Source organism: Amphiura filiformis, chromosome 13, assembly GCF_039555335.1.
Source record: "Amphiura filiformis chromosome 13, Afil_fr2py, whole genome shotgun sequence".
Taxonomy (NCBI): domain Eukaryota; kingdom Metazoa; phylum Echinodermata; class Ophiuroidea; order Amphilepidida; family Amphiuridae; genus Amphiura; species Amphiura filiformis.
The window spans coordinates 16,322,155-16,386,677 of NC_092640.1; the positions used below are offsets into that span (position 1 = coordinate 16,322,155).

At 35.7% G+C, this 64,523-nt stretch overlaps 1 protein-coding gene across 1 annotated transcript; it reads left to right on the forward strand.

Annotated features, from left to right (window-relative positions):
- The first annotated feature begins 42,621 nt into the window (after positions 1-42,621).
- LOC140167445 (major facilitator superfamily domain-containing protein 6-like) lies at positions 42,622-60,378 on the forward strand. Its single transcript, XM_072190752.1, has 6 exons — positions 42,622-42,952; positions 47,101-47,946; positions 53,613-53,781; positions 54,978-55,128; positions 57,551-57,754; positions 60,107-60,378. The coding sequence occupies exons 2-6, from the start codon at positions 47,108-47,110 to the stop codon at positions 60,376-60,378; spliced, it is 1,635 nt and encodes a 544-aa protein (XP_072046853.1). The 5' UTR covers positions 42,622-42,952; positions 47,101-47,107.
- The last annotated feature ends 4,145 nt before the right edge of the window (positions 60,379-64,523 follow it).

Genomic DNA, 64,523 nt, shown 5'->3' on the forward strand with positions numbered 1-64,523 from the left:
AGGTATCAAAACGCTGTAATATATGCATTATTTAAGGCATATTTGACACATGATTGCTATTATAAGCGCATTATCTCAAAATTCACTTTTAAAACAATTTAAAACTAATCAAAATTAAATCATATTGGAAATATAGAGTACAATCAGTTAAAAATACCTACTGAAATAACAAAAAAAATCATAAAACAAAACAATTGTTTCCCTTTAGTTCATTGATAAATGTAAATGTAAATTGGCAACATAAAGGAAAAAAAAAAAAGAAAAAAAGAAAGAAAGAAAGAAAGAAAGAAAGAAAGAAAGAAAGAAAGAAAGAAAGAAAGAAAGAAAGAAAGAAAGAAAGAAAGAAAAAAAGAAAGACAAAAAGAACAAAAAAAGAAAGAAAAGAAAAATAGCATTACATGGATTCGAACTCGAGATCTCGGGGAGAGAAGCAAAGCCAGTAACTATATGCCACCGGGAGACTGATGACAATTGCACTCGATTTCAGCGTATTTAATCCTATCATTGCAATGCTACTGTATTGTGTTATCGAGCTTCGATCCAATGAAATCATTCATTAAAACTCATGTTTTGGTCGTATTCAGCATTTATCTAACGTATATTTTGAATATACACGGTCACATTATACATACCTTCCTAACTTTGATATGTTTATTGGTAATTATTCCTCCATTTAAGCCAAATGAGCACGGTCTACCATAATGTTAAATAAATATATATTACTTTTTAAGTTATATTATTCTGGTAGACCGTTATTGCGTCATTAATTCTTGTTATCCTTGTTATAAATAAATTCGCATGAATAACAACAGCTCAACCATAGTGTAGTGGTTTGCTTACTGCCTTCTGATCATGAGGGCTACGGTTCGAAGCTCATTGTCGCCGATATGTTTACTTTTAAATCCTGCTCTTTATCTCTTTTTTTAATTTTTGAATACCAATAATAAGCACATTTTAAATGTGTAATTGTATATAATTGTATATACATTTTTTGGCATGGCATTGTTTATACGTTGAATTAGCGTGTCTGTGATGGGTAGTTGAAGGCCTATATTAAAGAGTTTAACGTGCATTCCGATAATAGCATTTGAAAATAGGGTAATGAGTTTGAAAGATCAATGATGAGACAAACATCATGATTCTGTTCTATTTATTTCTATATTTTCTTAATTTCTTATTTGGTTTGCTTTTATTATGTTTGTAAATTCTACCAAAGGAGAATTTATATGTCCACTCTAATATAAGCAATCAATGTGTCAAATATTCCTTGAAAAATGCATGCATTGCAGGGTTAGATATTCAAAAAAATGTTTATTTTAATACAATTTTTAAAAATTGGCTAATCATGTAATGCATAATGAAATTATCTTGACATCACTGAAAAAATTATGAAAATCGAGCAACGCGTTCGAGAGTTATGGCGATTTTATTGATATTAATAGATTATTTTTCGCATCCCCTATACAATCAAGTGCAAATTTGCTGGGACACTTTCATAGTTCAATGACCCTCCCGCACCCCTTATTCAATGTTGTATACCAAACGCCTCATTTTTAAATGGCCTATATTTTGCTCCAACATTGGTTGGTGGGGGAGGAGGATTCGAAATAGGTTGGAAACTATACAAATAAAAAATCACATGGTGAACTTCATATGACCGGTTTTATTGAACAGAGGGCGCGAAATATGAACAAGTGTCCCAGGGAAATTTGCACTTGATTGTATTGAAGAAGACAAAAATAATCTATTACTTTCAGTAAAATTACCATAACTCGCAAACGCGTTGCTCGATTGACATGATTTTTGCACTAATTTAAAACAAATAACATTGCGCATATTTTGGTTACTTTAATTGTCATTTTTTGTCAAACTAAATATTTTTAGGTATCAAAACGCTGTAATATATGCATTATTTAAGGCATATTTGACACATGATTGCTATTATAAGCGCATTATCTCAAAATTCACTTTTAAAACAATTTAAAACTAATCAAAATTAAATCATATTGGAAATATAGAGTACAATCAGTTAAAAATACCTACTGAAATAACAAAAAAAAATCATAAAACAAAACAATTGTTTCCCTTTAGTTCATTGATAAATGTAAATGTAAATTGGCAACATAAAGGAAAAAAGAAAAAAAAAAAAAAAGAAAAAAAAAAAGAAAAAATAAAAAAAAAAAAGAAAAAAAAAAAAAGAAAGAAATAAAGAAAGAAAGAAAGAAAAAGAAAGAAAGAAAAAAGAAGATAAAAAAAGAAAGAAAGAAAAATAGCATTACATGGATTCGAACTCGAGATCTCGGGGAGAGAAGCAAAGCCAGTAACTATATGCCACCGGGAGACTGATGACAATTGCACTCGATTTCAGCGTATTTAATCCTATCATTGCAATGCTACTGTATTGTGTTATCGAGCTTCGATCCAATGAAATCATTCATTAAAACTCATGTTTTGGTCGTATTCAGCATTTATCTAACGTATATTTTGAATATACACGGTCACATTATACATACCTTCCTAACTTTGATATGTTTATTGGTAATTATTCCTCCATTTAAGCCAAATGAGCACGGTCTACCATAATGTTAAATAAATATATATTACTTTTTTTTTTTTTTTATTCTGGTAGACCGTTATTGCGTCATTAATTCTTGTTATCCTTGTTATAAATAAATTCGCATGAATAACAACAGCTCAACCATAGTGTAGTGGTTTGCTTACTGCCTTCTGATCATGAGGGCTACGGTTCGAAGCTCATTGTCGCCGATATGTTTACTTTTAAATCCTGCTCTTTATCTCTTTTTTTATTTTTGAATACCAATAATAAGCACATTTTAAATGTGTAATTGTATATAATTGTATATACATTTTTGGCATGGCATTGTTTATACGTTGAATTAGCGTGTCTGTGATGGGTAGTTGAAGGCCTATATTAAAGAGTTTAACGTGCATTCCGATAATAGCATTTGAAAATAGGGTAATGAGTTTGAAAGATCAATGATGAGACAAACATCATGATTCTGTTCTATTTATTTCTATATTTTCTTAATTTCTTATTTGGTTTGCTTTTATTATGTTTGTAAATTCTACCAAAGGAGAATTTATATGTCCACTCTAATATAAGCAATCAATGTGTCAAATATTCCTTGAAAAATGCATGCATTGCAGGGTTAGATATTCAAAAAAAATGTTTATTTTAATACATTTTTAAAAAATTGGCTAATCATGTAATGCATAATGAAATTATCTTGACATCACTGAAAAATTATGAAAATCGAGCAACGCGTTCGAGAGTTATGGCGATTTTATTGATATTAATAGATTATTTTTCGCATCCCCTATACAATCAAGTGCAAATTTGCTGGGACACTTTCATAGTTCAATGACCCTCCCGCACCCCTTATTCAATGTTGTATACCAAACGCCTCATTTTTAAATGGCCTATATTTTTGCTCCAACATTGGTTGGTGGGGGAGGGAGGATTCGAAATAGGTTGGAAACTATACAAATAAAAAATCACATGGTGAACTTCATATGACCGGTTTTATTGAACAGAGGGCGCGAAATATGAACAAGTGTCCCAGGGAAATTTGCACTTGATTGTATTGAAGAAGACAAAAATAATCTATTACTTTCAGTAAAATTACCATAACTCGCAAACGCGTTGCTCGATTGACATGATTTTTGCACTAATTTAAAACAAATAACATTGCGCATATTTTGGTTACTTTAATTGTCATTTTTTGTCAAACTAAATATTTTTAGGTATCAAAACGCTGTAATATATGCATTATTTAAGGCATATTTGACACATGATTGCTATTATAAGCGCATTATCTCAAAATTCACTTTTAAAACAATTTAAAACTAATCAAAATTAAATCATATTGGAAATATAGAGTACAATCAGTTAAAAATACCTACTGAAATAACAAAAAAAAATCATAAAACAAAACAATTGTTTCCCTTTAGTTCATTGATAAATGTAAATGTAAATTGGCAACATAAAGAAAAAAAAAAAAGAAAAAAGAAAAAAAAAAAAAAAAAAAAGAAAGAAAGAAAAAAGAAAGAAAGAAAGAAAAAAAAGAAAGAAAGAAAAAAGAAAGAAAGAAAGAAAGAAAGACAAAAGAAAAAAAAAGAAAGAAAGAAAAATAGCATTACATGGATTCGAACTCGAGATCTCGGGGAGAGAAGCAAAGCCAGTAACTATATGCCACCGGGAGACTGATGACAATTGCACTCGATTTCAGCGTATTTAATCCTATCATTGCAATGCTACTGTATTGTGTTATCGAGCTTCGATCCAATGAAATCATTCATTAAAACTCATGTTTTGGTCGTATTCAGCATTTATCTAACGTATATTTTGAATATACACGGTCACATTATACATACCTTCCTAACTTTGATATGTTTATTGGTAATTATTCCTCCATTTAAGCCAAATGAGCACGGTCTACCATAATGTTAAATAAATATATATTACTTTTTAAGTTATATTATTCTGGTAGACCGTTATTGCGTCATTAATTCTTGTTATCCTTGTTATAAATAAATTCGCATGAATAACAACAGCTCAACCATAGTGTAGTGGTTTGCTTACTGCCTTCTGATCATGAGGGCTACGGTTCGAAGCTCATTGTCGCCGATATGTTTACTTTTAAATCCTGCTCTTTATCTCTTTTTTTAATTTTTGAATACCAATAATAAGCACATTTAAATGTGTAATTGTATATAATTGTATATACATTTTTTGGCATGGCATTGTTTATACGTTGAATTAGCGTGTCTGTGATGGGTAGTTGAAGGCCTATATTAAAGAGTTTAACGTGCATTCCGATAATAGCATTTGAAAATAGGGTAATGAGTTTGAAAGATCAATGATGAGACAAACATCATGATTCTGTTCTATTTATTTCTATATTTTCTTAATTTCTTATTTGGTTTGCTTTTATTATGTTTGTAAATTCTACCAAAGGAGAATTTATATGTCCACTCTAATATAAGCAATCAATGTGTCAAATATTCCTTGAAAAATGCATGCATTGCAGGGTTAGATATTCAAAAAAATGTTTATTTTAATACATTTTTAAAAATTGGCTAATCATGTAATGCATAATGAAATTATCTTGACATCACTGAAAAATTATGAAAATCGAGCAACGCGTTCGAGAGTTATGGCGATTTTATTGATATTAATAGATTATTTTTCGCATCCCCTATACAATCAAGTGCAAATTTGCTGGGACACTTTCATAGTTCAATGACCCTCCCCGCACCCCTTATTCAATGTTGTATACCAAACGCCTCATTTTTTAAATGGCCTATATTTTTGCTCCAACATTGGTTGGTGGGGGAGGGAGGGGATTCGAAATAGGTTGGAAACTATACAAATAAAAAATCACATGGTGAACTTCATATGACCGGTTTTATTGAACAGAGGGCGCGAAATATGAACAAGTGTCCCAGGAAATTTGCACTTGATTGTATTGAAGAAGACAAAAATAATCTATTACTTTCAGTAAAATTACCATAACTCGCAAACGCGTTGCTCGATTGACATGATTTTTGCACTAATTTAAAACAAATAACATTGCGCATATTTTGGTTACTTTAATTGTCATTTTTTGTCAAACTAAATATTTTTAGGTATCAAAACGCTGTAATATATGCATTATTTAAGGCATATTTGACACATGATTGCTATTATAAGCGCATTATCTCAAAATTCACTTTTAAAACAATTTAAAACTAATCAAAATTAAATCATATTGGAAATATAGAGTACAATCAGTTAAAAATACCTACTGAAATAACAAAAAAAATCATAAAACAAAACAATTGTTTCCCTTTAGTTCATTGATAAATGTAAATGTAAATTGGCAACATAAAGGAAAAAAGAAAAAGAAAAAAAGAAAGAAAGAAAGAAAGAAAGAAAGAAAGAAAGAAAGAAAGAAAGAAAAAAGAAAGAAAAAGAAAGAAAGAAAGAAAGAAAGACAAAAAGAATAAAAAAGAAAGAAAGAAAAATAGCATTACATGGATTCGAACTCGAGATCTCGGGGGAGAGAAGCAAAGCCAGTAACTATATGCCACCGGGAGACTGATGACAATTGCACTCGATTTCAGCGTATTTAATCCTATCATTGCAATGCTACTGTATTGTGTTATCGAGCTTCGATCCAATGAAATCATTCATTAAAACTCATGTTTTGGTCGTATTCAGCATTTATCTAACGTATATTTTGAATATACACGGTCACATTATACATACCTTCCTAACTTTGATATGTTTATTGGTAATTATTCCTCCATTTAAGCCAAATGAGCACGGTCTACCATAATGTTAAATAAATATATATTACTTTTTAAGTTATATTATTCTGGTAGACCGTTATTGCGTCATTAATTCTTGTTATCCTTGTTATAAATAAATTCGCATGAATAACAACAGCTCAACCATAGTGTAGTGGTTTGCTTACTGCCTTCTGATCATGAGGGCTACGGTTCGAAGCTCATTGTCGCCGATATGTTTACTTTTAAATCCTGCTCTTTATCTCTTTTTTTTAATTTTTGAATACCAATAATAAGCACATTTTAAATGTGTAATTGTATATAATTGTATATACATTTTTGGCATGGCATTGTTTATACGTTGAATTAGCGTGTCTGTGATGGGTAGTTGAAGGCCTATATTAAAGAGTTTAACGTGCATTCCGATAATAGCATTTGAAAATAGGGTAATGAGTTTGAAAGATCAATGATGAGACAAACATCATGATTCTGTTCTATTTATTTCTATATTTTCTTAATTTCTTATTTGGTTTGCTTTTATTATGTTTGTAAATTCTACCAAAGGAGAATTTATATGTCCACTCTAATATAAGCAATCAATGTGTCAAATATTCCTTGAAAAATGCATGCATTGCAGGGTTGGATATTCAAAAAAAATGTTTATTTTAATACATTTTTTAAAAATTGGCTAATCATGTAATGCATAATGAAATTATCTTGACATCACTGAAAAAATTATGAAAATCGAGCAACGCGTTCGAGAGTTATGGCGATTTTATTGATATTAATATATTATTTTTTCGCATCCCCTATACATGTATTGAAGAAGACAAAAAATAATCTATTACTTTCAGTAAAATTACCATAACTCGCAAACGCGTTGCTCGATTGACATGATTTTTCACTAATTTAAAACAAATAACATTGCGCATATTTTGGTTACTTTAATTGTCATGTTTTGTCAAACTAAATATTTTTAGGTATCAAAACGCTGTAATATATGCATTATTTAAGGCATATTTGACACATGATTGCTATTATAAGCGCATTATCTCAAAATTCACTTTTAAAACAATTTAAAACTAATCAAAATTAAATCATATTGGAAATATAGAGTACAATCAGTTAAAAATACCTACTGAAATAACAAAAAAAATCATAAAACAAAACAATTGTTTCCCTTTAGTTCATTGATAAATGTAAATGTAAATTGGCAACATAAAGGAAAAAAAAGAAAAAGAAAAAAAAAGAAAGAAAGAAAGAAAGAAAGAAAGAAAGAAAGAAAGAAAAAGAAAGAAAAAAGAAAGAAAGAAAGAAAGAAAGACAAAAAAGAATAAAAAAGAAAAGAAAGAAAAATAGCATTACATGGATTCGAACTCGAGATCTCGTGGGAGAGAAGCAAAGCCAGTAACTATATGCCACCGGGAGACTGATGACAATTGCACTCGATTTCAGCGTATTTAATCCTATCATTGCAATGCTACTGTATTGTGTTATCGAGCTTCGATCCAATGAAATCATTCATTAAAACTCATGTTTTGGTCGTATTCAGCATTTATCTAACGTATATTTTGAATATACACGGTCACATTATACATACCTTCCTAACTTTGATATGTTTATTGGTAATTATTCCTCCATTTAAGCCAAATGAGCACGGTCTACCATAATGTTAAATAAATATATATTACTTTTTAAGTTATATTATTCTGGTAGACCGTTATTGCGTCATTAATTCTTGTTATCCTTGTTATAAATAAATTCGCATGAATAACAACAGCTCAACCATAGTGTAGTGGTTTGCTTACTGCCTTCTGATCATGAGGGCTACGGTTCGAAGCTCATTGTCGCCGATATGTTTACTTTTAAATCCTGCTCTTTATCTCTTTTTTTAATTTTTGAATACCAATAATAAGCACATTTTAAATGTGTAATTGTATATAATTGTATATACATTTTTGGCATGGCATTGTTTATACGTTGAATTAGCGTGTCTGTGATGGGTAGTTGAAGGCCTATATTAAAGAGTTTAACGTGCATTCCGATAATAGCATTTGAAAATAGGGTAATGAGTTTGAAAGATCAATGATGAGACAAACATCATGATTCTGTTCTATTTATTTCTATATTTTCTTAATTTCTTATTTGGTTTGCTTTTATTATGTTTGTAAATTCTACCAAAGGAGAATTTATATGTCCACTCTAATATAAGCAATCAATGTGTCAAATATTCCTTGAAAAATGCATGCATTGCAGGGTTGGATATTCAAAAAAATGTTTATTTTAATACATTTTTAAAAATTGGCTAATCATGTAATGCATAATGAAATTATCTTGACATCACTGAAAAAATTATGAAAATCGAGCAACGCGTTCGAGAGTTATGGCGATTTTATTGATATTAATAGATTATTTTTTCGCATCCCTATACAATCAAGTGCAAATTTGCTGGGACACTTTCATAGTTCAATGACCCTCCCGCACCCCTTATTCAATGTTGTATACCAAACGCCTCATTTTTAAATGGCCTATATTTTTGCTCCAACATTGGTTGGTGGGGAGGAGGGATTCGAAATAGGTTGGAAACTATACAAATAAAAAATCACATGGTGAACTTCATATGACCGGTTTTATTGAACAGAGGGCGCGAAATATGAACAAGTGTCCCAGGGAAATTTGCACTTGATTGTAGCCTAGCTCTAACGAAGCCCAGAACTCGGCTGTTTTCACCCACAACAAAGTCACGGGACTACATACCTTTAATCCGGAAGACGTCATTATTCTTGACAAAGAGGAACGCTGGTTTGAAAGGGGTGTGCGCGAAGCCGTCTGGGAGAGAGTCAAAAGCCCGTCGCTGAACAGAACAGGAGGACTACGCTTTCAACTCTCGCACGCGTGGGACCAGGCACTGAAAGGAATTGATCGCCGTCTCTCACGTGACCAATCGACCTAATTCAGTCACCTGATGATGTCCGATGGTTTCGGACGAAACGTCGTGTTAACGAAACGTAAGTTCCAGTATTTATTTTATTTCTGTAGTCTTGAATTGGTATATCTTTCCTGATGTAAGCATTTAAATAAATTGGTTTATTTCTAACATACAATTTATGAGTGATTAGATGAATTCCGGAAGCTGTATAATCTCTATTCATATTGAAATTGACAATGTAAGGCAAGAAAGAATGAACAGTTTACCAACCCAAAGTGTTACAATTAAACATGACAACAAATAAATACAAATTCCTACCGGCACACAACCCAACTTGAAAAAAAAGCAAGGGAATATGCCGGCATGGGAATCGAACCCACGACCTTCCGATCTCTAGACGGACGCATTATCCTTTAGGCTACCAGCTCCCACTGATAAACGGTGGTTAAAACTGGGTCTAATGTTAGCAGTCGGAGTATAAAATACACACAAACAAATATTACGCGAAGTACACAAGTGAAGGAGATCAATGCTGATGCTTAATCGTTTCCCCAGTATAATTATAAGTCAAGTAGGTAATGGGGATACGCATCCTGCACATCCTGTAAACTGTTCATTCTTTCTTATTAAATATATTCAGTTTCCTCTTGTAGCGAGCAATCGTTCCCCATTGTGTTTATTTGTTCTTGGGCAGGATGCGTATCGCCATTACCTACTTTAAATGTAAGGAAACTTTAGACCTCTTCCCTGTCGAATTGTTTAACTAAAACTATTGATATGAAATTGGATCGATTGAGCCGAAATTTATTGGTCGAGCTATGAGTTTTAAAATATTGGCCGAGACGTAGTCCAATGTCGGACAAAAGAAAGGAACAAACCATGCCAACGTAGTCCAATGTGGGTCAACAGAAAGGAACAAACCATGCCAACGTAGTCCAATGTGGGACAAAAGAAAGGAACAAACCATCCCAACGTAGTCCAATGTGGGACAAAAAAAAGGAACAAACCATGCCAACGTAGTCCAATGTCGGACAAAAGAAAGGAACAAACCATGCCAACGTAGTCCAATGTGGGTCAACAGAAAGGAACAAACCATGCCAACGTAGTCCAATGTGGGTCAACAGAAAGGAACAAACCATGCCAACGTAGTCCACTGTGGGACAAAAGAAAGGAACAAACCATGCCAACGTAGTCCAATGTCGGACAAAAGAAAGGAACAAACCATGCCAACGTAGTCCAATGTCGGACAAAAGAAAGGAACAAACCATGCCAACGTAGTCCAATGTGGGACAAAAAAAGGAACAAACCATGCCAACGTAGTCCAATGTGGGACAAAAGAAAGGAACAAACCATGCCAACTTGGTCCAATGTCGGACAAAAGAAAGGAACAAACCATGCCAACGTAGTCCAATGTCGGACAAAAGAAAGGAACAAACCATGCCAACGTAGTCCAATGTGGGTCAACAGAAAGGAACAAACCATGCCAACGTAGTCCACTGTGGGACAAAAGAAAGGAACAAACCATGCCAACGTAGTCCAATGTCGGACAAAAGAAAGGAACAAACCATGCCAACGTAGTCCAATGTGGGACAAAAAAAGGAACAAGCCATGCCAACGTAGTCCAATGTGCATGCGCGTATTTTTTGAGGGCTTTGGGGGCGCCAGCCCCCGGGTAAAAGCAGGGGGCGGCCAAAACGAAGGGGCGGCGGAAGAAGAAGGGGCGGCAAACGAAGGGGCGGCGGAAGAAGAAGGGGCGGCAAAAAGAATTAGTAAAGAAAAAAGGGCGGAAAATTTTGATAAGTATAAAAAAATTTGAAAAAATTGTACTATACATCAAAATGTGTTGCTTTTAGGGCGCTAGCGCTTATAATCCTTTTATTTTATTTTATTTATCTTTTTTGCTCTTCACTTTTTCAAACGACCGAAAATTTTTTTTGGGTCAACCTATACGGGCTGTTGAGGAAGGGGCGGCAAAATTGAATTTCCTTCAGCCCACCGGGGTAGTAGCGGCCACGGTACGCCACTGATGTGGGTCAACAGAAAGGAATCAATTACTGTTTATACAAGACCAAACTCAACGTAGTTGTTCAAGTAAGACGGGGGCTTTCCTTTTAAAGAAGTTTTTTTATTTTTATCAACGTTTAACCATCGAGATCTATTTTTATCTCGATGGTTTAACAATATTGTGCCTACTGGGTCGTTTTTGAAAAAATATGGACTTAAAGTCCCATTCAGTGATCCCAGCACAAGTGTAAAAAAATTAAATTGTTTATAAATAATTGCTTAAAAGTGAAGGATACGTCATTCAAATTGTCATTTGGTATTTTTGAAATGAAAAATTTGGCAAAAAACTAAGAAAACAGCAGTATTAACGAAGTTGAAGCTCCGTTCAAATAAATAAAGCTAATTTATATACTGTCAGTATGTAAATCACAGATTCATGTAAATGCCTTATTTTGTCTTAAATACACATATTTTGGCTGAACCACCATGACCACTAGCAGGTTATGTTAGCACATCTATGACAATGACAGGGAATGACAGCTAATGACTAAAGGTACCAATAATATCTGAATTTTGATGATTTTAGCGATCGTCGGGATGAGCAAATCGCTGAACGGGCCTTTAAAATAATTTCTTAAACGTTTGAACATTTGATACATTGTATCGGAATATATGTGTGAATTTTGTTTTTATCAATATTTTACTTTTCGGTGATTTTTTGAACCTGCAGAGACTTTGTAGGCACTTCGATCGATGAACAATTTGCAAAAGAAATTACGAAAAGAGAGAGCAACTTTGACTTTTGACCCATCTATAACAATCATCGGCCTTAGACCTTTTATGCCCCATAACTTCTTTTAACTATAATCGTACAAACTTTACATTTCGCGGATCCGTAGGGCAGACGAATAATTTGACATGTTTGAAAGTGTTATTTGAATAAAACAATTTTGCCCCCCATACGATCCTGTGGGGTCATTTTGGAGGGTCTTTGGCGGGTCACGGTCTCAAAATTCTGGTTGGCAGAAAATGAGTCAGCGTACGTGACGGATTTAACAAGCACAAGCTGGGTTTTACGCTTTTACACATTTTTTCCAATGATAGAATCAGGCTAAAACCACAGATGTGTGCTAAGACTGAGGAATATCAGTGCAGATCAAGGATGTGTACTATATAGTCGACAACGACAAGAACTTAAGCAAGCCATGAGCATAAAGGTGCAGGATTGGTCTTTTTGAAAAATATCGTCACAAAATATCAAATATCGTCGATACTATCGTCTTGAAACTATCATGACAGCATCAAACAACAATCAAGTTTAATTTGAAAATATCATGGCAGCGTCAAACAACTATCAAGTCTTATTTGAAAATATCTTGTGAGACTATCTTGTGAGCCTCTGCTTTAACAAGAAATATCATAGAAATATCGTCAGGTATATATATAATTTCATGATATTTAGAAGATATATATCATTCAACTATCGTCAGTTTCGATATGATATTTACATGATATAATTATACCGCCAAACTATCATTATATCTATAGACAAATCTAGCTCACATGATATTTAAAAGACATATATCGTCTAAATATCGTCAAAATATTGCTACTCTCTATTATGATATATTTACATGATATATATCGCCAAAATATCATCTTTCTATAGATGCTGTAATTCACTTCAAAAATAATGGCGATATATCTGATGATACTTAGAAGATATATATCATCCAAATATCGTGTTTCGATACATATTTACATGATATATATCGCGAAACTATCATTATACAGACAAATCTAGCTTACATGATATTTAAAAGATATATATCGTTTAAATATCGTCAAAATATTGCTACTCTTTATATGATATTTACATGATAATATCGCCAAAGTCTAACGTCATGATATTTAGAAGATATACATCGTCTAACTATATCGTCAACATATTGCTAGATTCTACAAATGTATATGATATGTACATGCTATATATCGCTAAAATATCGTCTCTCTAGATGTTGCGATCTAACACGTCAAAAATAATGGCGATATATCTGATAGTTAGATAAGTCTAGCTTCATGATACTTAGAAGATATATATCGTCCAAATATCGTCAGTTTCTATATGATATTTACATGATATATATCGCCAAAATATCATCTTTCTAGATGCTGTCACATGCCTTCACAAAATAGCAACGATATATCTGATATTTAGACAAGTTAGTTTCATGATATTTAGAAGATATAATCGTCTCACTTCATTGACCAAGGTTTTGCATGCATAAAAACTAAACCTAATATAATGTGAGGAATGCATGGGCTCTATTCATCAAGTACCTAAACCTGAAACTTATTCCCCATTACCCGGGGGAGGCACTCCCTATCTAAAGTGGATATGGATGTGCCTCGACCATGTTAAAAGTAGGGGGCATTCAGGTCAAATGTACAATTACAAAAATATCAGGTCATTCAGTACACAACCTGAATGAAAATGGGGTCATTCAGTATGAAACCTTGAAAAAAGCATGGTCATTGGGGTAAAATGGGAGTCATTGGGTACACAGGATTGCCAAAAGAGTATTAAGTACACATTAAAAAGTGCCAAACTGCGAAAAAACAACTTGGCCACCTTGAAAATTTGAGAAATCTCATTATTTCTTAAGGAGAATACAAATACCACCTAAATTAAAAAGGGGGGTCATTGGGTAGCAGGAAATAGAATATTTGGAGGGTCATTGAGAACATGATTTTTGTTAAGGGGGTCATTGGGTAATATAGGTAAGACCATAAAACAAAAAGGGGGTCATTGGGTACAAGCCGGTTTGAAAAAGGGGTCTTTCCGAGGCACATGATGCATATCTGTTATGGAAGTGCCCCCCGGGCCCCATTGCAAACGGAATTACAGATGAGAGCTTATTTACTAAAGTTTTAAAGTTTAAAAACTTAACATCTCCGAAAAAGGCACCCCACAATACTAAAATACCACACCAATCAATCATGTTCAACGACATCAGCCACGCCTAAATACATCAAAAAATAGTACAAATTGCAAATGGTACTCAATGTTGATTAAATAGTTACCCAATATGAATACAATAATTTAAACAGTTCAAACACCTTACTATTTTGTTCATGTGTGTGTTGCATCATTTTTACACCAATCATACATGTTAAACGACTAGTAGGCATACACGCTCAAATCAACAAATACTAACAGTACATGCTCAAAATCAGCTACGTCTAAATACAGGGTGTATCAAAATGATTGGTACCCATCAGTATCCAGTGAGTGGACAAGAATGCCATAAAAAGCCATTAAACAATCAATATTATTGTAGTCATTTCTAGAGGATCTAATGTTGAATTTCACAGGAGAATGTGTTTTATTAGACAACAAAGCTGCACACCCTGTACACTCTAAACAAAAAAATAGAACAATGTTGAGTAAAAAAGTGAGCAGAGCAACCAAATTAGTCAAATGATACTCAGTATTGTTTTAATTATTTTTTATTACTCTGTATCTTGCTTGTTCAGTCATAACTCGCAAATGCAAAATGGGAATCAACTGAAATTTTGGGAATAAGCTTTTTTCGTGAATATCTCAAATGTCATAAAAAGTGGATACTAGGATCACGAAATCCTCCTTTAACATCCCTGTACATCCCACAACACTTATTAAAATACCACACCAATCAAACATGTTAAACAAGTTATTCCTGAAAAAAAAATGGTGTCAGTTCAATCGGACATGGTTATTATTATTATTCAATTGCGTGAGATACAATGTTAAGAAAAAAGGGAACAGAGCAACGCAATATAGGCCTACCCCATATCAATGTAGACATACGCAGGGGTGTGTATGCATCGTTCTCAAACAATGCCAACACAAACTTTCTCCTATATACACTGATTGAGAAATGAGGGATGGGGGTATTTCCATATATTGGTAGGTCTACGTGTCATGTGCCTGTTTTTGAGGCAAACTCTACACCCAATGAAGTTCAGCTCCATTCATCAGCTTTACACCCAATGACCCTCTTTTTCATCAGCTAAAACCCAATGACCCTCTTTGTTAAACATGTTAAAGAGATTTACAACAAATCTGCAAATTCTCAAAACATGTTAAAAAAAATACTCAATGTTGAGAAAAGGGGGGAACAGAGCAACGCAATATACCCCAGGGGCTAATATATCATAACATGTAGACATACGCAGGGGTGTGTATGCATCGTTCTCAAACAATGCCAACACAAACTTTATTCATCAGCAAGTTACACCCATGACCACTTTTTAAAGAAATGTATAACCAAATCTGCAAATTCTCAAAACATGTTAAAAACATTACTCAATGTTTAAAAAAGGTCAACGCAACGCAATATACTACCATACCGTGGCTAATATATCATAACATGTAGACAGATACGTAGAGGTGTGTATGCATCGTTCAAACAATGCCAACACAAAGTTTCTTCAATATAATATATACCATGTATGTATCACTGATTGAGAAATGAGGGGAGCACTCCCATTGGCACGTGTCATGTGCCTGTCAATAGACCCCTGTTAAATGAGGCAAACTCTACACCCAATGAATGAACCCCTAACTATCAGATATATCGTCGATATTTCATAAAATTTCCAAGTTCCTACTTTGTCTTATCTAAATATCGCCATCTAAATCTAACTAGACGATATGTATCGTTTGTCTAACTATCAGATATATCGTCGATATTTCATAAAATTTTCCAAGTTGCTACTTTGTCTAACTATCGTTCTCAAAATCTAGCTAGACGATATCTATCAGTTGTCTAACTATCAGATATATCGCCGATATTTTATAAAATTTCCAAGTTCCTACTTTGTCTAACTATCGTTCTCAAAATCTAGCTAGACGATATCTATCATTTTGTCTAACTATCAGATATATCGCCGATATTTTATAAAAATGTCCAGCTAATTTGTCTTATCTAAATATCGCCATCTAAATCTAGCTAGACGATATGTATCGTTTGTCTAACTATCAGATATATCGCCGATATTCTATAAAATGTCCATGCTACTTTGTCTTATCTTAATATCGCCATCTAAATCTAACTATATAGACGATATGTATCGTTTGTCTAACTATCAGATATATCGTCGATATTTCATAAAAGTTCCAAGTTGCTACTTTGTCTATATCGTTCTCAAAATCTAGCTAGACGATATCTATCATTTGTATAACTATCAGATATATCGCCTATATTTTATAAAATTCCCAAGTTCCTACTTTGTCTAACTATCGTTCTCAAAATCTAGCTAGACGATATCTATCATTTTGTCTATCAGATATATCGCCGATATTCATAAAATTTCCATGCTATTTGTCTTATCTAAATATCGCCATCTAAATCTAACTAGACGATATGTATCGTTTGTCTAACTATCAGATATATCGCCGATATTTCATGAAATTCCAAGTTCCTATATACTTTGTCTAACTATCGTTCCCAAAATCAGCTAGACGATATCTATCATTTGTATAACTATCAGATATATCGCCGATATTTCATAAAATTTCCAAGTTGCTACTTTGTCTAACTATCGTTCTCAAAATCTAGCTAGACGATATCTATCAGTTGTCTAAATATCAGATATATCGCCGATATTCATAAAGTTTCCATGCTATTTGTCTTATCTAAATATCGCCATCTAAATCTAACTAGACGATATGTATCGTTTGTCTAACTATCAGATATATCGTCGATATTTCATAAAATTTTCCAAGTTCCTACTTTGTCTAACTATCGTTCTCAAAATCTAGCTAGACGATATCTATCAGTTGTCTAACTATCAGATATATCGCCGATATTTTATAAAATTTCCAAGTTCCTACTTTGTCTAACTATCGTTCTCAAAATCTAGCTAGACGATATCTATCATTTTGTCTAACTATCAGATATATCGCCGATATTTTATAAAAATGTCCAGCTAATTTGTCTTATCTAAATATCGCCATCTAAATCTAGCTAGACGATATGTATCGTTTGTCTAACTATCAGATATATCGCCGATATTCTATAAAATGTCCATGCTACTTTGTCTTATCTTAATATCGCCATCTAAATCCAACTATATAGACGATATGTATCGTTTGTCTAACTATCAGATATATCGTCGATATTTCATAAAAGTTCCAAGTTGCTACTTTGTCTATATCGTTCTCAAAATCTAGCTAGACGATATCTATCATTTGTATAACTATCAGATATATCGCCTATATTTTATAAAATTCCCAAGTTCCTACTTTGTCTAACTATCGTTCTCAAAATCTAGCTAGACGATATCTATCATTTTGTCTATCAGATATATCGCCGATATTCATAAAATTTCCATGCTATTTGTCTTATCTAAATATCGCCATCTAAATCTAACTAGACGATATGTATCGTTTGTCTAACTATCAGATATATCGCCGATATTTCATGAAATTCCAAGTTCCTATATACTTTGTCTAACTATCGTTCCCAAAATCAGCTAGACGATATCTATCATTTGTATAACTATCAGATATATCGCCGATATTTCATAAAATTTCCAAGTTGCTACTTTGTCTAACTATCGTTCTCAAAATCTAGCTAGACGATATCTATCAGTTGTCTAAATATCAGATATATCGCCGATATTCATAAAGTTTCCATGCTATTTGTCTTATCTAAATATCGCCATCTAAATCTAACTAGACGATATGTATCGTTTGTCTAACTATCAGATATATCGTCGATATTTCATAAAATTTTCCAAGTTCCTACTTTGTCTAACTATCATTCTCAAAATCTAGCTAGACGATATGTATCGTTTGTCTAACTATCAGATATATCGCCGATATTCTATAAAATGTCCATGCTACTTTGTCTTATCTTAATATCGCCATCTAAATCTAACTATATAGACGATATGTATCGTTTGTCTAACTATCAGATATATCGTCGATATTTCATAAAAGTTCCAAGTTGCTACTTTGTCTATATCGTTCTCAAAATCTAGCTAGACGATATCTATCATTTTGTCTATCAGATATATCGCCGATATTCATAAAATTTCCATGCTATTTGTCTTATCTAAATATCGCCATATAAATCTAACTAGACGATATGTATCGTTTGTCTAACTATCAGATATATCGCCGATATTTCATGAAATTCCAAGTTCCTATATACTTTGTCTAACTATCGTTCCCAAAATCAGCTAGACGATATCTATCATTTGTATAACTATCAGATATATCGCCGATATTTCATAAAATTTCCAAGTTGCTATTTTGTCTAACTATCGTTCTCAAAATCTAGCTAGACGATATCTATCAGTTGTCTAAATATCAGATATATCGCCGATATTCATAAAGTTTCCATGCTATTTGTCTTATCTAAATATCGCCATCTAAATCTAACTAGACGATATGTATCGTTTGTCTAACTCAGATATATCGTCGATATTTCATAAAATTTTCCAAGTTCCTACTTTGTCTAACTATCGTTCTAAAAATCTAGCTAGACGATATCTATCAGTTGTCTAACTATCAGATATATCGCCGATATTTTATAAAAATTTCCAAGTTCCTACTTTGTCTTATCTAAATATCGCCACCTAAATCTAACTAGACGATATGTATCGTTTGTCTAACTATCAGATATATCGTCGATATTTCATAAAATTTCCAAGTTGCTACTTTGTCTAACTATCGTTCTCAAAATCTAGCTAGACGATATCTGATAGTTGTCTAACTATCAGATATATCGCCGATATTTTATAAAATTTCCAAGTTCCTACTTTGTCTTATCTAAATATCGCCACCTAAATCTAACTAGACGATATGTATCGTTTGTCTAACTATCAGATATATCGTCGATATTTCATAAAATTTCCAAGTTGCTACTTTGTCTAACTATCGATCGTTCTCAAACTCTAGCTAGACTATATCTATCAGTTGTCTAACTATCAGATATATCGCCGATATTTTATAAAATTTCCAAGTTCCTACTTTGTCTAACTATCGTTCTCAAAATCTAGCTAGACGATATCTATCATTTTGTCTAACTATCAGATATATCGCCGATATTTTATAAAAATGTCCAGCTAATTTGTCTTATCTAAATATCGCCATCTAAATCTAGCTAGACGATATGTATCGTTTGTCTAACTATCAGATATATCGCCGATATTCTATAAAATGTCCATGCTACTTTGTCTTATCTTAATATCGCCATCTAAATCTAACTATATAGACGATATGTATCGTTTGTCTAACTATCAGATATATCGTCGATATTTCATAAAAGTTCCAAGTTGCTACTTTGTCTATATCGTTCTCAAAATCTAGCTAGACGATATCTATCATTTGTATAACTATCAGATATATCGCCTATATTTTATAAAATTCCCAAGTTCCTACTTTGTCTAACTATCGTTCTCAAAATCTAGCTAGACGATATCTATCAGTTGTCTAAATATCAGATATATCGCCGATATTCATAAAATTTCCATGCTATTTGTCTTATCTAAATATCGCCATCTAAATCTAACTAGACGATATGTATCGTTTGTCTAACTATCAGATATATCGCCGATATTTCATGAAATTCCAAGTTCCTATATACTTTGTCTAACTATCGTTCCCAAAATCAGCTAGACGATATCTATCATTTGTATAACTATCAGATATATCGCCGATATTTCATAAAATTTCCAAGTTGCTACTTTGTCTAACTATCGTTCTCAAAATCTAGCTAGACGATATCTATCAGTTGTCTAACTATCAGATATATCGCCGATATTTTATAAAATTTCCAAGTTCCTACTTTGTCTTATCTAAATATCGCCACCTAAATCTAACTAGACGATATGTATCGTTTGTCTAACTATCAGATATATCGTCGATATTTCATAAAATTTCCAAGTTGCTACTTTGTCTAACTATCGTTCTCAAAATCTAGCTAGACGATATATATCAGTTGTCTAACTATCAGATATATCGCCGATATTTTATAAAATTTCCAAGTTCCTACTTTGTCTTATCTAAATATCGCCACCTAAATCTAACTAGACGATATGTATCGTTTGTCTAACTATCAGATATATCGTCGATATTTCATAAAATTTCCAAGTTGCTACTTTGTCTAACTATCGTTCTCAAAATCTAGCTAGACGATATATATCAGTTGTCTAACTATCAGATATATCGCCGATATTTTATAAAATTTCCAAGTTCCTACTTTGCCTTATTTAAATATCGCCACCTAAACCAAACTAGACGATATGTATCGTTAGTCTAACTATCAGATATATCGTCGATATTTCATAAATTTTCCAAGTTGCTACTTTGTCTTATCTAAATATCGCCATATAAATCTAGCTAGACGATATCTATCAGTTGTCTAACTATCAGATATATGTCTAAATATCACAAAATATCGTGGCACTATCAAAAATATCTAAATTTCTCCCTATCTATTAGTACGTAAAATATCATCCACCCACCCAAAAAGACCAATCCTGCACCTTCCTCGCCATGAGAGGACTTCATCTCAGCAAAACGGGTACCAAAAAAGGCTATTATAAATAACCTACATGTGGGCCTACATGCCGCGCACCAGATTATCAAGGAACGCCAACCAAGCATAACCAAAGACTGAAGCCTTGTTCACACAGTCGGACTTAAACCACTTAATACCGGACTTAAATTACGTCGGTAATAGCACAGAGAACCTATTCTTGAGAGGGCACTCTATTCACGTGGTTTCTTTTCCAACGCTAAAAGATCACGAATTTTGGTGGTTTGCAAATGAAAAGTGTCCGCACTATCGATTGATTACGTAACTGTTATGAATAATTTATTAGGTTTTTCAATGCAATCGCCTCGACCCATTAATACATATTATCTGTATTATCAAAGTACTTGGAATAGCAATACGGTGAGTTCACTGAACTACGCCCTAATACTGATGGAGTTTTAATGGCGTTTAATGGCGTTAATCCTCTCCATACTCAGATGAACAAATACAATAGATGCAGGTCAACACGTATGACCTCCTATGTGACATGTTATATGTGATGTACAAAAACCTGAATATCATAAAGATCAGTATTCGTTTGTGCATATGAACTGCACATTTACGTTGCTAAATATTACTCATTAATATATATAATGACAAATATTGGTATTATGACAATACGGTATATACATTGTATATAAAACGACTAATAGATCCTACTATCATGGCGTCAGGTCAATGTTCATCATATCCCGTATGTTTCTTAAAATTCATTCATATTTGAGACAAATTGCTGTGCCCATTTTATAGGTGCACAGGTAGATCCGTGTTTTTTAAATTTTCATTTCCTTTTAATGAAAGAATTAAGGTTTTCCACTGCACGGGGGCCACAAGGGTGATACTAATTTTAATGCTATATTTTCAAAACGAATACGTGTTCCCGGTTGGCTCTATAGCGATTTCACAGAAAAGGTATTTCTAGTGCAATGCAGCGTCGGACTCTAGCTGAGAGCGTAGCCTAAGTCATTACGGACTCCAAGAAGGGCTCTCCATACACAAATGAACAAACACAAAGGAGGGTAGTCTCCTCCGTGACCAGCTTGATTTCGATGGAGCGGAACCAAATTGGCTGCGGAGGAGACGGGTTATTTTGCCATGCAAATTTTTCAGTGTCAGCCGCCTGGTAATAGTATCGGGTATAAGTGGCAGTGTGAATGAGCGTCGGATATAACTATATCCGACGTAATGTGGTTTAAATCCGACAATTTAAATCCGAAGATGACCAGGGTTAAGAGCTGTTAAGACCGATCGAAACGTTACGATCGGTAATAGTAATTACGTGTGAACACTGAACAGCGCTTTTGGGCTGTCGGATATAACTGTGACCTTTCACCTTTCTGCGTGATTCAGCGTGAAGAACACTTCCGGGTTAAATTAAATCACTCGCGCAACTGATTTGAAGCAGAGTATAAATAGTGTGACCAGTGAGAGATAAAAAAAAATCATCATGGATGCAGGTGCGAATATCAAACGCAATAGAGGAATGAACTGGCAAGAGAAGGAGACATTAGCTCTGCTGACCATTTCCGGTTAGTTATGACCGGTAATAGCTCGGATATAAACACGTCGGACATAGAGCTATTGCCGACTCGTCGTGTTCACATTAGTCGGACTATTACCGGACTTAAATTACGTCGGTAATAGTATCGGATATAAGTGGCAGTGTGAATGAGCGTCGGATATAAAAAAATTACTATATCCGACGTAATGTGCTTTAAATCCGACAATTTAAGGCTGAAGATGACCAGAGTTAAGAGCTGTTAAGACCGATCGAAATGTTACGTCCGGTAATAGTAATTACGTGTGGACACGCAGCACTATTGGGCTGTCGGATATAATTGTGAGTAGGCCTATATCACTCGCGGAAAATTTTAAGCAGAGTAATTTATGGCTGCAGCTGCAAATATTAATATAAACTATCGGGATGCAGGCCTTGCCGTTTAGATTTTAAAGGCGAGTGGTTAATCACTCGCTAGCATGATTGTATGCGAGTGGTCGAATTTTCACAAATATCACTTATTTAGGAAATAATCAAGTAGAGTTTCTGTCTTGACACGGTATTTATGTACATTTATGTTGAAATGCGCGCGAAGCGCGCTAACATTTTTCACTTCTACGCTTGGAGGGAGTACAGCATCGATTAAATACTGAAATGGCTGATTCAGTGGCTGATTTTGGGAGATTCGCAGCGAGTGATATTTAGTGTCTATGGCGAGTGGAAAATCGCTCACTAAAAATCGAGTTTGGGCGAGCGGCGGCGAGCGAGAGCGATCGCTCGCCTCAAACGGCAAGGCCTGGGGATGCGATTATTTTTTTCGGACATCACCGTTAGATGAGTAAATGGGAGCGTTCACTATAACAGGAAGAATTACTGAACAGGTAGAATCATTGAAAATGAACATTAAAATCTGTTCTTTCTTACATTTCCCTTTTAGCTTTTTTTATTTGCTGCTTGTGATTTCCCGTTTCCATAGAGGGGTCAATTGGAATGACAAGGAAACATTGGCTATACTCAAAATTTGGAGAGACACGGAAAGTATTTCTGGGATAAAAAAAGCTTTGGGGGGGGGGGTCCCGATACGGTCGGGGGAGCAGAAACCTGTAGTGATAAAGGTACTGAAAACTCTCCATCGCACCCTCCATGATCGGGTGAAAAATTCAGGCGCAGGAGCAATTGACCATCCTTATTGGGATAACCTACACGAGTTTCGGGGGGTAGCAAATGTTAACCCCAGAGGGTTCAGTGGGGGGGGCAGTATGGCCCTGGATGTAGATGGAGATGAAATTTATTAAGCCATAAGCATGATAACAGAAAGGCATGCAATTGCATTTTATAAGATGATTAGGGAGGTCCCAAATATATACGGAAAGAAAAATAGGGGGTGTCATAAAATATTTTTGATGACCAAAATGTAGGGAGTCACAACACAGCATGACTACAGATAGTGTGTTTATTTTATTCAAAAGACTGATGCCTGGTTTTTTTTTTGGGGGGGTGTAAACGGTGGGGGGGTCATAAAATATTTGCTACCGAAATAGGGGAGGTCGCAATTTTATTGAAGCCGACTTTTGTAAATTTGGGACCCCAAACCAAGAAAAAAATAGCATGATGATGGGAGTCAGTGTAATTTTTTTTATTTTTGTCATTTTTAAAAGATGTCCACCATAGTAGGGCCTACATGTATAAAATGCGATATAGAGCTAAGTCTACTGTAAAATGGGACTACTTTGTCAAACTAAAATAATAATAATAATAATAATAATAATAATAATAATAATAATAATAATAATAATAATAATAATAGAACCTACATAAATACAAAATTGGTCTTAATTTTGGAACTTTTGAATTTGCATTTTTCTTACATGACATAGGCCTACCTACCGCATTGTCTGTAATTTGTTCTAAAGAGGGGCGTTTATTGAAAGTGAATTTTCAGTGAAAACATTAAAATCGGGTTAAATTTTCTGATGATTCTCATGTAGAAAGAAGAGATTTATGACCGGTAATAGGCTTTAACGGACATAACACGTCGGGCATACGCTGGCGAAGTTACGTCATTTATCGGATTAATTACCATAGCAATAGGTGAAAACAATTTTGAACATTTCGCGCTGTACTACAAGCAGGTCGCACTCATCACCTGTATGTCTGCAATCATAGATTGAATACAATACCGGTCTTTTCAAAGATACTAATCTTGGGGTGCAACTAATCAGCATGATTCACCTATTGCTATGGTAGTTAATCCGATTATTACGTAACTTCGCCAGCGTATAGCGCTATTGCCGACAAATGTGGACGCACTATGGGATTAGCGGAAATATTTAATTCGATCGGACATAAGCCTAGATAAAATATTACCGGTAATAAGTGCATGTGTGAACACAGCTTCAGATACATCAGATCATCATGACGAGACTATGAATTCAACGACGACATACACGACAACATCCTCATCAGCGTCACTGCCTCATGTCCGCGTCAGTGGACTCGTGGGCGCTAAGGGGGGCAAAGGGGCATTGTCCCCCAAATATTTTTCTTTCCCCAGTTGCCCCCCACTTTTGAGGCAAAACCCCCAAAATTACGGAAATTTCCACTTTTTGCGACAATTTTGCACAAAATTTGTCGATTCCCCCCCCTAAAATTCACTACCCCGAAATAATTCCTGATGCCGCCACTTGCCATAAACATGATAAAGGATAAAACGCGTCTATGCACTAGGCCAAGTGTGTGTTGGAAAAAGATAATAAAGATAATTATTGTAAACTAGATTTCGCGGTTCTCGGGTCGGGCGCTTCTCGGGATAGGCCTATTTCTAATTACCCAAACCCGTTACCCATATACCTGCCCTGACTTTTTAAACTACTATGAAATGCGTCTCTCAATGATCAAGACCCAACTTGACACAACTTAATCAACTCTGTTTGTTTTATAGGTGTGATGCTTACTACGGTAGTTCGGTAGGCCTATAACCCATTATTCGCCTCTTCCAAGCCCTGTTCGGTATTGAATTAAGTTTTCACTTTGGAAAAAAGTCATGAAAGAAAAGTCGCTAAACACGGTCAGACCTAACAGAAATTGTTAGTAACGCGATGATGAAATATTTGTCCTTGTCTACTTTTATTCAATTTTGACCAATTTACAGCAAGATATCTGGGTCCAGCCGAATATTCCTAAGGCTGAGTTCACATAGAAGTATACGGTATACGGTATTCGCTATACGAAATACGCTCATTCGATCAGGCTGAGTTCATATAGGAGTATACTATAGCCTTGTTCACACAGTCGGACTTAAACCACTTAATACCGGACTTAAATTACGTCGGTAATAGTATCGGGTATAAGTGGCAGTGTGAATGAGCGTCGGATATAACTATATCCGACGTAATGTGGTTTAAATCCGACAATTTAAATCCGAAGATGACCAGGGTTAAGAGCTGTTAAGACCGATCGAAACGTTACGATCGGTAATAGTAATTACGTGTGAACACTGAACAGCGCTTTTGGGCTGTCGGATATAACTGTGACCTTTCACCTTTCTGCGTGATTCAGCGTGAAGAACACTTCCGGGTTAAATTAAATCACTCGCGCAACTGATGTATAAATAGTGTGACCAGTGAGAGATCAAACAAAATCATCATGGATGCAGGTGCGAATATCAAACGCAATAGAGGAATGAACTGGCAAGAGAAGGAGACATTAGCTCTGCTGACCATTTCCGGTTAGTTATGACCGGTAATAGCTCGGATATAAACACGTCGGACATAGAGCTATTGCCGACTCGTCGTGTTCACACAGTCGGACTATTACCGGACTTAAATTACGTCGGTAATAGTATCGGATATAAGTGGCAGTGTGAATGAGCGTCGGATATAAAAAAAATACTATATCCGACGTAATGTGCTTTAAATCCGACAATTTAAGGCTGAAGATGACCAGAGTTAAGAGCTGTTAAGACCGATCGAAACGTTACGTCCGGTAATAGTAATTACGTGTGAACACGCAGCACTATTGGGCTGTCGGATATAATTGTGAGTAGGCCTATATCACTCGCGGAAAATTTTAAGCAGAGTAATTTATGGCTGCAGCTGCAAATATTAATATAAACTAGCGGGATGCAGGCCTTGCCGTTTAGATTTTAAAGGCAAGTGGTTAATCACTCGCTAGCATGATTGTAGGCGAGTGGTCGAATTTTCACAAATATCACTTATTTAGGAAATAATCAAGTAGAGTTTCTGTCTTGACACGGTATTTATGCCTACATTTATGTTGAAATGCGCGCGAAGCGCGCTAACATTTTCACTTTCTACGCTTGGAGGAGTACAGCATCGATTAAATACTGAAATGGCTGATTCAGTGGCTGATTTTGGGAGATTCGCAGCGAGTGATATTTAGTGTCTATGGCGAGTGGAAAATCGCTCACTAAAAATCGAGTTTGGGCGAGCGGCGGCGGGCGAGAGCGATCGCTCGCCTCAAACGGCAAGGCCTGGGGATGCGATTATTTTTTTCGGACATCACCGTTAGATGAGTAAATGGGAGCGTTCACTATAACAGGAAGAATTACTGAACAGGTAGAATCATTGAAAATGAACATTAAAATCTGTTCTTTCTTACATTTCCCTTTTAGCTTCTTTTTTTATTTGCTGCTTGTGATTTCCCGTTTCCATAGAGGGGTCAATTGGAATGACAAGGAAACATTGGCTATACTCAAAATTTGGAGAGCCACGGAAAGTATTTCTGGGATAAAAAAAAAGCTTTGGGAGGAGATAGCCACGCTATTACATGACAAGGGGGGGGGTCCCGATACGGTCGGGGAGCAGATACCTGTAGTGATAAAGGCACTGAAAACTCTCCATCGCACCCTCCATGATCGGGTGAAAAATTCAGGCGCAGGAGCAATTGACCATCCTTATTGGGATAACCTACACGAGTTTCGGGGGGGTAGCAAATGTTTAACCCCATAGGGTTCAGTGGGGGGGCAGTATGGCCCTGGATGTAGATGGAGATGAAATTTATTAAGCCATAAGCATGATAACAGAAAGGCATGCAATTGCATTTTATAAGATGATTAGGGGGTCCCAAATATATACGGAAAGAAAAATAGGGGTGTCATAAAATATTTTGATGACCAAAATGTAGGGAGTCACAACACAGCATGACTACAGATAGTGTGTTTATTTTATTCAAAAAGACTGATGCCTGTTTTTTTTGGGGGGTGTAAACGGTGGGGGGGTCATAAAATATTTGCTGCCGAAATAGGGAGGTCGCAATTTTATTGAAGCCGACTTTTTGTAAATTTGGGAAAAAAAAAAAAAAAAAAAATAGCATGATGATGGGAGTCAGTGTAATTTTTTTTATTTTTGTCATTTTTTCAAAGATGTCCACCATAATAGGGCCTACATGTATAAAATGCGATATAGAGCTAATTCTACTGTAAATGGGACTACTTTGTCAAACTAAAATAATAATAATAATAATAATAATAATAATAATAATAATAATAATAGAACCTACATAAATACAAAATTGGTCTTAATTTTAGAACTTTTGAATTTGCATTTTCTTACATGACATACCTACCGCATTGTCTGTAATTTGTTCTAAAGAGGGCGTTTATTGAAAGTGAATTTTCAGTGAAAACATTTAAAATCGGGTTAAATTTTCTGATGATGCTCATGTAGAAAGAAGAGATTTATGACCGGTAATAGGCTTTAACGGACATAACACGTCGGGCATACGCTGGCGAAGTTACGTCATTTATCGGATTAATTACCATAGCAATAGGTGAAAACAATTTTGAACATTTCGCGCTGTACTACAAGCAGGTTGCACTCATCACCTGTATGTCTGCAATCATAGATTGAATACAATACCGGTCTTTTCAAAGATACTAATCTTACAGGTGCAACTAATCAGCATGATTCACCTATTGCTATGGTAGTTAATCCGATTATTACGTAACTTCGCCAGTATCTCTAGCGCTATTGCCGACAAATGTGGACGCACTAAGGGATTAGCGGAAATATTTAATTCGATCGGACATAAGCCTAGATAAAATATTACCGGTAATAAGTGCATGTGTGAACACAGCTTATGTGAACTCAGCCTGATCGAATGAGCGTATTTCGTATAGCGAACAGCGAGTATGTCAGTTTACCCATTGTCTTCGTCTTATCAAATGCTTGTAACTTTACTTCTTGAGGTCACATTGCATTCAATGAGGTGTCATAATGTGCAGAATTAGATAGTGCATCTATTAAAAAAATGAATTTACCCACATATGGTTTAGGTTTTTAAAATTTGGACGGTATACGCTGCACTAAAATCGAACACGCGCGATTCACACTATACTATACTAAACGCAGGTATACGGCCTTTTCGAATAGCTCTTATGTGACCCGGTTCTATGAAATTACCTTGCTCGATTTAAGCTGACCTGCAAAACGTGCATCGTATACCCGAATAGTATACTTCTATGCGATCGTAGCCTTATGTGACCCGGTACTATGAAATTGCCTTGCTCGATTTAAGCTATACGCGTGAACCTGCAAAACGTGCACCGTATACGCGAATAGTATACTTCTATGTGAACGCAGCCTAAAGGTTCGTTCATACTACGCCGCAATTGCGTTGCGATGCATTGCGATGCGGTGCGATGCCGCATCGCATTGTACTGAAAATACTGCAATTGCGATATCGCAATAAAGTTAAATACATTTTAACTTGGAAATGCGACGACTTGCGTCGAGTTGCGGCAAAATTAATCGATATATCGGTATCGCAAAGCAATGCATCGCAAATGCGGTGGTAGTATGAACGAACCTTAAGGCTGCGATCACATAGAAGTATACGGTATACGGTATTCGCTATTCGCTATACGATACGCTCATTCGATCAGGCTGAGTTCACATAAGAGTATACTATAGTAAACTCAGCCTGATCGAATGAGCGTATTTCGTATAGCGAATTAGTGCCCTCTTATGTGACCCGGTACTATGAAATTACCTTGCTCGATTCAAGCTATACGCGTGCACCTGCAAAACGTGCACCGTATACCCGAATAGTATACTTCTATGTGATCGCAGCCTAATGACTTGAAACTTTTGATGGGATAATCTATTTACAGTAAGGGGTGTTTGAACATTGTAATCATGCATATTGATCAGTGATTCCACCCTTTTTTCTTTGATCCTTTTACTAATTCACAATATTATGGCGGTCTACTCAAATGCATTCAACAAAAGCATGTTTGCAATCTACCGCGAGAGGTAGTCCATACAGGACCAACGCAATATTTAGTACTATAATCAACGCCGTCAGGCGTTGGTCCTTATAGATCCGACATATCCTCCCTTGGAAAGTCAAGGGAAATGTCAAACTGACTAACCACGCCTACTGACAGCTACTGACGATATTTAGCCAATCAGATTAGACTTGCCTTCCACCTGCCAACTACTAGCTTCCAGCTTTGGATCTAACACCACTATTGCGTAACAATATCGATAATCATGTCCATTCATTCATTCAATTTATCTATGTCCTCTTCAATTGGGAAACTATTGAAGATTTTCCCCGGGACTTTTGATAATAGAGGTTATCCACTTCACTCATGTGTGACTTCTAACAAAAGGCACTGGTTCCCGTAGTATTCGTCATTCAAACTAATTCAATGCACGACCTCGGAGTTACCTGCATGACTTTGGCGGGCTATTTTGAAACAGTCATGGTTGCACATGCAGCAGGTACTTCTTTAGAATGTCCTAAACAAGGTATAGCAGTCGTTGATAAGACATGCGGCTTATAGAACATGGATAACCTCTATTGCTGTCCCATATAAATCAATGGATAAGAAGATACTTGGCGATTATTTGACCCGTGACTCGGGCTGAAATATTCTTTTTCAAGTTCTTCACTTTGTAGGTTGCGCACATTATACAGGTTTTTTTTGGGGGGTGGCCATCGTTTCATTTTATCATTAGGCCTCAGTTATTATTATTTGTTTTACAATACTATAAAAATGGATGACGCCGCTATTTTGCATGCTTCGAATAAACTAGTAATTCAAGAAGTTACCCGCCAACAGACGAAGGGATTTTTTTACATGGACATGGTTTTCCGACAGGATATGGGAAGAGCTTTATTTTCCAGTCAGCGCCAATTTGTGTTAATTTTCTTTAAAATGTCGACATCGCCATAAAATGTAGTCATTTACTTGATTTGTAGTTTAGTCCAATTCCTATTAAAGTGAGGTAGGCCTATTCACTTTCTTTACTAACACAATATTTCAAGAGTTTGTTTCCAAAAGGCATTAGTTCAATAGCTGCCTTGTGTAACATTTTGCTGGAATATTTTTACATTCTAAAGTTTAAATGACATTTAACGATTGGAATGGATATGTTTGCACATCTGGCTTATTCTCTTTCAATAATAGATTTGTCCCCTAAAATTGTCAAATCCAAGGTTTTAAAATGGCTGCCATTGCACTTGATGCCCTTTTCTTCTTCGCACGTGGGAAGTTAAGGGCTGGGGTATGAACGTTTGGACAGTATTTATTGTGGGACATTAGAGCACATCAGACATATCGAATTGCATTCTGAATATGAAGAATGTCATTCTGATATCAAATAATTTTGATTTTTTGAAATTCGCAATTTAATACACATTTTATGGTAAATCATTAAAAATTGATATTTTTGATATATAACATTACTTGAAGTAAACTTTATAAATCTGATGATTTATACTTAAAGTGTATGTAGGTGGGATGAAAAGCCGACGATCAATTGAAAATTTTGACCTTTCGTATTGAAGATATGGATTTTTTTCCCAAAACACCAAAAAAAAATTAGGTCTTTTTGGGAAAAAAATCCATATCTTCAATATGAAAGGTCAAAATTTTCAATTGACCGTCGGCTTTTCCTCCCTGCTACATACACTTTAAGAATATGTCATTAGATTTATATAATTTACTTCGAGGACTGTTATATATCAAAAATTTGAAAAATATCAAATTTTTATAATTTGTCATAAAATTTGTATTATATTGTGATTTTCAAAAAGGTAAATTATTTGATATCAGAAAGACATGCTTCGTATTCAGAATGATATTCGATAGGTCTGAGGTGCTCTCATGTCCCACAAAAAATACTGTCGAAACGCAATAAACGCTCATTTTAGATCCCTTAAAGGGATTTGCAATTATTTGCCAAAATATTATATATTCTACTACGCCAATGTTATTAGAGTGGCAAGGTTACTGCTACTCAATATTTTCAAATAAAAAATCCCACAAAACAGTCTTTGGACTTAATGCCTTTTGGAACCAAACTCTTCATTTAATGATGTTCAAATTTTTTCCATTATTTTAGGACCCTGGAATAAGGCAAAAAAAGACCATCGCTTTATTCAATACATTTAATTTATGGGTAAAAATGGCATTTTTTGGTGATTTTTGTTCTGTTTTGACCAAAAGAACAAGTTTTAATATGGGAATTTTTTTGAAAATTGACATATACATCTTGCAAAGTGTATCAGTTTACTAAGATGGATGTTTGGATCAAAAACGTCAATCATAACATTTTTCTGCGACCTATGGTTTTTGACCTATGACCAGCGCTCGAAATAAGGCGCGTCCTTGCGTCAAATACTCGTGAAAGTATGCGCGGACCCGCACATTCCCAACGGTACGGGTCCGCGTGACCCGTAAAGATTGAACCAGGCAAAGAAGGAAATCCTAGTTTTGTTGTTCCACTGGAACATCTGGTTCACATTACACGTCCAGCTCCTGGGTACACTTTCATTTTAGTTTCCCATCAAGTTTTCAACCCGGGATTTAAATTTTCTACAATCTACATACTCTTATCGCCGTAGCTAATAAAGGCAAGGGTCCAGGGTCGGACCCTTGAAAATTGGTGAGGACCCTCGAAATTTCAAGGCCAAGGGTCCTGAGGACCCTTGGATTTTTCTTCCTATTTCGAGGCCTGCCTATGACCCCTTGGAATTCATAAGTAGGCCTAAAACGGATGTTTTTAGTGATTTTGGTGTGGGGGTACAAAATATTTTGGTGTATACAAAAAAAGGATCCAAAAAAAGTGGTTCTAAAAGTTTAACATGTGTAGGGGGTCAAAAAAGTTTTGACATACCGAAATCAAAATTTTCCAGCCCCCAAGTAGCTTTTTAAGTACTGTATCTCTACCAAATATGGCAAATTAGGCCTATAAACATTTATATTTTGCAGTGTTCCTTTTTTGGACCTCGCCTCATACAAACAGACGGCTGCCAAAAATTGAAAAACGATGAAAGCAGTGCACTTTTTAAAATTTTGTCTTGTCTTGTCTTTAGTTGTTTGTAACTTTGAAATGAAACAAAGATCAGGAAAGTATTACTATCAACGGAGCGGAGAGCCGTTGCCTCAGCTCCGTCCGTGAATGACGTAGTTAAAAGTGATGAATCCCATGCCTCTCGGTTAAAACGAGAAGACCATGTGTTTTTTTAAGATTTGATATTAAAATAGTTTAAATCAAAACCCTAAATTCAAATAGTAATCACAGGCCCTTTCATGCCTTCGGGATTAAAGAAATATACTGTGATTTTTTTTTTTTTTTTTTTTTCACATGCATTTGAAATATCAACACATTCAACAGTAGGCCTACTTGCGAGTGGTATCGCCTTTTATTTTATTTTACTCACTCTGTTATTTCCAGTTTGGTGTTAAAGGGTTAATGTACGATTTCTTCAAATTTTTAATTTGTCATTATATATTCAAAATGCTGAAATAATACCAGTAATAGGCCCTAATTATCGGGAATGGCTTCTGTCCATTTTGAACTGAAATAACGAGGTAAACACTGTTTGTTATTTTGGCCGTTTAACACGCAGTTCTATAGGAGGATATAAAGTCATAATTCTTGAATTATGACTTTATGTCGAACTTTGCTCTGTTTGCCTACAAACACAACAAATTTGGCTGATTCCATTTAAATACAGTTGTGACATGTGTATACATTACAAATATGCCATAAAATCAGGTTTGAAACAAATTAACCAAATTCATATTATAAGATCGTACATTATGACTTTAATAAATCAAAGTTCAGTTCCAAATAAACGGTGTGTAGAATTGATGTTCTTTTAGCTTTTTAATGGTATCACGGTTAGGCCTATCGACAAATGTGACAATATTAAATAAAAAAAGAAAACAAACCTAGAATCATACAAATGACTTTTTGTTAACACTGATTAGGCCTACATTATCTCTGCACTGATATAGCAACAAAAAACTTTCATGTAATTCATACATGTACCAGCCCGATTTACACTGGTCATGGAAAATAGTAGATACAGTCAGCTACCTGCACAACCGATTCTTTTGTTCTGCAAGGCTCACTCAGTCATTTAATGAGGCAATACAAACGATCGAAATTGGTGTTGAAATGAGCAAAATTTTGAGTTACACCTTTTCAGTGTAAAAATTTTTTTTCTCAGCCAAATGAAAATTAATAATTTTCATTTTTTCAGTAAATGGCTGGAAAAACTATAATGCTTGATACTGATTTTTTTTTTTATCCTGGTGTTAAACTTAGGCCTGAAATTCAGTCATTTAGTGTAAGATATTCGATTTTTATAGGCTTCAGCTCGGCCCGCGAGCTTTTTCTTGGATCAACCTTTTAGCTTTTCAAAGTAATATAGTTCGCTAATGAAGGATTTTCCCCAACTTTCTAAAGCACATCACCGTGAGCTATATATCATAGTTTTGTCAGAATTTCCGTTTTGATTTCACCATCTTTCACTGTCGGCTGATAAAATTTCTAAATCAACACGTGAAATCTAAAGGCTAGTACTAGCATTGTGGATCGATATCCCTGGGTTTAATAGGAATACCGGCATGGCTATAGTGTTGCCAGAACTTCAATATAGCAAAGAAATTCCCAGACCTATAGCGCTCCTACTGATCATGTTTAACCAGAACACCCAATTGGGGATTTAATCGCTGGTCGGGCAATTTGCTTTCAATGAAAAATTGACCTGGATAACAACAAAGGAAATATCGACTATTTCTGCTGGTTGCTCTCGAGATAAAAGTACTCACCATTGCCTACTTTTACTTAGTTTGACATTTTCGGAGACTGAATGGAAAAAGGGTAAAACAAAAACGGAAATTCTGACAAAACTATAACATATAGACCCACACGATGTGCTTTACAGAGGTGGGAAATATCTTTCTTTAGCAAACTATGTTAGTTTGAGACGCTAAAACATGAATTCCGTAAAAAGCTCGCAGGCGAATTCAAGGCCTATAAAAATCAAAAATATCACACTAAAAGACACAATTTGATGCTTAATTTCAACACCAGGATTTAAAAAAAAATGTATATCCAAGCACCAAGTTTTTAACTGACATTACTGAAGAAAAAAAATATTGCTTTATATTTGACCGAGAAAATTAATTTCATAGCAAAAAGGTGTATCTCTAATTTGTGCTGATTTTTACATGTATCGATCGACTTTTAGCGCGACTAAGCATTTCTAAAGAATTGGTTGTCCAGGCGGCAGACTGGATATCTACTATTTCCATGCACTGGTAAGCGACCTCAAAAGTTTGTATTGCTTTGATTGCATTATCAAAATCAATCGATTGGGATACCAAGTACTTGAGATGACTTGAGAGTCCCAGTTATGTAATAGATGCGGTTGAATGCTGGCCCGAATGATGGGCGGGACTATTTCCCATATTTGGATTCATGACGTAAGTTATCGACTGGTTTGGTTTTGGTCACTGTTTATTATAATGAGGGTGCACTGCTGGGGGTAGCGAACGGATTTGTAAGGACCAACGCCTGACGGCGTTGATTATGGTGCTAAATATTGCGTTGGTCCTGTATGGACTAGTGAGAGGTCGTCTCACACACATAACAAATACACTACGATCAAATAGGTTGATGACAATATTTGATTGAATGGACTGCACTGTGCCATGATTTCGGTGAAGGACACCGGTTCAAATCCTTTGTTTGGAGCCAATCAATAATTCCATGCACAACCTCTATAACTCAAAAGATGTCACAGTTGGTGCATTATATAACAAATGATAGAGCAAGTTACTATGTGGCTGGAGTGTATTGTGAATTATACTCCTCACCAATAACATCAGAACATTTATAGTGCATACAATTGGTATTTTCTTAGAATTGGGCCAAGCCAAAAGCATGCACAGAAGAAGATTCAAATACCGCGCCGAATTGTTGTAATTGGTTGAGGGACAGCTGGGATCACTTATAGCTAATACACTAAGAATAAATATGTCAATTAGAAACACTGTCTGCATTTTATGAACTGAATTATATTTTTCATTTTTATAAAATGTTTTTGGTGAGAAGTATAATTAATTTACTATTCATCCATTCACTATCCAAAATCACCATACCTACAAATCTGTATAATGAGACCTTCCAAAATAATGGTACCCAACTTCTACCGGATTGTTTTTAAAGTGTTGAGAAAAACCTTCCAATTTCAATAGAATTTCTGGTAAACTCTCACTCAATGCTTTGGAAACACAAAAATCCCGTTAGGTCTCAGCGAATGTTAACACTTTTCTTTCATGACTTTCTTTAAAAGTGGATATTTTTTCAAATAAGTAACAAAAACTGGGCGTCTAAGTTAATTGGACAGACAATAGTAGGCATGTCCACTAAAAATTGAAGTACTTTTAAATTGATTCAGACCTAACTTATTGGCTGGGAATTGATGAAAGAAACATTTTGGCGTTTAAATAATCTTAATCGGACGTCTCATTCCAGAGATATGGCCTTTCGAGTGTCACGGTTTTATATAGGGCTGCTAGAACATGTTAAAAGTCCAAAAAGGAATACTAACAGAAAGTGCAACATTAAGGTGCTTTTTCTTAATCTATTTATTAACTAGCGTTATCTGGAACATTACATTTCCTTATAACAACATGAAATAAGATCATCCTGAAAATTTAAGCGATTTTGTTGACATACAACAAAAAATATAAGACCTCAAAACCCATAGTTTGTTTGGTGGAACCTCAAATATGACCATAGATGGCTGCCATGGAAAATATCTCCATAGAGGAGCTGAACAAAAAATGCATTATTTCAAATGAATAGCGGTAGTCTTAAACATTGTTCAATCTTTTAAGGTCAGCACATTTTATCTTCAAATATGATTATATTTCATCATGACATAAGTTTGGTAACATAAATCACTACCAATTTTGAGAAATTTGCTCCAACCCAAAGGTTATCTTTTACTACATTGAGCAATATACTGTGTGTGTGCATGGAAGCCATGATGGGGAGCATATCTAAAATGCACATGGTGGTCAGAAGTGCATAATTTGAGATGGGTTTTGGCAGGCTTAAACATTCTTTAATTTCTTAACATCCTGTACATTTTATCTTCAAAAATAGTTCAACTCATATTTTATGAGTATGTAAGTTTACTTGTCTGAATCAATCCAAATTCGGAGATATTTGCGTTTCAAGACCTGATGCACAGAATGGTGTCACTCAACCTGTTGTAGTTCTCATCTCGTTATTTTTTTCTTTAAAAAAAAGTTATCTCTTGATAAAGGAAGGTCTTCTCTATTAACTGCCCAATCAGGAAAGAGTTTGGTTAATGGTTTCTGATGGAATCAGGAATGTCTTGAAACAACCTGTTTTAGGTCTAAATCGGGCCAATGCAAATACTGCATACCATGGGTCTTCCTCAATTGATTAATTTCTGCATTGACAATACACACACAACAGTAAATGCAAAACCGTTCTAGCATTAAATTTATTGACAGTGGGCATCCCTATTATTAGGTCTGATTAGGTCCACTTTAGTCCATAGAAATCCTTGTGGGGTGCTGGTAACTACGTGAGCACACCAACACGGTTGCACTATAGATAGGGTTTTCATATCCACATATCACAACCGGGAATCACGACAAGTGTTGCTCCAGGACTGCTATTATTAAATGCACTATTCTTTCATCATTTCTAATTCTGCAGATGAGGCATGACTAGCAATAGAGATAAATTGGACCGTACACGGGACCGTACATTGTTAGAATACAGCTATTTACTGAGTAACAGAGAAACTACAGGCTCGGATCTACCTGAAATACTACAAGATTCCCGACAAGAGGCCGATAATAACAACTATGAAGAAAGTGAATCTTCAGATCTATGTGAAATTATACTACAAGAGTCCCGACAAGAGACAGAGAATAGCCACTATGATGAAGAAAGCAAATGTTCTTCACAATTTGCAATGGTCCATATCTCCAAACAATCAACATTATTTGCGTTTTTCTTTGTCATAACGGGTTTCGCAAGAGATATGCTCCTGCCGTACATTTCAGTATATTTCAGGCAACTTGGTTTCAATGCAAAGGAAATCGGTTACATTGGATGCGTGCAACCATTTGTATCTATATTTTATTCGCCATTTGTAGGCTATATTGCGGACAAATATTCAATAAACAGGTATATCATCACTGGATCACTTGTGGGTACTGCACTACGAACTTACACACTATCAAGGGGGTGACACTAGATTCACGGTTGTTCTATTATCAACGCAAACCTATGACATATCCCGCTGGCTTGCTACTTAGAAAATGAGGCCAGTTATCGATCGGTTATGAATAATTAATTTCGATCCCTTGATCATGTTAATTAGGGTTGGCAAATAACGACGCCGTTAGTTTTGCGAACTCTGCCTGTTGAATGCGAGTAGCAAGCTTAAAGAGCGCCAGCTAGCAGAGCTGAGAGCAATCCGGTGATGGCGTACTAGTATTTCCCATCAGGCACCAATGATTTGTTTTTACAGAAAGTCTACTAATTTGATAATGGCATAACCTTTCGCAATAGTAATGTCGAAATTAGAAATTGGTGTCAATAATACGACGGTAGTGTATCACTTGAATTTGATACGATATCCAGCCAGCGATTTAGCGATAAAAAACCTTTGACCACTGACCTGACCTACCGTCACGTGAAGCGCCATATTCGTTTGTTTTTATTTCCTCGTGTGATAATAAATATCATTCAAACTATAGTTGTCGGCCGTAAACGTAGTTTATTACTGGCCTAAGAAGTTTATTTTTAAAACAAGTAAATAATCATTACTCACCGTTCTATTTGATCTTGTGGATTTCTAAACAAGTAATAAATTGAAACGCCGCTACCGGATTGCTCTCAGGTAGTAAAGCGGGCGCACTTTCAAGCTTTGAAGCTTGCTGTTCACTACCGGTAGTAATATTAATTAAGTGATGTCACTGATGTGCAGAGTTTCTGGAATACCACTTGTATCGTGCATGTATAATTTGAATGTAGCTTGCTGTATTTAATATGTGTAGGCCTATTACAAGAGTTTAGGCCCATCGAAAAAAGCAATTGAATAATTTTGGAGATTATCAGGGGCTGTGCAATAGTTTTGAGTCCTGGGGAGGGTAAAATGGGGGGGATGCGATTTAAAAGGCTTAGGATAACCGGGGGGGGGGTGTACTTGGATTATTTTTCGCCGGGGATGTGCGGCCCGAGCTTCCGAACCCATAACCATTTCTAAGGGTCACGATTTTACCGAAAATAGGTACCCATATCTAAGGATTGTCAGGAAAGTAAGGACCCATATCTAAGGATTTGAGCTTGAAAATAGTAAAAGCAACATGTGTTTTCCCGCATGTTTTTCCTTTTCACACATAGCACGGAAAAAGGGAGACCCATGTCTAAGGATTTTTTCTTCAGTAGACCCATGTTTTAGGATTTTTCGTGGGAAACCTTGTACGTGAGTATTTACCCCAGGGGGATAACAGTAAATGTCCGGAAACGCTTATGATATGGAAATTTTATTTTGAACAAAATTCTTTAATCACTATTGATGATTTCGCCTACCATGGTCAATAATGAGTAAAATATCGGTTTAGTTTTTTTTTAAGTTTTCTTATTGTAGGCCTACATCTACAAATCTGATGTATTTAATCATTATTTGGAATCCCAATAATTTGAATGTCCAACAGGGGGGTGGTCACAATATTTTGGCAGGCTGAGAGGGGGAAGCTATTTATTTATTTATTTATTTATTTATTTATTTATTTATTTATTTATTTATTTATTTATTTATTTATTTATTTATTTATTTATTTATTTATTATAATTATTAAGGCTTGTTCAAGTAACTCGCCTCTACGCCCCTCACTTGCACAGGCTCAACAAATCAATCAATCAGTTAATCAATCAATCAATCAATCAATTCACAAACAATGAATATGAATAAATTATATGATATTCAATTTCGATCAACAGACGTATCACAACCATCAAACAATGAATAAATGAACTGATCGACCAAGAGCCCTCTTTCAGTGTGAGTGAGTGATTAAACAAAATAAATACATAATTATTTACATTTAAAAAAAATAAATAAATAAATAAATAAATAAATAAATAAATAAATAAATAAATAAATAAATAAAAAAAATAAATAAATAAAAAAATTTGAACAAATGGTATCGTAGCATTGCATTCACAAAAATAAACATTGCTGACAGGAGGACTCGAACCAACAATCTTGGCATTATCAGTCTGATGCTCTACCACTGACCTACGACGGCGGGTAGTGGTGAGGATCTAGTTTTTAGCCTATACAGTGTTCGTCTGTGATAATGCCGCCTCGTGAAATAAATATAAAATAGACAAGTTATTTTGATATCAATCTTTTTTTTTCAATAGAGCCGTAACATTTTGTTTAAAGATCTCAATTTTTATTTTCTTTAGAGCAGGGAAAAACATTTCCCCTTTTCTACAATTTCAGCCCAAAATAAGAATCTACTTCTTTTATTACTGATTTAATGTTACACGTCTCACAACAGATATTTAGCTGGCATAGTGGTCTTGCACTGTGCTTTTTAACCGGGAGGTACCGAGATCGATTCCCACCTCTGCCTACAATTTTTTTTCAAGCCTGGGAAATAATAAGTTTATTTGGCTTCACAACGCTAAATTATTCATGACTTGCCCGATCTGGTGGTGTAAAGTGCTCTCCATAACATATGAATATTAAGCAATAACACAGTGGCTAATTTAAATAAGAATGCGGCACATGCAAATGAGGGATTGCCCTCTCCAGGAATTGCTTCATGACACTATACTGCTGTATCTAAATACTCGACAGCTTGTAAGGTCAAGCTTTTCACTGTGAGGTTACCACGCTTGCGCGGAAGCTGTTTTGTGTGACCTTTATGCTAATTCAGTGACCCGTGTTCACTCATGCTGCCCTGCACTTCCCGTTGTGAATCAAATCATCTTCCAGACACGCTCCATAAGATATGCTAATGCATGGAGTACAAAGAATTACTTTGATCAATACCAGTTAAACAGGTGATTGGTATTGTACTCCATGCATTTGCATATTATCTGGAGCGTGTCTGGAGGATGATTTGGCCGAGTAAAAATAAAAACATGTTTCTCGTCCGGGTTTAAAAAAGGAGGAAGAGGGGCTTGAGGCCCTGTTTTATTTTATTGTTCTGGTAGGTACGCCCCCGCTAGTGATCACAGAACCATCCAGAATTGTTTCTTGCATATTAGCAAGGCTATAGAAAACATCTCAACTTCCAAGACATCTTTCTTCAAAAGTTTTGATTGAATTTTAAAAAATTGAAAATAAATTTGAAGCGGCCTCAAAAAAGGAAGCGGAAGGGGACGAGAAACATGTTTTATTTTTATTCGGCCTGATGATCTTCCGCGCAGTAGAAACGGGAAAATCCGAAATATTACTCAAATTTGGTCCAACTTTGGCCTAAATGTAACACAAAAATCGAAAATGTAACACGTCAAAACTAGCACAGTGTTATACTGTGTAGTTTTCCGATGATGCAAAAAATCAAAGTATTCATCGAAAAAATCCAAGAAATTGTGAATCTTGCGATGAAATTTATACATCAAAATGTTTCAGAATTGTCAACTTGCCTAAAAATTCCGTTGATCAAAAACATGTGCCCTGAAAATGTCATTATTTTCCTTATCTCTCCACCGATTTTCAAGGTTTAAAAAACTTCGTGTAGATTGCCATTTTGTCTAAATGGGAGTAGAAAGTTGTCAGATTCAAAACATTATTCAACCCTCAAAGACCTTTCTAAAATCCCCGTGCCGAACACACGAAGATTAAATGTTCGGCTGGTCATTCGGCAAACATCGGCAGAAACTCGCTGAGTCGACTGTGATTGGTCAAGCGGCTGGAGCATGCGCGAGTAATTTAACAAGCATTTGGATACAGTAATATTTGTAGTGTACTGCTATCTCTTATATGTATATCAGGCGGCTGACACTGAAAAATTTGCATGGCAAAATAACCCGTCTCCTCCGCAGCCAATTTGGTTCCGCTCCATCGAAATCAAGCTGGTCACGGAGGAGACTACCCTCCTTTGTGTTTGTTCATTTGTGTATGGAGAGCCCTTCTTGGAGTCCGTAATGACTTAGGCTACGCTCTCAGCTAGAGTCCGACGCTGCATTGCACTAGAAATACCTTTTCTGTGAAATCGCTATAGAGCCAACCGGGAACACGTATTCGTTTTGAAAATATAGCATTAAAATTAGTATCACCCTTGTGGCCCCCGTGCAGTGGAAAACCTTAATTCTTTCATTAAAAGGAAATGAAAATTAAAAAAAACACGGATCCATCTGTGCACCTATAAAATGGGCACAGCAATTTGTCTCAAATATGAATGAATTTTAAGAAACATACGGGATATGATGAACATTGACCTGACGCCATGATAGTAGGATCTATTAGTCGTTTTATATACAATGCATATACCGTATTGTCATAATACCAATATTTGTCATTATATATAATGAGTAATATTTAGCAACGTAAATGTGCAGTTCATATGCACAAACGAATACTGATCTTTATGATATTCAGGTCTTTGTACATCACATATAACATGTCACATAGGAGGTCATACGTGTTGACCTGCATCTATTGTATTTGTTCATCTGTGTATGGAGAGGATTAACGCCATTAAACGCCATTAAAACTCCATCAGTATTAGGGCGTAGTTCAGTGAACTCACCGTATTGCTATTCCAAGTACTTTGATAATACAGATAATATGTATTAATGGGTCGAGGCGATTGCATTGAAAAACCTAATAAATTATTCATAACAGTTACGTAATCAATCGATAGTGCGGACACTTTTCATTTGCAAACCACCAAAATTCGTGATCTTTTAGCGTTGAAAAAGAAACCACGTGAATAGAGTGCCCTCTCAAGAATAGGTTCTCTGTGATGTATATGTACTATGTGCCACAAATCAGACCACGAGACTGTAAAGACATGTTCACCGTCAATTCTAGTACCGTTACCGACTACCAGACTACCAATTGTACATCTTTTGTAGCATCTCCATCTATTATAAACACGCAATGTAACATATACAACACCAGTGACCTTCAAGTCGTTCTTATTTATCTCATCTTTGTGAATATTGCCTCCAAGTTCCTGAGTGCTCCGTATTTTCCTCTTGCTACTGGATTTGTTTTAGCAGTTCTTGGATCTAAGAAAAGGAACAAGTACGCATATTTTAGAGGTTTTGGAGGATTTGGTAAATGCATTGGGTACGTTTGTTGCACTTTATTTCTCTTAATAGTGATGGTGGTGCATGATCACTGAATTTCTTATGATACTCAAGAAAAAGGTGTATGGAGATATCACGATTTTCAAACGCCTTGATCGTACGCCCTTCGATCTATTCAAAACCACTCTTATGTATCGCAGCGAGTTCGCGTATTTAGCCAGTTTTGACAATTTTGACACCAACATCGTATAAACCGCACTGTTACAAAAGTGATTCCAATCATTTGATTGATTTTTTTTGGATTGTCTGGTTCAATGAACATTTCATCAATAATCACACGTCACATATGTAGCCGACTTGATTCATGTACACGAATCGGATTAAAATATAAATTTAGATTAAATTTAAATCTGTCTTTAAAAGCAAATCATCTGTAACTGAAAAAGTTAATATTTGGTTGTTAGTTAAGGGGTACTACACCCCTGTGGTAAATTTGTGACTATTTTGCATTTTCTCAAAAATAATAACACACTGGTAACAAAAGTTATGTATATTATTGGGGCAAGGAATCCAATTACTACACTGACATTTCAGTGACTCAAGACAAGCGGTTCAGTATATATGATAGGAAATGAGGTACATCCTAGTATAGCGGTACCTCTTTTCTTATCATAAATAACGAACCGCTTGTCTTGGGTCACTGAAATTCCAGTGTAGTAATTGGATTCCTTGCCCCTATAATATACATAACTTTTGTTACCACTGTGTTTTTAGTTTTTGAGAAAAATGCAAAAATAGACACAAATTTATCGAGGGGTGTAGTACCCCATTAAAGGTTTTTTATTTATACTCTTATTAGTAGGCCTAGGCATGTCCACTAAAAATTGAAGTACTTTTAAATTGATTCAGACCTAACTTATTGGCTGGGAATTGATGAAAGAAATATTTTGGCGTTTAAATAATCTTAATCGGACGTTTCATTCCAGAGATATGGCCTTTCGAGTGTCACGGTTTTATATAGGGCTGCTAGAACATCATGAACATGTTAAAAGTCCGAAAAGGAATACTAACAGAAAGTGCAACATTAAGGTGCTTTTTCTTAATCTATTTATTAACTAGCGTTATCTGGAACATTACATTTCCTTATAACAAAATGAAATAAGATCATCCTGAAAATTTAAGCGATTTTGTTGACATACAACAAAAAATATAAGACCTCAAAACCCATAGTTTGTTTGGTGGAACCTCAAATAATTATGACCATAGACTGATAGATGGCTGCCATGGAAAATATCTCCATAGAGGAGCTGAACAAAAAATGCATTATTTCAAATGAATAGCGGTAGTCTTAAACATTGTTCAATCTTTTAAGGTCAGCACATTTTATCTTCAAATATGATTATATTTCATCATGACATAAGTTTGGTAACATAAATCACTACCAATTTTGAGAAATTTGCTCCAACCCAAAGGTTATCTTTTACTACATTGAGCAATATACTGTGTGTGTGCATGGAAGCCATGATGGGAGCATATCTAAAATGCACATGGTGGTCAGAAGTCCCGGTCAGAAGTGCATAATTTGAGATGGGTTTTGGCAGGCTTAAACATTCTTTAATTTCTTAACATCCTGTACATTTTATCTTCAAAAATAGTTCAACTCATATTTTATGAGTATGTAAGTTTGCTTGTCTGAATCAATCCAAATTCGGAGATATTTGCGTTTCAAGACCTGATGCACAGAATGGTGTCACTCAACCTGTTGTAGTTCTCATCTCGTTATTTTTTTCTTTAAAAAAAAGTTATCTCTTGATAAAGGAAGGTCTTCTCTATTAACTGCCCAATCAGGAAAGAGTTTGGTTAATGGTTTCTGATGGAATCAGGAATGTCTTGAAACAACCTGTTTTAGGTCTAAATTGGGCCAATGCAAATACTGCATACCATGGGTCTTCCTCAATTGATTAATTTCTGCATTGGCAATGCACACACAACAGTAAATGCAAAACCGTTCTAGCATTAAATTTATTGACAGTGGGCATCCCTATTATTAGGTCCACTTTAGCAGGGATCGATACAAAGGGATAGGCATCCTAGTATTACATAACAAACCGGAAGAGGTAGTTTAAGTCTAGACAATAGGCGGATTAGCAGCCATTTTGTCTTCTACGTGATTTTATTCACGTGTCCTTATACTTTAGTACACAAATATATAAGTTAACAGGTTTACAATTTTAAAATTATATTTTGTGTATACAATATATTCTGTAGTAAATCGATCAAATGACGGTGATTGTTCAGGTATTATATGCTTGATAGAATTAAATTGTCTGACCAGTTAGTATTCTCCTCCGCCGTCAGTGTGATTCCAGTCACTCCACGTACCGTGTAGACTATGCCATAGTCGAATTTTATTAAAAATATGTTATTATTAGTCATGATGAACCCATTTCGTTGAACTCAAAATTATACTGATGTTTATTAAAATTAAAGTATTCAATAGTAAAATGGTCATAAAGAGTTAAAAATATCAGATGATTAGTGACAATAAAAGTAATTGAATGCAACATTATCTTGCATAATTATAATGGCTCACTTTAATACTGAACAATTCTGATTTTGGAATCTACCAGTTTATTGATAGCGAACCCCGAAAATTCGACTATGGACTTTGAATTGTAAGCAGAACTTTACCCCTGGACTTTGCTCTCTAAAACACACTGTCAAGCATACTTGTTTATCAGTCACATTAACCACAAGTACGCGCTAGATGTTTGATGAGAGATTAACTTTCGCGTCAACACAAAAGCGCCGCAAATACCCACAGACAGTTGTGTACGGTGTAGTTAATGGTAATGGCGCGGGCCCAGAAGATTTAAACCACAGCGAGATATGGGCGACCAATCACAAGGCAGATCCATTTAAAGATGCATTACATCATGGCCAATTTTAGTTAGGCCAGAAATTGGCCTAACTCTCCATAGAGTCCCGTGTCAAAAATCTTAACCGCAAGGCAAAGTCAGTAGTCTACTTGGGAAGCTAACAAAGAGAGGGAGTAGGGTGACTGAAAAGATCAGATGTGAAAATCTATCAATTGTGCACACATTAATTAAATCAGAGTTTTAAGCTTAAATACAATATCCAGAGTATGCACAATGGACAAGTGGACTACGGGAAAGAGAGGGAGTAGGGTGACTGAAAAGATCAGATGTGAAAATCTATCAATTGTGCACACATTAATTAAATCAGAGTTTTAAGCTTAAATACAATATCCAGAGTATGCACAATGGGCAATTGGACTACGGGGTAGTCTACGTACCGTGTTGCGAAGGTGGAGGAGACTAAAGCTGTATTGACGAACACGCATGCGTTAAAAATGATGTAGCCTTAAGGTTCGTTCATACTACCACCGCTGCTTTGCGATACGGTGCGTTACCGCATCGCATCGTACTGCAAACTACTGCATTGCGATATCGCAGTGAAGTTAAATACATTTTAACTTGCAAATGCGACGAGTTGCGTTGAGTTGCGGCAAAGTAATCGATATATCGGCATCGCAAAGCAACGCATCGCAAATGCGGTGGTAGTATGAACGAACCTTAAAGGAGGATTTCGTGATCCTAGCATCCTCTTTTTATGACATTTTTCAGTAGATATCCACGAAAAAAGCTTATTTCCAAAATTTCAGTTGATTCCGATTTTGCGTTTCCGAGTTATGCATGATTATGTGTATTACACTGCTCCATAGACAATGTGTTGTAATTTCGTTCTGGTGCACCAGAACGAAATTCAAATTTGGCGATATTTTTGCTAAACGAATTAATCTGCACGAAATATTTGGTACATAAGCATTATGTAGCCAGAGGTATCCAGTGGTGTAAAAATCTCAACTTTTTTTGGGAAAAGTGGGGGGATGAGGCTGTGGATCACGAAATGCCCCCTTTAAGTCGAACAATAGCGTGACGTAGTTCCCGGCATTGTTCCTATGCACTTTCACCCCCGCTTTCACCCTCCTGACTTTAGTCCATAGAAATCCTTGTGGGATGCTGGTAACTACGTGAGCACACCAACACGGTTGCACTGTAGATAGGGTTTTCATACCCACATATCACAACCGGGAATCACGACAAGTGTTGCTCCAGGACTGCTATTATTAAATGCACTATTCTTTCATCATTTCTAATTCTGCAGATGAGGCATGACTAGCAATAGAGATAAATTGGACCGTACACGGGACCGTACATTGTTAGAATACAGCTATTTACTGAGTAACAGAGAGACTACAGGCTCGGATCTACCTGAAATACTACAAGATTCCCGACAAGAGGCCGATAATAACAACTATGAAGAAAGTGAATCTTCAGATCTATGTGAAATTATACTACAAGAGTCCCGACAAGAGACAGAGAATAGCCACTATGATGAAGAAAGCAAATGTTCTTCACAATTTGCAATGGTCCATATCTCCAAACAATCAACATTATTTGCGTTTTTCTTTGTCATAACGGGTTTCGCAAGAGATATGCTCCTGCCGTACATTTCAGTATATTTCAGGCAACTTGGTTTCAATGCAAAGGAAATCGGTTACATTGGATGCGTGCAACCATTTGTATCTATATTTTATTCGCCATTTGTAGGCTATATTGCGGACAAATATTCAATAAACCGGTATATCATCACTGGATCACTTGTGGGTACTGCTATCTCTTATATGTATATGTACTATGTGCCACAAATCAGACCACGAGACTGTAAAGACATGTTCACCGTCAATTCTAGTACCGTTACCGACTACCAGACTACCAATTGTACATCTTTTGTAGCATCTTCATCTACAAACACGCAATGTAACATATACAACACCAGTGACCTTCAAGTCGTTCTTATTTATCTCATCTTTGTTAATATTGCATCCAAGTTCCTGAGTGCTCCGTATTTTCCTCTTGCTACTGGCTTCGTTTTAGCAGTTCTTGGATCTAAGAAAAGGAACAAGTACGCATATTTTAGAGGTTTTGGAGGATTTGGTAAATGCATTGGGTACGTTTGTTGCACTTTATTTCTCTTAATAGTGATGGTGGTGCATGATCACTGAATTTCTTATGATACTCAAGAAAAAGGTGTATGGAGATATCTAGTCCTGCCAGAAAGACTTCAGTCTTTATCATAAACATAATGACATCTACGGACCAGTTACAGTTACTGGAACTATGGAGATATCACGATTTCCAAACGCCTTGATCGCACGCCCTTCGATCTATTCAAAACCACTCTTATGTATCGCAGCGAGTTCACGTATTTAGCCAGTTTTGAAAATTTTGACACCAACGTCGTATAAAACGTACGTGTTGCATAGAAATATGGTGATTTTACGACATGTCGAATAATGCAACGCCCCTAATTTTCAGCACGAAAAGTCTCATTTTGGAAGTAAGTCATGATATATGGATGCATTGTGCGTAATTATAGAGGGCCAGTGGATTCGCGCTATCATTATAGAAAATTATTTGAAGAGCCCTAGGAATAAAAATTGTAGTGTAATTCACGCCAGATACAATTTCTTTTTATGACAAAAATAAATTTTTGTAATCGATCGAAAAACAAGCGTTTTATACCAATTTTAAATTTAGCCTGAATGTAGGAGCATCGGATAGGCCTAATACTAATAGGCCCATGCAGGGAAATAGCCACTATATCAAATCAGAATTCTTTACTCCACTTATTTTTAATGTTTCATGAAAATTGAAACATTTCTTGTGTTTTTCTTTATTTTTTGAAAATTCCCTAATTTTTTCTAAAATAATTATTGCTAGCCAAGAGGGAATGTGATATGGTTTCCATAGTTTGAGGGGTGGTTAGTAAGCCTAATATCTAAATTCTTTCGCAAAATTTGTTTTGATAAAGTGTTTATTTTTAGAGAAAAATAACTTTTTCTATTTTTAAATTAGGGAAATATAGAAACACCCATAACCCATTTTACGTACGTTAAGGGCTGGGGTATGAGCGACCTTGCAGTACAGGTATCTGGAGAAGGGAAGCAACGAGTTACCCCAAATCACAGCGACAGGTAGTGACTGGGCCGCCGAGTGCTAATATATATTTATTTTGGAAGGTTCGTGTTTGTTTTAAATTTTGGGGCGTTTTTCCAAAATTTCATATTTTTAGCGATATTTCAAAAAAGCGACATGCCAAAGACAAATCTTTTTGCACATACTTTGTTATTGCTAATACAACTCTTTTTCTGCATACCTACGTTACAATTCGTTGTGGTGATTTAGTAATATTATAAATTTTGTGACTGCATTTTTGCGTTTTCGATGCGATTTTAGGCTTACCGTGATTTAACGTTGATATCTGGTCTTGCTCCTTTTATAATTTTACTTTGACCGTCGGCTTTTGTAAATAACAGAATGTAGATTGGCTCTGAATAAGTATCGTAGTCCTCTTGGTGGGTTTTTTCATGATATAATTAGTTTGAATTTGCATGTAACAACCCAAAATCGACCTCTGAATTCGGGGTTGAATGCTGTTTCCGGAATACCTGTGGACTCAAACAAGTGCACGAGTGGCGACTATGGTTTTATACTTCCCGCATTCATGATTGCGTCAACGCCTAATAATATACTTCTTTGTATAGGTTGAGTGTAGCTGGTATACAAAAAATTGGTTACATGTCAATGACCATTAACTTCAGGGATAGATCCTTTGCACGCCTTTCTATCATGCAGTATCTTTACCCACATACATGTGCCCGTGTCACGTGCCAATATTGCGCAACGTTAAAGGTTAATATATATTTTTGACATGGAGAAGACTGTGTGCTTCTATGGCCGAGTGGTCTAAGGCATTGTGGTTTCTTCGTTGCTGTTCTCAGTGTCGCTTGTTCGAATCCGAGAGTCTGTTTCTTTTTCTTATGCGCTGATTTATTTTTCCAGCGTAGGTCCTAGAAAAACTAATTTATAATATAATTTCTTTTTGTATTATTTATTTATTTATTTATTTATTTATTTATTTATTTATTTATTTATTTATTTATTTATTTTTCGATTGATTATTTGATGATTGAGTGAGCAGATTTATCGATTGCTACTTTAGTTGTGGGACTTCTATTACAGTTTGAATGACATCGTACATTAGTATTGATTTGTCCGTGAAACATTATCAAGAATTAATATCACAGGTTTTATTGCAGATAGGAAGTTGGCTTAGTGATACTATCTGTTGATTCAGAACCGGAAGGTGCCGGGTTCGATTCCCACCTATGTCTATTTTTTTTAAAGACTTGGAAAATTACTGCAGTAAGTTTATTTGGCGCGCGATCTCAGTTATTCATTTTCTGATGGCTGTGCCTCTTACAGGCACCCTCCCTCTGGAATCCAAACCACGGTTCGCTCATAACACCTCCCTTAATACCAGAGAAGATTTCTCTGGTTAATACGGTGTTAAATATTGCTAGTCTCGGTTCCAAACTGGATTGTGCTCATTCGTCACGAAGGAGAACAAGTCAGCTGGAATAAAGGCTATAATATTTGATCTAATCTAATCTAGGTCGATAGAGTGCATAGTGATTGAAAAAATAACAGTAAGCTGCCTAATTCAAACAGGCCGCTTTTGATTTAAACTAAAATTTTGACTTAACATGCTGATTAAACTTAATTGGGTTTTTTTGTGCTCCCCAAATATTATAGTTGCCCAAAAACATATATTTTGGTAGATTAAAGATCACTCCATCCATACAGTCATCATGACTTTACTTTCAAAATGAGACTTTTTCGTCTTGAAAATTGGACGCGTTGCATGGACTTAGACATGAGGTAAAATCAGCATACATGTATTTCAACGTAGCATCTGCGTTTTATTCTACGTTGGAATCCAAAATGGGAAATCGCAATGTCATGTTTTGTACGCAAAGTATCACACACATTTCAATGGGGCAATCTCTGCGTATGAATATTGCGTTTAAATTTAGTTCATTTTTAACACATCGCTGTATAAAGGTCATGTTTTTTTATACTGGGCACCTAAAAAGGGTGGCTTTGTTGCATTCTTACTCATCAAGACGTGTTTACATGCATGTAGCTTGTTTATTTGATATTTATAATGAGCTTGTTTAGTACTATTTTTTTCCTTAGACATTGGTCTTTCAATTTCTGAAACAAAAAGTTATGATTTTCATTTGTACTAATTACTGTAACTCGTGAAGTCTAATTAGTCAGGGGTGGCTCATGTGGCGAAGGATCATGTGGCGGAGGATCAAAATGCTGTACAATGGTGATCCTCCGCCACATGATCTTCAATAAACATTATTGATGGATTTCTACTTATATGTACTTGATCTCGGCCAAGTGATATCATGTTTAGCATTCATTGCCTCAGTATGTGTTAATTAGACAATTAAAATTACTAATTACTTGTTGCTACATTAATAAAGTTCGTTGCCCTCTATGTATTTGAATAGGGATTTAATGTAGACAACATTCAAAAGGGTGCTATGGACAAACGAAACATGATAAAAGACTCAAATGTCTTAAGCAGACCTTGGTTGTGATCCTCTTTACTTCAGTAAACTAAAAACTAGTAAAACAAGAAAGTTTGCGACAAATCTGAAAGAGCGCTCTCATGCTCACTTTTGTTCCAAAAAGTCCATTTTTACGAAAACGCTTTGTCGAATTCTCTTTTAATTTTCAAAACTGGATTGTTGAGCTTATTTTACATCTAGTTACATGCCTCAATCATGAAAATTTGCATCTCCAGTGCCAGATAATGGGTGTTTTGAAGACATTTATATAAATATTGATACTGATTTTTGACCACCCTGTATTTACATAATTGAAGTACTTGACCGCTAAAAGTTCCATATGGCTGGGTGGGCAATTAAGTTAACTATATTAAACATGTGTCAAAACTTTACATTATCAATGTACGTCGAGGGGTAACACCCCTAACTGAATTAATATTTTCATCCTTATTTTGCTTGTTACACCCTGTATATTATATGGGTCACCCTGTATAATGACTCCCATTGTATTGTTTCTGAAATCATCTGAGTATATGCTCTCAGAATATATACTTTTATTGGGTTCTAATGTAAACTTTTGAAGTTATAGTACCAAACCTGTAAAAGCATGTGATTTGTTTGAAAAATACACATGCAACGCAACTGGTGCCCAACATAAAAGGCATGACCTAAACCTATTTAATGTATATAAAGCGCAGCTTTCTCCTGCGCATTTTGATACCTCTTTTGTTGCTCTACGATATCATTTGGTCGAGTTATGGGCACTTGAGTGGTTTCAAGCCCGGGCTTCAAGTCGGATTTTGAAAGTTGCACTTAGCTCTGCATTCAAGCCAAAAGTACTGTGACCAATAAATGACCATTGCTTTGCGACGACGAATCAAGGCAGTGATAGACAGTGATTGTGAGCAGAAAGAAAAAAATGTCAGCAGAAAGAGTTCATGAGAGATAAGTAAAGGGTAGCAAGTATTGAAGTTGGAAGTCGCAAGAGTAAAATAAAGTAAAGTCCATGGTTAAGTAAACAGCAGAGCACATCGTTGTCCTTTGTCTTGATTTGTGTGTGTGTGTGTGGGGGGGGGGTGTACTGTACACGACGAACGCATATGAATAGGACGGGGAATAGGAGCTAAGTGCAACTTTCAAAATCCGACTTGAAGCCACTCAAAGCGCCCATAACTCAACCAAATGATATCGTAGAGTAACAAAAGAGTTATCAAAATGCGCTTTATATACATTAAATAAGTTTTTGCTATATATTTCAGTTCCCGATATATCTGACCATCTATAATCGTTTCGATACTTTCTGGGTTGAGTTTATAAATTCAGTTCCTCGGGCTATGTTTATTGTGTATTTGTAAAGTGCCCCTTTTCTAGCACATTTATGTACTTTTAAATAATAGTAATGTGCCTAGATTGAGATCGCTTGTCGATCAACTCCATAAAATCAAGAGGTTCATGAAAAGTTACACCTTGAATGCAAAACATGCACTTTCAAAAATTACTTAATGTATTATGGTTAGCTGTGGTTCTTGAGATATGTGTCGTTTTATGAAAATGTTTCGTTTCGACACTCTTTACATCCTAACTCAATAACCACAAGACTTACAAAAGTGTAATTGTGACATTTAAATTCTTCGTCAAGCCCGAAAATAACCAAAACAATTTTTGAAAGAGACCAGGTTTTAATGTGCATCCTCCCAGGACTCTACTAAACCAACTTTTTTAGTTTAATTTTATGGTCCTATATCACATTCAAGATGTTAACAAAAAATATTTCCCGGCACTCCGGCCATATTCAAGGTTAAAGGTCAACACAGTGGTCAAATTTCAAAGTTACTCAAATCTGGTTAACAAGCACACCAAATTATTCCTCTCATTGCAAGGATTCAGAAAAAGTATAGTTTAACCTACCTGTGTGCTTGTTAACCAGATTTGAGCAACTTTGAAATTTGACCATTGTGTTGACCTTTAACCTTGAATATGGCCGGAGTGCCGGGAAATATTTTTTGTTAACATCTTGAATGTGATAGGCCCTAGGACCATAAAAGGAAGCTAAAAAAGTTGGTTTGGTAGAGTCCTGGGGGATGCACATTAAAACCTGGTAGATACCCGACTATTTAATACTGCGACAGGATACGACGATTCGACCAATAATTGTGGCCTTTCACCACTGTTCATTGTGTTCTTTCAGACTGTTGGTATCTGGGGTGACACTTCATATGACTGTTTATACATATACCCACTGTTTTGTTGATGTAAAGCAAACCAAGTATTTGGCGTGTTTCTTGATGTCTTCTGTGGCGATGGTACTATCAGCACCTATAGCATGGTGGATGAGTGACGCGTCTGGAGATAAAAAGGTGATCACATCTGTTTTATTTCTTTGTGTGCTTTTATGAATAAGAATGATTGAATAATAATATATAATAAGTCGTGTTCACACTGTCGGACTTAAGTCACTTAATACCGGTAATAAGTCACTATTACCGGTTGTAAGTCGCCTGATACCGGTAATAACTCACTTATGTCCGACTGTGTGAACACGACGTTAGTCTATTTTGAAACGGTTAGAGGTGAAAATTCCCTTCCAATACAATTTCTATGTCAATTGCATGTAGTCCAAATAAAATAAGTTCAAATCGAAGATTGTCTAGTTAACATGCTAAAATCGTTGGCAATAGTAATGGTTGTTACTCTTTTTAAAACCGGCACACAGCACACTTACGTTGACTCGGTATAGGACACGTGTATTATATATAAACGTTCGAATTTTACAAATCGGAAAAAAAGAAATAATAATATAAATAATAATGATAATAATGACCTCAGAAAATGCACTTACGAGAAGTTCCGTTTTTTAATAAGAGAAAACGAAATTCCTTCAAAATGCCTCTTCTGGTAGGCATACACTTATTTTTTCCCCCGATTGGTAAAATACGAGCGTATAATCATGATAATTATGCACGTGCACCGTTACCGAATCAACGTAGTTGCAGAGTGATGGAACGCATGCGCGTATTTGGGGGGGGGGCTTTGGGGCGCCAGCCCCCCGGGGTAAAAGCAGGGGCGGCAAAATGAAGGGCGGCGGAAGAAGGGCGGCAAAAACAGGGGGGGGCAAAAACGAAGGGCGGCAAAAAGAATTAGTAAATAAAAAAGGGCGGAAAAATTTGAAAAAATATAAAAAATTGTGAAAAAATGGAACTATACATCAAAATGTGCTGCTTTTAGGGCGCTAGCGCCTGAAATCGTTTTTTTTGTTTTTTTGCTCTTCACTTTTTCAAACGACCGAGAAAAAAATTGGGTCAACCTTTTCGGGCTTTTGAGGAAGGGGCGGCAAAATTGAATTTTCTTCAGCCCCCCGGGGTTGGGGCGGCCACGGTACGCCACTGGAACGTGCACACGTGCATTGACATTAGCCAATTTCTATGGGGTGTTCAGAGATTTTGAGGTCAAAGGTCATTAATGGGTCACATCACGGCTGTGTTCGTGGTGTTAGACCACAGCTCTGTCTAGTTTTGTTTTGTTTTCAATTAACTATTATTTTTTTGTAAAACAGGCAGAGAAACCAAAGAAAACGTACTCATTGGCAGCTTTGGTTAGCAGTCTCTTGAAATTACGATACATCAGTGTGGTGATTGTTATCACGTGGTTAGCTACCGCTTGTGGTAAAATGAGGATATTTGACTATTGGTACATCAACGCCCTTGGTAAGTCCCGATGTCAGTATATACGAGTTACGACAAGAATTGTTAGGCTTTTGCACTATACGCCGAAGATCGGTGAGATTTATAGAGTGATATAGTTGACCTGACTGGTCTATATGTTTTGTGCTAAAGAAAGTAGACAAAATATAGGATTAATAATTTGTGATTCTTCTGGCGAGATCAGGGCGAGATGTCACAAGACAATTCTGAAAATAAAATTGATATTAATCCGCAATGTTATAAGTTGATTGGTCTATGTTTTGTGCTAAAGAAATTAGACAAAATATGATCCTGTGTCATATGGTACCCAAAAAGGTGGTTTTGTTACATTTTGATGTGCAGTTGGGATTTCAAAACACTGTCTCTTGAGCATTCCTTCACTTAGAAGATTCAATTAGGTCTTAAATTGAGGTTAATTTATTTTATATTACTCATGTTTTAACCTGTTTTAAAATTATTTTTAATTATTTTCTTAAGACGTTTGGCATGAAATGTGCCAAGGGTGGTTGAGGATTAGGGGCAGGAGGATTAGGGGGAGGGATTCGTATCGTAAATTTGATCTAAAACCCCCATTAAAAATTTGAATCTAGTAAAAAAATGTCTAAATGAACTCCCAGATATCTAAACCAAGTAAATAAATACAGAAGGTCATTTAAAATACTAATACTTGCTCAGAATGATTGTAAATGTGGAAAAACAAGGTGGGGTTAAATCACACTTACTTTGTGATTGTTTTTGCCCGCACTCTCTCATTTGTTAACCGATTTTCATAAAAAAGGTGTCAAAATGCTCAAGAGGATGAACCACTTCAAATGAGACGTGTAGGTAAAATGTTTGAAACATTTCATTTTTTTACTATGTAACACAAAGGTACCCCAGGTTGTGACACAGGACCATGTAGGATTAATAATTTGTGATTCTTCTGGCGAGATGTCACAAGACAAAATAAAATTGATATTAATCCGCGATGTTATAAGGTCCGCCGATTACGTAGTAGATAAGGGTGAGGAACAGACCATTACCATAGATAATCGGTGTCTTGTTGAGGTATGGTGAGCATGTTAGTCGCTCGGAAGGCGAGACCCCGAAGGGGTCGAGCCTTCCGAGCGACTAACATGCGAACCATACCTCAACAAGACACCGATTATCTATGGTAATGGTCTGTTTTGAACCGTTTATCTTACATATACGGTGAGCCAAAATAAACGAATTTGTTGTTATGGTTTATTCATTTTCCAAAAGACAAACTGGAAAAGCTGATATGATTATCTTGTGTAAGTTTAGGGTTTTCCAAAAATAAAAACACACCGAGACAGTGTAATATTCTTCCCATGTGTCCTGCGTTCGAGTCTATGAGTCTTATCTAGTGTCAATTGCAAATGATTTAATCAAATCAATACAGCATTGATTTTAACGGGAGATTCTATTCAATTCACTTGTGGTCCCACTCAATAGCCTTATTAATTCTTTATACATATTCGTAATATTAATAATGAATATGTAAATAGTTCAAAGGTCAAATTACCAAAGTGGGTGTGTTTTACCTACACATGACGGTAACTCATTTAACACCATAGAATTTATATTTATCTTTAATATACTTATAGAACAAATGTACTGAACCAAATCAACGCATATTCCTGGGTACCCTCCTCGACCTATTTTGGTTGGGGTTAGGCCGCAGATTGTTGTAGTTTTTCTACATCTAGTCTTGTGGCCTGTAATGTACTGCATTTTAGGTGCAAAATATCCTTGGTTGAACTTAATTTGTAAGACCTCATGGCTCTTGTTTTGTTACCTACTTTGTCGGAATCTGCGTTAGTTGGGAGAGGGGGGACAAAGGTAGATTGACATCCTCGTCCTAATTATACAGGCTTTAAGAGACATAATACAAACTAATTTGCATTATTCTATAAAGGTGTTCTTGGTGTCATTCAATACACACAAGTATTGTTTACCATCTTCATTTAAATCTAATATGCATAAACTTACATAATAATTTATGCTGATATTATTAAACTTTGATGCATTTTAAGTTTGTTGAAATGTCCAAAAAGTCAAATAATGTGGCCAGTGTTTCTAAATATGAACATGTACTTCTCTTGTTCAAAATTTATTGACCTGACCAAGATTATCTTGACCTGACCAAGATTATCTTGACCTGTCCAGATTATCTTGACCTGTCCACATTACTTGATATAATCGACAGTTGACCAGACTCTGAACAAAAGAAATACAATAGATAATGGAACAAAAGAAGAGGGCTAGACGTATATGAACTGATCAAATAGAGGTTCATACTCACTCATGTGATCCCCGGATGTGATCCTATCGACATGATCGACGTGATCATAGGTTTTCTCGTGTCTCATCGGTATGTTGAAAGGAATAATAAAATTCGATCAAATTGTATTTGCATTTTTAGGTGGATCTTATTTAGTGATGGGATTTGGTGGCTTTATAAGCAAAGCATTCGGGACTGCAACATTTTTTTGCTTGCCGTATATCAACACAAACATTGGTCACATTCCACTATTAGTCGCTGCATGTATTGGTATTAGTTTCAGTTGCATTATAACATCTATGATAGAAAATATGACGTGGATGGTTGTTCCCCTGCTTTTTAGAGGTAAGCTTTTTAAATCTGTATCCATTTCAACTGTTTCATTCAACGAAAATCAGAATTTTGAAAAATAATTAGTCATTTAATTAGTCATTCAATTAGTGATCAATAAATTAGTAATGCATGCAAATGACTAATTAAATCACAAAAATTGCAAAGTCATAAATTCGTCATTAGTCATGCAATTTCTTATTCTTTACAAATTGAATATTAATAAGTCATGAAAATATGTTGAAATGATGCAAAGTAACGTGAAATGATATTACCATGATTACTGTTCTTTTAGCATTATATAAATAATTTCTGCATCATTTTCCTTGAATAAAAAATTATATCTTGTATGACTAATTTAAGTTAGTCGATAATTAGTCAAATTAGACCTTTTTGTGATGCTGTACTTCTTCGGCCGCCGTCACTACTGACGATTGACTACCATCTGGCTGCATTATTTCCTTCTTCCAAGCCGTTCTGTTTTGAGCTAGACGTATGGCTGCACTGGGTTTATTCCTGTCCATTCTTTGATGTTGTTAAACCATTGTTTCTTCTGTCGTCCTCTCTTCCTTTTCCCGTCAACTTTTCCTTTTGATATCTGGAGTGTTAGTGCACTGCCACTTCCTCTAATGCTAAGGATGTGACCAAGATAGGATAACTTTCTTGTCAACTTTCCAAGCACAAACAGTTGTCTCTTCACACCAAGTTCCAAGGATGCTTCTGTTTGTTCTTTTCTCCTGCTTTAGTCATAGTCCAGCCCTCCAAGCCCTAAATGAGTACACTTTATACCAGCATGACCAGTAGCTTGATAAGTTTCATTTTCAGGTCTGTTGTAAGGTTTCGACTATTCCACAGATCCTGAAGTTCAATTATCATGATTATTCTTTCTTTTGGCTATTCCAATCCTGGCTTTGATGTTTACAGTGCAATTTACATTGGATGTTTTCACCGAGCCCAGATACTTGAAGTAGTTGACCATTTCAACTGCTTCTCCATTGTGATGTTGTATATTTTACCTTTTACCTCTGCAACAAGAAGTTTTATTTTCTTCACATTGAGCTTGAGATCCATGTCTTTGCCTAGTTACATCTATCGCGGTTGTCAATATTTTCTATTCAAGGACTGTTGTGTCGTGTACATAATTGTAATTGGTATGCCTCCTACTTTAGTCTTACTTTGACGCCATAGTAAGTATCCACACCAGCGAGGCACATGCGCCCAGGACACCACTTTCTGTGTGTGTGTCTGATATGGTGATGCATTGCAGCCATGGCGTAACTAGGGTTGGTAGCGCCCAGGACAAGAAACAAAATTGGCGCCCCTACCCCCCCTCCACCCGAGAATATCTTAGACGCGGCCGGCAATGGGGTTGTGGCGACCGATTGACGTGGCTGACTGAATCAATGCCTTCGAATAATCAATGCCCATGACCAAAACTTCATCACCTATTCCAAGTATCTTCTCCATCATTAAAGACACACCAACATGTGGACACATGGACTTTCCTGTAAGCATCTTGTTGTTCTGATGTTCTTGCTCCAGTTTTGCCCGGCCGGTTTGTTCTCAGGTTATGCATGATGATCATCAAGAGAACTTTGCTGGATATGGCTGATACATACATACATATTAGAGCTTATAAAGCGCTATTACAAAAAGATCAAAGCGCTAAGTGATACACTGCAAAAACAAGAGGAAGAACAAAAGCAAAGAGTCAAAAAGGATAATAATGATCCTTAAGAGATTTTATAAATGTTGCCACCGAGGTTGCCTCCCTGATGTTACGCAGTTCCACAACGCTGGACCAGCAGAACGAAAAGACTTGTCACCACTGCGATTTTTACCGATAGTATTCAGAAGACTGGTATCCATAGAGGATCTTGTGACGGGAACAGATGAGCGTGTTCTGTATGAGAGTAATTCCGTGAGGTATGAAGGAGCAGATTCATGCAAACATTTAAAGACGTACAGACAGAGTTTGAATTTGATCTCTTACTGGTAACCAGGGAAGGTCATGCATTAATGGTGTGGGGCTATCAAGTCTGGCGGCATAGAATATGAGTTTGGCTGCTTTGTGTTGGAGGGACTGCAAACGATCAAGGTCTTTTGATTTTGCTCCATAGAGGAGAGCATTCCCGGTGTCAAGGCGAGATATCACGAGAGCTTGCACAACTGTGTGAAGTGTGGTCCAAAAAGAGCTGATAAGAGCGATGGTCCTGTAGTTGGAACATGTGAGATTTTTTTTTCAGTCTTGGAATTTCTGAATAATAAAGGTAATAGTTGGGTTTGGCTATGGTAATTTTTAAATTAAAATTGAAATTACTACTCCAGATCAATATTAATTTAGTTTTATTTTGTTCATGTTTTCAGAGATCGCCATCGCTATTTACTCACAGTCGCAAGGGGCTTTTCTTGGCAATGCTGTAGAAAACCAATACCAAGCCACCCTACAGTCTTTAATGGCGGCATTAACAACGGGCGTTGGAGGAGGAATAGGCAGTTTACTTGGTGGGAATCTGATTGAAGATATATCCCCTAAGATGTCTTACTATATATTTGCAATTATTTCACTTATAATGGCTGTGTTTTTAATACTAACTCAATTATATATTAAGTATAAAAAAACCGCCACAAGTAATTGAAAACTAGTAGGCACGGGAATCGAACCTCTAAATTAAGGAAAAACCTCCGGATCGAATAGCGACGCGTGCACCATTACTTTCTAGAGTCTATTCTTGCACAGTATTTTTGTGGTACCCGAGAGCACATCAGACACACCAAATTGCATTCTGAATACGAGGAATGTCCTTCTGTTATCAAATAATTTAGATTTTGGATTTCGCGATGCAATTACATTAATATTATGAAGTAAACTTTATCAATATAATGATATGTAGCCTACTTGAAGTATATGTAGCTAAAAATTTTGACCTTTCGTATTGAAGATATACATTTTTTCCCCCAAAAGACCTAAACATTTTTAATATCATTTTTAACAATTCACATAATAAAATTTATATTGTATCGCAAATTTCAAAAAATCAGAATGCCATTTGGTGTGTCTGATGTGCTCTCACATCCCACAAAGAATACTTTACAAACGTCAAGTGCTATCCAATCCCTTAAGGCCATATTGTAACATTTGCTGAGGGCCCGCCATCAAGTTTGATTTTTACACGTATACGAACTTTGGGGTCTATTTTGAACAGTTTAACACGTTGGTCCCTTTGTTAATTTGCTTTTTAGTTTTAACTTTGAAGATTTTTTTTTAATTGCAAAAAATATTTTGATGTTTCAGTTGAACGGGGGTGCTAATAAATGAACACTGGTATAGATTAACATAATTAAACACATCTCTAAACATAGTCATTATCGTCACTTTAGAAACACTCATGTTTAAAGGCTAAATGTTAACCCAGCAAACACAAAACGTTTTGAACATCATTCGCAAAAGGTTAGAAAAGGTTGCCAGAAAACGTTTAAATGTCGGGTTATATACAGGGCATAGAGGGTATAAAATGCTTTCATAACATTTAAAAACATTCGTTGATAACCTACTGCAAATATTCTGACATAATGTTATTTAAGTGTTGACAAATATTTGGCAGCAAATTTTTGCAAAAAATATTTTACAATAACAGTTTGAAAACATTTTAAAATATATTTATAGTATGTTTTCATACAAAACGTTTTCTTAACCTTCATAGCATCCTCTTTTTATGACATTTTTGGGGCGCCCTCTACGGAGGGCGCACCTATATGCTTGACTTTGTGAAAAGCTTCTAATTTCACTCTTACTAGATTTACTCCGCAATTATTTTGCTAAAATTGTGCCCTTGCTCAGAAATAAAACCACAATATGCTTGGATTTTATTTTATTATTGTTTTCTGTTAAGCTCTGTTATGCACAGGATAAAATGGTGTGCGTATATTCTTTGTTTAAAAGACAAAATTAATTGATTTGTAAAAACACCAAATAAACCCGTGACCTTTGTATGGTCAGGTAGGGTTTAAACCAGTTTATCGCCTCCTAGAACCCGATAGACGGTGACATTTGACCATTCTAATTATGTATGTTTTGAACATGTTTGCACATGAACTAGTTGTTTACAGTGTGAAGAATCTACAACATGCTCATCTATCAGGGCACAGTTCTTTAACCCCAATACATTTGTGCATTCATTGAATGACCTTTGAAAATGTAAGTACAAAAACTCATACTCTGCAACTTAAGGTCAAATGTTGCACTATGATTGTTTAATTGAGGTTATTGATAATATGCCACTGGAATGAGGCCATTGTGGTCCATAGTGCCCTTTGCACACCTGATCCTTAAACCAAACAAAACAACCACTGACCAATCATGAAATCACTAATTGGTTTATGTGCTTGACCGCTAACTGATTGTGACCAAAAGATATTAGAACACAGCTCAGTATCTTTGTGGTGACTATCTCTGATAAAAAACATTAATCAACATTAACAATTCTGGTCAGCAGAGAAAGGAATAAATTCGGAAGACATGACTGTGTTGAAGGTCAGAAGTGTATTTGCAACCAGAGTTGCCAACCCCGCGATATGGTAGCCCAATTAGGCGATTTTTGACTCATGGTTCACCATTGTTCACCCGGGTAATGTACTGATTTAGGCGCACGTTATTTTGTTAGTGTTTACCCAAAATGCTGAATGAAATAATATTTATTGTAATATGCCTAACTGCTGGGAAGCTGGGAAGGGTTCCTAGCAAGGTAAAGTGAAAGAAACCCCAATGGCTATTTTGTCCGTTTAAAATAGAGTTCTATGGCCGACTTAAAGTCATAATTATGACGTAATTTTGTTGTTTATTAATTATTTTTTAGCAGAATTAATAACATAAAAATGGGCTGTGCCCGTTTCATGAAGAATAACGATCGATCTTACCCTTGATTTAACAGGCCTGTCAATTTCTTGGAATTGTTTGATATAAAAGGAGGGTATGATTTTTTTGTTTAAGTATTTCCTAGCCTCTCTTAGCCACAGGGTTGGCTACAAAAGACACAGAGTATACCTTAGGATAGACTGGCATGAGTGCGCCGACCCCAGGTTTTCAACATTTCAGGATTGTTTCTGGACGGAGGTCGGGTGAGAAACGAAATTACGTTTACATGACTTTGTCGAAATTCGTCGTGTGACAAGAATGAGTGTATATAGATGACTAGGGGGGGCTTACTTATTTGTGTCTTCTATACTATCCATCATATACCCTAGGCCCTGCATAACGAAATCAACAATATTCAATATCAAAGCAATATCCTCACTACAATAGGCCCCCAAAACAGAACTCCCGCCCCACATAATCGCAAATTGATTACTAAAGCTTCATTCCATGAAGCATTTCTCTCGATTTGATCATCTTCTACTCTTCCCTAAAAAATCATTATAATACCAAATCTAATCACCATGGAATTCACCATATCCCGTCCAGCTCACATTGGCGCCCCATTCCTTTTTAAAGGAATTTTTATTCAGTAGATATCTACGAAAAAAGCTTATTCCCAAAATTTCAGTTGATTCCGATTTTGCGTTTGCGAGTTATGCATGATTATGTGTATTACATTGCTCCATAGGCCACTGTTGTAATTTCGTTCTGGTATACCAGAACAAAATTCAAATTTGACGATATTTTTGCTAAACGAATTAATCTGCAAGAAGTATTTGGTACATGAACATTATGTAGCCAGAGGTTTCCAGTGGTATAAAAATCTCAACTTTTTTTGAGAAAAGTGGGGAGATGAGGCTGTGGATCACGAAATGCCCTTTTAATGTTCATGCATGTTTACAGCAACGACTACAGCAATACTGAAAAAAAAATAGCATTTCTCGTCACGTATACCATCAAATTATGGATTTTTTGTAAACTTTGCTTTTCTGATTTTGGTAACTATTTTACCTTTGTTTGTCCAATCCAACTAAATTGTACTCGTACATCCCCAGGTATGATTTTTCCCATCATATCACTGATGATATGCCATTTGAAAATGTATCCAAAGACAAACTAGACAAAATATCAAAATTGTTGCCTTATTATGATAGGCCCTATCACATGTTGATACCACATTTTGTTCAAAATGGCTGCCTATATTTGACCTCTACCAAGTGACCTATAACCTGACCTATAGCCTTAGAAGGGCACTTTCCTCTTTCCTCCCCACTGGCTACACTACTGCTTTCAACACCAAAATTGCTCTGCACCATGCACACCCTTTATCAGGGGCACCGATCTACTCCCCGGCACGCTTTAATTTCTTTCTGCAACCATAATGGGCATAATATATCACTAACCGCATAGTCCGAGGCAAGGTTCATTATTGTCAGGGTTAGGGTCTTAGGGTTATACATTGTATAGGGTCTTATGGTTATGGTTATGGTAAGGGTTAGGGTTAGGGTTATGGTTAGGGTTTAGGGTTAGGGTAAGGGTTAGGGTTAGGATTATATTCGTATTTATTAGTACTAATATACTAGTAATAGTATATTGTGTGTATGCACTTGCAAGAAGTATCATAAACAAACACCTTTCTGGCACAACGAATCATAGCACAGTCGTGTAGGCATTAGACTATAGGTACATAGATTGTGGGTTCAAACCCCAGGTCAACCATTGTAGAATTTTAATTCTATCGATTTCTTTTTATTTTATTAAGTAAGAGGAAATAATAATGGTAATAAACTCGTGTTATATCTATGCTCATAGGCCTATAATTACATGATGTCCTCATAGGCCTATAATTACATGATGTACTATGTGTTA

Excerpts from the sequence above, each read along its gene's own strand:
- LOC140167445 (XM_072190752.1), top strand. The coding sequence starts at position 47,108 with ATGACTAGCAATAGAGATAAATTGGACCGTACACGGGACCGTACATTG. Across the intron at positions 55,129-57,550 it reads TTGGTACATCAACGCCCTTG|GTGGATCTTATTTAGTGATG; the intron begins GTAAGTCCCGAT and ends TTGCATTTTTAG. Across the intron at positions 57,755-60,106 it reads TGTTCCCCTGCTTTTTAGAG|AGATCGCCATCGCTATTTAC; the intron begins GTAAGCTTTTTA and ends TCATGTTTTCAG.